Source organism: Nicotiana tabacum, chromosome 10 (assembly GCF_000715075.1).
Source record: "Nicotiana tabacum cultivar K326 chromosome 10, ASM71507v2, whole genome shotgun sequence".
NCBI lineage: Eukaryota > Viridiplantae > Streptophyta > Magnoliopsida > Solanales > Solanaceae > Nicotiana > Nicotiana tabacum.
In genome coordinates this window covers 96655011-96726146 of record NC_134089.1, presented here as the reverse complement: position 1 = coordinate 96726146, position 71136 = coordinate 96655011, and the positions used below count along the sequence as shown (strand labels likewise).

The window sequence follows — 71136 nt, the reverse complement described above, 5'->3', positions numbered from 1 at the left end:
GAGGTCGATTTGTGAAGGCAAAGGTATCGCGGGCTAGAGTTTGGACCAGATCGAGGTGAGTAATGATTGTAAATGATGTCCCGAGGGTATGAAACCCCGGATTGCACATTGTTATGCTATATTGAGGTGACGCACACGCTAGATGACGAGTGTGGGGTCGTGCACTGTTGGGGATTGTGACCTAGTCCTCCCCGAATGAGTTGCTTTACCGCGTATTTGATTGAAAACTGTTTGATATCATCTTGTTTTGGGCGTAATACCATATTTAGGCTTAGTACCAACTATTTGGACCCTTACGGGGTTTTTACTGATATTTTCTCACTATTTTGACTTTAAACTTGTACTCAGTCATACTATATCCTACTGTTTTCATAACTCAACCATGTTTACTCTATTTTAATATATTAAATGATATTTCAAATATTATTTTGGGCTGAGCATCATGTTTTACTGTTGTCCGAGTGGCTTATGTGATTTTGACTGAGTAAGGCCGAGGGCCTGTGTTGTGAGGATACTTTTGGGTCGGGCTGCATGCCGCAGCGGTGATACACTGGTTATGATTATGAGGCCGAGGGCTTGAGTTTTGTATGCCACGATGTGGCTTGTTGATATGAGGCCGAGAGCCTAGTGATGATGCCACGAGATGACTTGATATTGCGCTTGGGCCGTAAGGGGCCCCTCCAGGAGTGTGCACACCCCCAGTGAGCGGGGTACCTATTGTGATGTGAGATATAGCCCGAGGGGCTAGTGTTGTTCTATGTTGTTGCCCGAGGGGCTGTTTCTGTTAGTATTTGCGCCCGAGGGGTTGATTTTCTATGCTTATATGTTCTAGTTGCTTGCATTTAATTGCTTAACTGTTAAAAGGGTATTTTTAAAGAAGTTTAAACTGAGATAAGATGTTTTAAGAGATTTCACAGCTTCATTGCTTTTCCTACTGGTTTGGTACTGCTTCTATACAGCATGTTGATGTACTTTTCGTGATTTCTTATCGCTCAGTCTTTATTTATGATTATCACTCACTGAGTTGGAGTACTCACTTTACTCCCTGCACCTTGTGTGCAGATTCAGGTATTTCTGCACCCGGTAGCGGGCACTGGTTGGGCAGAGGCAGAGTCATTGGAGTTTAGCGAGGTAGCTGCCCGACATCCGCAGCACTGCTTTTCTCCCTCTTGATGTCATTAGACTGTATTTAGTATATTTCCAGAATTTTTGTTGTATTTTAGACCTTAGTAGATGCTTGTGACTTGTGACACTCTGATGTCGAGCTGTATCTATTTCCGCACAATTCGTTTAAACTTACATTATGCAATATCTGATTAATTAAAAAGGTCTAAATTGACTTATTAAAATTATTGAAATGAACTTGGGAATTGTGTCGGCTAGCTTTGTCTTCACCAGAGGCGTCATCACGACTGGGTCCGGTTTGGGGTCGTGACACGCCCTTATAAGTATAAACAGTTCTAAGGTTATTTAAGTCATTTTAACAGAAAAAGAGCTTATCAGCATTTTTTATCAAATACTGCAGCAACTTATTATCAATTTCAGCACTTGTACCCAAATATGTAACTGTTTATTTATTAATTTAGTTTCAGCACTTAAAAGTGTTTTTCAGCACCTAATGCTTATCAGCTACTTCAAATCAGCTAATCCAAACGGGCTCTAAGTGATTTTGGCCAAAAACAATTTATTATACTATCATTGCATGTAATTTAAATCGAAAAGCCAAAAATTTAAAATATGATTTGAGATTTAGAAATCAACGTGCAAGGCTCGTGCATTTCAATTTAGTTTTGCAGCTTACATTATATTAATTTAATGAGGACCCATGAATATCATTGTAGAAGTTGACCTTTGAGTAATTTTCCTTCGTATTTCTTTATTATTATTTTCTTATTTTTTTCTTTGTGGTTTTCATTTCCTTTGCTCTATATCATATAATGACTTTTAATAAGCTAGAGAAAGGTGGTTAGACAGGAGAAGTCTACGGCTTTAAACTAATTTTGTTATTGAGAAGATCGTGTGGAATTTTATTAGAAAGATAAAACCGAGCGCTACTGTTCAAATGTATGTGCAACTTCAAATGGGTCCCACCACGATAATGATCATTTCAAAACTGATGCAAATCAATTTACCAAAGAGGGCTTAAATTACAAAGGATTTACGGAAAACTAAGAAACAAAGATAAGTAATAAGGAGATAAAGTAAGGGCAAAGCAAATCTCTGTAAAAGCTAATTTTGCAAAGTAGGCGGAACCTGGCATTTTCGTCCATTAACACAGTCTGCGCTAGGATATACGCCTCCAATGCAAGAAGGACAAATGATCAAAGCAGGACTACAAGCTAATGACTAAATTAACCTCGTGATGGCCAGGCAGACATGTTGACTTGTACGGGTAATAGATTGATAGTCATTTTGGCTAAGTTTCTCTTTTGCCAAAAGTGTTTTTTTTGCCAAAAGCACTTTTGACCAAATATTGAGCTGTTTGGCCAAATTTTTGGAAGGAAAAAAGTGCTTATGAGGAGAAGCAAAAGCAGTTTTGGAGAAGTAGAAAAAAGTACTCCCTCTGTTTCATATTATATGAGTTAGTTTGACTCGGCACGGAGTTTAAGAAAAAAGAAAAAGATTTTTGAAACTTGTGGTTGTGTGTGGCTATAAAAGTTTTTCATTAAGGGTAAATGAGTAAAATTAAAGAGTTTAAAGTTGAATTATTTCCAAAATTTGGAAATGTGTCATTTATTTTGGAACAGACTAAAAAGGAAAGTACCTCATTTAATATGAAACGGGGGGAGTAGCTTCTCTCCAACAAAACTTTTTTGAGAAGCACTTTTGAGAAAAATACACTTAGAAGCAATTTTTTAAATCTTGGCCAAACACTAATTGCTGCTCAGAAGTGCTTTTCAAACTAATTAGCCAAACACAAACTGTTTCTCACCAAATGTACTTTAGAGAAAAGCACTTTTTTTTTAAAAAAAAATACTTCTCAAAATAAGCTGATTTTTGCAGTTTGGCCAAACGGGCTATGAATTGCAGCACTTTGTTGAGTTTCATTTTGCCCCTGCTTTTGCTTTTTCTAACAGTAAATGTACTTGTACATTTTTGTAAATCCAAAAATAATACAGGCTTATTTCAACGTCCAAAAAGGCATTAATGTTAAAAATGTCACATGAAAGTGACATATGCTCTCACAAATTCACGTGTCTCTAACTTATAAGTACTAATCGTTTAGTACATGTGCTTTAAAATATTTTCTTAATCTAGAAGAATTTCATAATAAATTATTGTTGACTTAATAGTTATGATAATTAATTATAACATGTTATCCAATTGAAGGAGAAAGATATTACCTTACATTATTACTGATGAATGTAAGAGCACCAAAATCATAGATCTTCTAAGAGTAAACGGGATATGTTGTGACTTATTTAGAGAATCTGCGGCAAGAAAATGGTTGTTGCACTGTGACAACAACTTAGTTGAATGTATGTCAGACATTTATTTGCTACAATATTAGTACATTGCAGCCCTGACAATCTTAAGATTTTGGATTGTAACAAGTATTTTTATGGTATGGACAAATAAACTCTAGGTAAATAATTATATTATTAAATTACATAGAGGGTAAGCCTTCAAATGTAACCTTTTTTTTTAAAACATTAAGTTTTATCAATTTTAATTTACAATGATGAAAATAAAAAATTAAAATTTAATTTATAGAACGAGCTTATCTTGTTTACCCAAAAAAGACCTATTATTAATTATTATATACTCCAATTTTACAAATGAGTATGCTAAAGCTGGATGAAATTTAATTTACAATACAGGATACAAAAATGAGGTTCTTTTATATACTTTTTAAAGTTTACGTTGGAGAACAAAACATTTTAAAGCACATGTACTAAACGATTAGTACTTATAAGTTAGAGACACTTGTGAATTTACGAGAGCATGTGTCACTTTCATGTGACATCTTCAACGTTAATGCCTTTTTGGACGTTGAAACAAGGTTGTACTATTCTTGGATTTACAAAATGTATAAGTACATTTACTGTTAGAAAAATCAAAAGCAGGGGCAAAATGAAACTCAACAAAGTGTTGCCTTCTTCGTCGCTATAAGAAGAATTTTGGCTTGGATTTTTGTAGTTCATTAGTTGCTAAATTGACATAATCACATGGTTGACAGTCACCGTTGATCTTCGCTCAGAATTCCTTTGGCTTCTGATTCTTCGTTGTAACAGAAAATTGGGGTTTTGTTTGGGGTTTTGTAGTTCAGTAGTTGCTCAATTAACATAATCATATGGTTGAAAGGTTAGTTTATTGTTCTATCTTTTTTCATTATATGTGACTGTGATTGTTTTATTTTTGGGTTCTTGCTTATTTGTTGCTCCAAATTAAATTGTAATTTTATGTTAATTTTGTGAAATTCAAAAATACCTAGAAAAGATATTGGGATTTCCTTCGGCTATCTAACGTTTAAGCTCTTTATTGCTTTGGTAGCGACTTTGCTGCTATTTCTGAGATCATCCATTAATAGAAGTTCTCTGCACCTTCCTATTCAATATGAATTTTTCCAATAAGGAAAACTAACAATTACAGAGAGTGACAATTGATTGTCCATTGAGTTGAGATTATGGGTTCAAAATTTAATATCAGTTGAAATTTTAGTGGTATTTTGGGCCACGCATAGGGATTTAAATCAGTAATGTTCAATGTAATGATATGTAAACTTTTTTTATGAATAATCTAAAAATTAAGTCTTTCTAATGTATGAGAGGAAAGGGTAAAAGAGTAGTGAGAAAGCTAAGATTTTAACAATTTGGAGGTCAATACGAGCTCATTGTATTTTTTATTAAGGGCTTGCAGCTTGTTCTTGAATCTTCGTCTTGATATTTTAATCCTTAGAACACTTGAATGCTTGTAGCTTTTAGAGAAATCTGCATCGTTTGATCCACGAGCTCTCTCTTGCTTCTTGTTATAGCTTCTGGTGTGTTTTCTGGGTTATGAAGACCCTTATTTATTCTGATGACCTAAAATGTCATCACTTGTTTTAAAATAAAACTCCGTGTTCCGAGGCCTTGAAAACCTTATTTAGAGTCACCTTGATTTGCGTGCGTAGTCCGAGCGCGTAGCCGGAAAGCTTAAATATGATAATCTATGAAAAACGATGAGTTTTGATTATAGAATGAGCTAATTTGACTTCGGTCAACATTTTGAAAAAACGGATCCGGACCCATAATTTGACGGTCCCGAAGGATCCGTAGGAAAATATGGGACTTGGGCGTATGCCCGGAATCGAATTCCGAGGTCCCGAGCCCGAGAAATGAATTTTCAAAGAAAATTATTTTCTGAAATTGTTTAAAGAAATTTGAAATGAAATTTGATTAGAACATGATGGTAGAGGGCCCGTATTTTGGTTCTGACGCCTGGTACAGGTGTTATATATGATTTAAGACATTTCTGTGGAATTTGGTGAAAAACGAATGTCATATGACGTGATTCGGACTTAAATTGCAAAATTTATGTTTAAAGAAGTTTTGAGAAAATTTCATTGATCTCGAGATTTAATTTGATGTTCATGATGTTATTTTGATGATTTGATTACACGAATAAGTCTGTGGGATGTTTTTGAGTTAGTATGCACACTTGGTTTGGAGTTCCGAGGGCTCGGGTGAGTTTCGGGTAGGTTCGGAATGTTTTAGACTTAAAACCAGAAGTTGCAGGTCTCTGAAGCCAGGCTTCGCGGTCCGCGGTGGAAGTTTTGCGGCCGCGGTGGGGGCTCCGTGATCGCGGTGGGATTTGTGCGGTTTGCGGTGAGTAGGGCCAAGCCTTCGCGGCCGCGCTCGATTTCTTGCGGTCCGCGGTGGGCTCTAGTGCGGCCGCAGTCCATTTTGTGCGGTCCGTACAGGGGGTCTGAGAGGGGTATAAATAGATGGGATTTTCTGCCATTTTTCATTTTTCAAAACCCCAAAAACATAAGAGGCGATTTTTCAAACAACTTTTCTTCTCCAAATCAATTGTAAGTCGTTTTTAACTAGTTTTCTTCAACCATTAACATCTTTTAATATGATTTCAACTTCAAATCAATGATTTTCATGGGGGAAATTGGGTGATTTGGGTAGAACCTAGGTTTTTCAAAAATTGGGAATTTGGACCTCGATTTGAGGTCCGATTTCAAAGCAAATTATATATTTGAGCTCGTGGGGGAATGGTTAATCGGATTTTGGTTCGAACCTCGGGTTTTGACCACGTGGCCCTGGGGGCGATTTTGACTTTTTGGGTAAAGTTTTGGAAAAACTCATTTTTCATGCATTCAAATTGATTCATTTAGCGTGTATTGATGTAATTAAGTAACTTGTGGCTAGATACGAGCAAATTGGTGGAGGAATCGAGGGGCAAAGCTATAATTGAAGCTTGAGTTGTGTTCGAGGCATCGAGATAAGTGTTTGGTCTAACTTTAGCTTGAGGGATTAAGAGTTGTGTCCTATTTGCTATTTATTTCATATCGAGTACGACGTATAGGCATGGTGACGAGTATCTATACGTTGGTGTCAAACATGACCGTGAATCTTATCTTGTGATTTTCATGATCCTATTGTATTATTCATGCCTTAGTGAAGATTTCTATTTAATGTGTAAAGTTGTGGAAAGAATTGTGACCTATGAACATTGAGGAGCGTTGGCTCCAGTTATATAACGAATTGTAAAAGTATAAGTGAGAATCGAAACCTTAGAGCATTGGCTCGAGTTGTGCAGTGAATTGTGAAGTAAAAGTGAGAAAGAGAAGATATCATTATGTTGCCCCTTTGCCGGGCTATTGTTGAGTTGAGGTTCCCTTGCACTGTGTTCTTAATTGATATTACGGACTCTTAGGTTGATGATTCTTCGTGTTAGGTGTTGTAACAAGTTTGGTTATAGCTGAGTAGTTAGGTGTTGTAACAAGTTTAGTTATAGCTGAGGTAGTTAGATGTTGAAACTAGTTAAGTTATAGTTGAGATAGTTAGATGTTGGAACAAGTTTGGTTATGGCTGTTTCTCCCTTGTCGGGCCATATATACTTGTACTGTTGAGTTTTATTCTTAGTGTTAGGTGTTGTGACAAGTTTGGTTATAGTTGAGGTAGTTAGATGTTGTAGCAAGATTGGATCGGGTTGCACGCCGCAACAGATATTATATTGGATCGGGTTGCACGCCGCAACAGATATTATATTGGATCGGGTTGCACGCCGCAACAGATATTATATTGGATCGGGTTGCATGCCGCAACAATGTTAAGTGATAAGGGATCGGGTTGCACGCCGCAACAGATATTATATTGGATCGGGTTGCACGCCGCAACAGATATTATATTGGATCGGGTTGCATGCCGCAACAGTATTGTCGTTGTATTGATTGTAGACATCGAGTGTTCTTTCATACTTTATTAAGTTTCTAATAGAATTGATATGTTTCCCCGAAGCATGTTTTCCCCTCCCTTTTAAAACTGTTATTATCTGTTTATATTTCTGCTGTATATTATATAACTGCAGAGATTTATCTGGAGTCTGGTCCTAGCCTCGTCACTACCTCGCCAGGGTTAGGCCATGCACTTACCAGCACATAGGGTCGGTTGTGCGGATACTACACTCTGCACTCTATGCAGATACTAGAGTAGCCTTTGGTCAGCAGCAGTAGCTCGGGAGCCAGCCTTCAGTCCACCGAGACACCGAGGTAGCCTTGCAGGCATCCGCAGGCCCGGCGTCTCCTTTATCTTATTTTATATTCTGTTATCTCATGTATTTGAGACAAACAGTGTTATATTTCTTTCAAACGGTTATATTTAGTACTCTTAGTAGTCCGTGGATATTGTGACACCAGGTTATGGTTAGAGGCACGTGATGGTCTTTGAGACATTTTCGTTTTCTATTTATTTAAGACTTCCGCTAAATTTCATACTCCGTTGTTATTTAACTGTTTATTCCCTTGTTAATACAATTGGTAAGAAGTTCTAAAATAAAGGAGTTAATGATTTCTAAGTTCATAGCTTACCTAGCTTCTACGAGTAGGCGCCATCACGACTCCCGAGGATGAGAAATCCAGGTCGTGACATTTATAATTGTGGGAGGGAAGAGTTATGATAAGAACAAACTCTTTCCGACCAATCAAATTGAAGTATGACAATGTCGCGCTTGATTGACCAAAATATGTCACTTGCACACGTAGCGCAGTTTCATTGGCCTTTTAATGTGACTTGGCATGCCTTGTCATTTTGACACGTGGCATGATCATATTGGCTTTTCCATTTGACTTGGCATGCCACGTCATTTCACGTGTGACACCAAACTGGGCTTCTAGGAAGATGATATCTTGGGCCTAATGAAGTGGGCTCATCATTTGTAGCCCAATTATATTGGACTTATATAATTAATCTAATTATATTAGCTCATAATATTTATTTGAATTAGTATATTAAAAATATAATCCAAATTGGTTATTGAATTTAAATTCAATAAATTTTACATGCCTATAAATGCCCCATACTTCAAAACCAAAAGCGGGTAATAAAGTATTGGCGATCTATCAAATTTGGCTTAGGCCAGTTTAGAGCACAAAGATTGTCCATGCAATTTTGTTACCCCGGTCAATTATTTGAACAATATAATGACCATTTAATTTAAATAGGGATAAGACAAAACAATTGAAAGTTGTGATTTCAATATGAAACCATAATTGCCGCCTGACATGGGAAATGAAGTCTTTCCTCGTTGTCATGATTAGACACAATTTCATATTAGCTTTGCATGCAATTCTTACAACAACTAGTGAAAGTTGGCCCGTGTTGCACTCGGGCCCAACCGTTGGATGTGTGTTAATTTATGGAATTTTTACATTCCTATGACATATAGAAAATTATATTATCCTCAGTGTTTAAGGTTTGATATAATTATATTTAGTATATCTAATTATCAATTATATACCATTAGTAGTTTTTAAAGGTATTAATTACACTCCTAATTTAATGGTACCGTATATTCCTTCTAATACCACCCCCTCCCCCCCACGTTTCTCTCTCTTCAATTCCCACACCTTTACCCACGTTTCCCTCCCACACCCACGATTTCTGTATCAAAATCCCATTATTTTTTCCATAGTCAAGGCTTTGAATTCGAATTTGGGTTTTAAAAAGACATTGTTTGTTTGGATTGGATGTTGTTGCAAAAAATTGAGAATTCTCTCTACGTCTTTCTCTATCTCGCAATCCCAAATTTCAGTAATATAAGAGGAAAGTAAAAGAGAGCAGCAATTCCACCATTGACAGCCATTAAAAAGTTTTGAAGCTTTGAATTCTAATTTGGGTTTTCAAAAATCATTATTTGTTTGGATTGGGTGTTGTTGTAAATAATTGAGAATATGGTTTGGAGTTTATATCTCAATTTTGAGGGGTTTTGGTGAAGATTAGACTTGATTTTGGCTGAATTTCAGATTGAAGAAGAAGAAGAAGAAGAAGAAGAAGAAGAAGAAGAAGAAGAAGAAGATGACATGACATACATTATATTGCAGAAATTGTAGAAAAATTGTAGACTATTGTTTATTTATTTTTGAGCTTTGTGTTTTTGTGTTAAAAGTTTTGATGGGATCTTGTTATTCCACTTCGTCTGTTTTGGAGCTAACTTGTGCAGAGGAGAAGATGTTTTTTAAGTTATATATATTGTTATACCTTTAAATTCAAGAAAGTATGGTTGTATTGTATTTAAAGAGTCGTGAATTTGTAGAATATGTTGAATGTGAGGAATGAGTCAAATAAGATTACAATGGCGTGTTTTCTACATTTAATCTACAACAAAACTACATATCATTTGAAAAATTAATATGAAAATACAAAATTTCAATGTTTCTACAAATTATCTACAAAATTTCTTAGGAAGATCTATCCCTTCAGCATGTTTTTTTGGATTCCATATTTAGTATAGCAGTTTCGTAAGGAGTAACAAGAGCATATACGAGAATCACAAAATTGTAGCATAATCGGGATTTTCGACATAATTGCATTTTTTGCAGAAGATTTGTAAAAGTTTTAGTCGTTTTTGATTTGTGAAAACAGAAAACAAACATCTACTATCAGAATACAAATAATTTACAATTTATCGATAAAATATCTACAAACTGGGTACATTGAATTTTAATATCCCAATTCCCATTCAATTGTAGTATAATTGAGATTTTCGATATAATTGCATTTTTTTGTAGAAGTTTTAGTCGTTTTTGATTTGTGAAAATTGAAAACAAAGCATCTACAATCAGAATACAAATAATCTATAATTTGTCTACAAAATATCTACAAACTGGGTACATTAAATTTTAATATCCCAATTCTCATTCAATTGTAGCATAAATTGGGATTTTTGACATAATTGCATTTTTCGGAAAATTTGTAGAAGTTTTAGTCGTTTTTTATTTGTGAAAATAGAAAAATAAAGCATCTACAATCAGAATACAAATAATCTACAATTTATCTACAAAATATCTACAAACTGGGTACATATTTGGACTCGACATGATTTCCCTGAAATATATGTTTCACATTTTTGATACATATTTTTGTCCAAAACAATACTAAATCATCCACTTAAATATAATTTTTATACAATATTGTTCAAGTTTCATACAGTAGGTAAATGAATAAAAGAAAAACAAATAAACAACAGTCTACAATTTTTCTTCAATTTAGCTACAATTTTTCTACAATTTTTGCAATATACGTCTTCTTCTTCGAGTTTCAATCTGAAATTCAGTCAAAACCAAGTCTAATCTTCATCAAAACCCCTCAAAATTGAGATATAAACTCCAAACCATATTTCCAATTATTTTCAACAACACCCAATCCAAACAAATAATGATTTTTGAAAACCCAAATTTGAATTCAAAACTTTCAAGTTTTTTAATGGCTGTCAACGGTGGAATTGCTGCTCTCTTTTCCTTTGCTTTGTATTACTGAAATTTGGGATTTATAGATAGAGAGAGATGTAGAGAGAATTCTGGAAATAGAGTGTATCGCAAAAATAGAGTATGAAAAATCTTGATCTGCATTGTGAAAGATCAGAGTGAAGCCGGCGATAATTATGAATGTGCGTGATCTGCGTTGGGGAAGATCTTGAAGAATATTTAATTCCGCAATTTTAGCGCGCCTAAATATGGAATCCTACAGCTACAATGATTTCTTATTTAATGCATTGTCTATATTTTGTAGGAATACTATTAGCATGAAGGGTAATATGCAAACTATGAACATATTAGGTAATATAGTTTCCTATATGATATAGGAACGAAAATTTCCCTTAATTTATTATGAAATTCTTCTAGCTTGTGTTTTTTTTCTGTCTTTATTTTAATTTGATATTTTAATTTAGATATTGCAAATAGCTATTGTAATTTTGTAATGACCCGATCGGTCGTTTTGAACTTTTGCACTTTGATCGTCAATCTTCAGGCATGACTTGCCCCGTGTATACATTATGCCTTATGTAAATCGTTGATTTTGGTTTTTCGGGTAATCAGAATGAATTTGGAAGAACAGTTCTCAGTTTGAAGCCTTAAATTTGAAAGGTTTGACCAAAATTTGACTTATGTGTATTTGATCTCGGATGGGAATATTTATGATTTGGTTAGCTCCGTTAGGTGATTTGGGACTTAGGAGCGTGATCGGAATGCATTTTGAAAGTCCATGGAAGGTTTAGGCTTGGATTGGCGAAATTGAGATTTCGACGATTTCCGGTTGATAGGTGAGATTTTGATATAAAGGTCGGAATAAAATTCCAAGAATTGCAGTAGCTTCGTTATGTCATTTACTTGTGTGCAAAATTTGGGTTCAATCGGACTTGATTTGATGTGTTTCGGCATTGTTTGTGGAATTTGAAATTTCTAAGATCTTAAGCTTGAATCCGAAGTTGATTTGGTGTTTTGATGTCGTTTTGAGTGATTCGAAAGCTCGACTAGGTGTTAATGATGTTATGCGAGGTGTTGGTATGTTTGGGTTGAGGTCTGACGGCTGCGGGTGTGTTTCGGGTGAGTTTTGAGCGAGTACGGACATTTCAGAACTTAGAAAATGGATGGGGGCAGAATTGTTAGCGCTGGCTGCGGTAGAATTAGCGCTGGGCGCGCTGGCTTAGTGTTGGGCGCGTAAAAGTGACCGAGGCAGCGGTCATGAAGATCTGCAGATCGTCGGTCCAACTTCAGAAGCTCATATCTTTTGATCCACAAGGAATTTTGAGATGATTCAAAAAAAAAAAGGTTGTAGCCCTTCGTGTCTAGTTTCCTGAAAGGCAAAGATATCGCAATTTGGACATATGTAGCAAAAGTTATGGCCAAAATACTAAAGCCTGTCACTGTAAAGGAAGGCCTGTGCGGCCGCGGTTATGTTTGCACGGACCGCGGTCGTTTTGGTGCGGCCCGCGGAGGCTGGAACCTGAGGGGTACCCTATAAATACGAGGTTTTGGGTTTTATTTAATATTTTGACCTAGAGAGCTCGGATTTTGGCGATTTTTTGAAGGTTTTGCAAGAAATTCATCGGAATAAGTGATTTTAACTCAGATTTGGCTAGAATACATGAATCTATCACTAAATTCATCATTTAATTCGTGATTTGGGATGAAATTTGGGAAGAAAATTGTGAACCTTTTCAAAAATGTAAAATGATGATTTGAAGGACCAAATGGTATCAGAATTGGATAATTTTGGTATGGTTAGACTCGTGAGGGTATGAGGATTCTAAAAATGTAAATTTTACCCAATTCCGAGACGTGGGCCCTAGGCTCGGGTTTTGCTAATTTTGGGATTTTTGATATTTTCGAATGTTTTCGCTTAGGCTTTGTTCCCTTAGCATATTGTGACGTATTCGTTCTGATTTCGGATAGACTCGACGAGCGTGGAGGCCAATTTGAGAGGCAAGGGCATAGCGAGCTAGAGTTTTGGCCAGTTTGAGGTGAGTAATGAGTTTAAATGATGTCCTGAGGGTTTGAAACCCCGAAATTGCACAACGTAGTGCTATACTAAGTTGAGATACACGCTGTGTGACGAGCGTGAGGTTCAATGCTATGGGGATTGTGACTTGGTCCATCCCGAATGATATTTTACTACATTTTTGATTGAGACATATACTTTATTATTGTGAATTGGGCTTGTTGCCATGCTTGGGACCTTGTGCCGACCTGTAGAACCCTTAGGGGATTTTTGACTAGTTTTCCTCACTTATTTTGTTAAAGAATTTATATCCTCAGTCATGTTTCCAATAGTTTAAGAATGACATGAACCAGATTTTTGAAATGTTAATCATAAATAGAAAGAGATATGAGGGCTGAGATCCCGACCGTACATTATGCCCGAGAGGCTGTGATTTTTAAATGACTGAGAGGGGTCGAGGACCCAATAGTAAGGATATTTTATATGATATGGATCGGGCTGCGCGCCACAGCAGATATATATATTTTATATGATATGGATCGGGCTGCGCGCCGCAGCAGACAGATATATATATATATATTATACATATTATGGATCGGGCTGCACGCCGCAACAATTACTTATATGGATCGGGCTGCACGCCGCAACAATTATATAGCGCTTGGGCTGAAGGAGCCCCTCTGGAGTCTGCACACCCCCAGTGAGCGCAGTCGACTATTATTATTATGGATCGGGCTGTACGCCACAGCGATATACGAATCGGGCTGCACGCCGCAGCGGTATATATATTTATTGATTCGGTTATCGTGAGAAGTATATGAATTGAGAACTGAGGATAAGAACGAATAAATGAACTGAAATGCTTGAGGAGCTGATTTATACTGATTATATCCGTTTTACCTGGTTTAAAGAATTTCACATGATTTCCTCATTCACTGCTGCTTAAATGATTTTACTGTTTTGATATAGAACTGCTTAGTGCCTTTACGTGATTTCTTACTGTCAACCATTATTTATTGTTATTACTCACTGGGTCGGAGTACTCACATTACTTCCTGCACCATATGTGCAGGTACACGTATTCCTAAGGCATAGAGCGAGCTTTCCTGCCGTTCTGTTTTCATCGGAGTTATCAAGGTAGCTGCATGACGTTCATAGACCCGATTTCTCCTTCTATATCCACTTATTATTCCGCATTTTAGACATATTCGATAAAAGATTGTTGAAACCTTGTATTAGAGGCTCAGACTTGTAACACCGGATCAGTTGGCTGTTTTACAGAAATTTTTTGTGATTATGGTTTTCGCACATTTCATCTGTTAAATTTATACTTCTATTTATATTAAATTGGTATTAAATCCCAAAAATTGGTATTGAATTATAAAGAAAGATATTGTGAGATGTTAATTGGTCGGGCTTGCCTAACATTGTTTTGGGTGCCATCACGGCCGGGGTTGGGGTCGTGGCAAGTTGGTATCAGAGCCTAGGTTACTTGGTCTCGCGTGTCATGAGCCGGTTTAGTGGAGTCTCACGGATCGGTACGGAGACGTCTGTATTTATCCTCGAGAGGCTGCAGAACCTTTAGGAAAACTTTGCATTCTTGAATTCTTATCGTGCGTCCTTGATTCAGCTTGAAAAGTAACTCTTGAAATTCCTTCCACGCGTTCGTATGTGCGTATGAGCGCTCAGTATCAGTTATGCCTTGATGGCTTGTGATTCCCTGATCGAGGGGCGAGATATGATCTTTGTGAGTTTGATGTTGGTCCAGTCTAGAGGACTTGAGGCCGGATATTTGCCTATGGCTTGAGCACCGAGGTGCTGATTGTGTGAGCAAGTGTTTTGAACTTATATGTGTGGTATTATCCCTATTAGTAGAAGTGATGGTTGACAACTATGCGATGAGTATGGTTGTACTGTGAGAGGTATCTATATGACTTGAAAGTGACGAGGAAGGTCTGATGGATGATAGATGAACTATTAAGTGTTTGATTTCCATTGTGGTTGGATGCGTAGCCCCGAGTTATGGGCGCGTGAAGAATCTTTTCATGTCTCCTAGTTGGAGTGAAGTAAATTTCATATTGCGGTATGAGTTCAGACTCAGGAAGATTAAGTGACTGTGTAATGTGTATGACGGTGGAAGGTATACGAAAATGTTATATTGAGGCGAAGCATGCGGGTTGTCTCATGCGGTGTTCTGAGATTGTGTGATCCTTATGCTGTCTGTTAGAAGATCTCATTCACAAGTGAAACATATGTGTTGAAATTTAAATTTGGGTCACTTAATAGAGGGGGGGTTAACTATTACGAGAGTGAATGCGAGATTTGAATAGAGTTAAAGTACCCAATGGTCGGTGTTTTAAGAGCTTATGAAGTACTGAGTCTAATCTCACTATGGTATTATGGAAACAATAAAGTATACTCGTTATAAGTTATGGTGCGTGTTTTGATCTATGGTTTTGAGCCAAGTGGGGGAGTCCGCTATTGAATAGTTGATTGCACGGTTATGTGCTCTAATGGTTGCAGTTTGAGGCGTATTTGTGAATCAGTTATGGCTCGAGTAAAGGAAATTTAAATAAAGGTTATGTTATGCCTTATGGGTGTACGAGAATCGGGGAAAGACTTGAGTTGTGGTTGGTAAGGAATGCTCGGTGCATAGGGCAGGAAGTTGCTTGGTTATATCGAAATGAGGTCACATTCTGCAATGTTGGAGCGCAAATGAAGCACATGTTGTTCAGTTCGTTTAATCAATCTAACTACGGTTTAAGTAGAGTGGATGCCTCTAGAGAATGGTCCTATTGTGTTCAAAATTTTGCATGTAACAATTGGATATTTTCAAGTTGTATGTGTGGTTAGGAACTGAGTTTTCCTTGGAAGACGTCAAGACTTGTGGTGTTTTCTACATTAATTGCGGGATTCTATGTATTAATATTAGGAGGTAACGAATTTAGATCCGTAGGAAGTTCTTCAGAGTGAAGTATTTTGAATGTAACGCTTTTTGGAATATTTGAGAGAGTAGTCAGCGGCTTATGGTTCTTAGACAGTGTGGTTTTATGCTTGGATCTTGTGTGGCAAGCCTGGGTTGAAGAATTATGGTGCTATAGCAAGAGGGAATTGCAAGTTGAAGACGAATCAGAAGAAAGTTTAGATAGATGGAGCAGTTTGATAGTAGACCGGATCAGTATGGTAAGAATATGATTAACTCCTTGTGTGTGTTCGAGGTAATGAGTTCTTACATGTATTTTGCAGCAATGCTCTTGGGTTTTGATGGCTTGCTTAGCTTGGTCTAGTAGAAGGATCAATTGAATTTGTGCAAATGGAATTTGAGGAGTCCTTGAGGATTTCTACTACGGTTTGGAGATGTATATTTTCTATAGGTATGCGGAGCATGTGATGTATAGTGATTTTTCTTTGTGATGGGATCAATGGAAAAGTCTTGACTAGTTGGGTACGTAGATGTCTGTGTCTCGGAAGGGAGATGAAGTTCTCATGTTATACTAGGATGGTATGGTATGTGCGATATATAGTGGAGGATCGAGATTAGTGTGTGTAAGGTTCAGTTCAGTTCTGGAAGGGAGTTCATAAAACTTTTAGGCAGCGGGTAGTTTCAGATAATTAGAGAAATGAACGTCAGATGGTTTGAGAAGGGATCTTCAGATAATTAAGGAAATGATTTGACGAGATTATATGTTTCAGAAAAATAAAAGCAACGTGATTAAGTTGGTGAAACTTTGGTAGTATTGCAGCATTTTCTAGTTAGAACGACTGCTGATACTCGTGTTTGCTTGGTGGCATAGAAGAATTCTAGATTATCTCTCATGGAATGATTGAGTATTCGAGGTGTGGTATGTATTCAGATGGCGGAATTGGAACCAGATATGTGAATTCATGGGCTATATGGAGTTGGAGACGGGAAGTTCTTATATTCAGGCTATGTGGAGGTTGTGAGTCGTGTGTATCAGCACTGTTTAGTGACTATCGGGGTTTGGAGACCCGAACGGATCTTTTGTTACTTGGTAGATTAGATCTTAGACGTGATATGAGGTTCAGACTGGTTGTCTCTGTGTTGTGTTATTCTGGGCTATTGCGCTAAGGCGGCACTGTTGGCTATGCCGAAAAATACCACGAATTGAGTGGCAATGTTCGATGGATCATGTCCTATTAGAGAGATTTTTACATTTCGAAGGCCCAGTGGACGGCTAGGAAGGATTTGCCTTTCTTAGTTGGGCTCTTGTAATGGGAGCCAGTGCTGAGGCTCCTCATATTGATTCAGTTCCGGTGGTGAGAGACTTTTTGGATGTGTTTCTTGTGGTCGGGCATATCGCCAAGAAAGGTTGTTGATTTTGGTATTGATTCAATGTCGAGTACCGTATCGTATGACACCGACAGAGTTAAGGGAGTTGTAAGGCAACTCCAGGATTTTCGTGATAAGGAGTTCGTTGGCAGGCCAACACGGATGCGTGTTCAAATTTGAGTCAGCTTGGTTGGCTCCGAATTGTATTGCTGAGAGATGTGTTGATTCGATTGTTATTGAGCTTATTAGTAATTTGGGGAGATCTATGAGTTACCTTTCTGTGTTGCAATGTGTCGTGATTCGTTGGCTATAGGCACTTATGGTACGGTTCGATTAGGGTTTCATAGTGAAAGTCGAGCGGGAAGAGAAATTTGGTGTTGCTCGGTAGATGGTGTATAGGTTATGTCCTGTCGGGTTTGTATGATGTAGGTTATTTTCTCTACCGTGGGTATGATGATTTTCTTTGGTTCTAGACATCAAACTGTACGTGGTTATCGATTTCGAGCATAGTGACTTGAGGTGGTCCATATAGAGCAGTGTTGGATAGGATCACACATCGCATAAAAGTTATATAGAGGTATGATCTTGAGGGTTAGATTTGTGTGTTACGTTCCTACGATGCGAGTCGGGTTCTCAGCCTTGTGTTGTGGCGGTACTAGTGAGCTTGAAGTACAACTCTTTCATTTGAGTCATTTTCATGATTGGAGGTATGTTCGGATTGTTGCTTATTGGTGCGCGTATTATGCAAGTTGTGGCTTAGTCCTATATTAAGGTGCCATGTCACCAGAGTGGTGTGTTAGATTAGAGGAGATCGTTGGGATCATTAATGAATACAAACGGGTTCGATTTCAGCATATTGGAAGGATAATATCGAGCTTCACCTCAGAAATTTGTTGTGGTATTTGCCAAAGGAAGAGTGTCCTCTTGAATGGTTAATTTGGGAAATGGTTATGACTTACCGCGTGTTTTATTGATCATTGCCAGTATATGAAGGTGTTGGGGTGAGAATCTAGTTGATAAGAGTTTTTCTATCGGTGTTCCAATGTTGTGTGCAGCTGCTATAATTAGAAGCTATCACTACGAGTGTTTGAGTTATGTGTCATATCAAGTGATTGCACATGAGATTGCAAATATGGGTGATTACAGCTTGTTTAGGCTAATTATGAAAATAGATGTGAGATTCTGATCGTGTCGATAACTTTAGAAGTGGAAATGTGGTTCTATGGTTTATGTGGTAAAGTTATTCAGCTATTGGTTGGCTTCTAGAACAACTCTGGGCACGTTCGAGGACGAACATGCGTTTAAGTAGGGGAGGATGTAACGACCCGACCGGTCGTTTTGAACTTTTGCACTTTGATCGCCAGTCTTCGGGCATGACTTGCCCCGTGTATACATTATGCCTTATGTAAATCGTTGGTTTTGGTTTTCAGGGTAATCGGAATGAATTTGGAAGAACAGTTCTCAGTTTGAAGCCTTAAATTTGAAAGGTTTGACCAAAATTTGACTTATGTGTATTTGATCTCGGATGGGAATTTTTATGATTTGGTTAGCTCTGTTAGGTGATTTGGGACTTAGGAGCATGATCGGAATGCATTTTGGAATTTAGGCTTAGATTGGCGAAATTGAGATTTCGACGATTTCTGGTTGATAGGTGAGATTTTGATATAAAGGTCGGAACTTCATTATGTCATTTATGACTTGTGTGCAAAATTTGGGGTCAATCAGACCTGATTTGATGTGTTTCGACGTTGTTTGTGGAATTTGAAATTTCTAAGATCTTAAGCTTGAATCCGAAGTTGATTTGGTATTTTGATGTTGTTTTGAGTGATTCGAAAGCTCGACTAGGTGTTAATGATGTTATGCGAGGTGTTGGTATGTTTGGGTTGAGGTCTGATGGCTCCGGGTGTGTTTTGGGTGAGTTTTGAGCGAGTACGGACATTTCGAAACATAGAAAATGGATGGGGGCAGAATTGTTAGCGCTGGGCGCGCTGGCTTAGTGTTGGGCGCGTAAAAGTGACCGCGGCCGCGGTCATGAAGATCTGCAGATCGTCGGTCCAACTTCAGAAGCTCATATCTTTTGATCCACAAGGAATTTTGGGATGATTCAAAAACGAATGTTGTAGCCCTTCGTGTCTAGTTTCCATAAAGGTAAGGATATCGCAATTTGGACATCTGTAGAAAAAGTTATGGCAAAAATACTAAAGTATGTCACTGTAGAGGAAGGCCTGTGCGACCGCGGTTGTATTTGCGCGGACCGCACTGGCTTGCGCGGACGGCGGTCATTTTGGTGCGGCCCGCAGAGGCTGGAACCTGAGGGGTACCCTATAAATACGAGATTTTGGGTTTTATTTAATATTTTGACTTAGAGAGCTCGGATTTTGGCGATATTTTGAAGGTTTTTCAAGAAATTCATCGGGGTAAGTGATTTTAACTCAGATTTGGCTAGAATACACGAATCTATCACTGAATTCATCATTTAATTCGTGATTTGGAATGAAATTTGGAAAGAAAGTTGTGAAATCATTTCAAAAATGTAAAATGATGATTTGAAGGACCAAATGGTATCGAAATTGGATAATTTTGGTATGGTTAGACTTGTGAGGGTATGAGGATTCTAAAAATGTAAATTTTATCCGATTTTGAGATGTGGGTCCGGGGCTCGGGTTTTGCTAATTTCGGGATTTTTGATATTTTTCGAATGTTTTCGCTTGGGCTTTGTTCCCTTAGTATATTGTGATGTATTCATTCTGATTTTGGATAGATTCGACGCACGTGGAGGCCAGTTTGAGAGGCAAGAGCATAGCGAGCTAGAGTTTTGGCCAGTTTGAGGTGAGTAATAATTTTAAATGATGTCCTGAGGGTTTGAAACCCCGGATTTGCACAACGTAGTGCAATACTAAGTTGAGATACACGTTGTGTGACGAGCGTGAGGTTCAATGCTATGGGGATTGTGACTTGGTCCATCCCGAATGATATTTTACTACATTTTTGATTGAGACATATACTTTATTATTGTGAATTGGGCTTGTTGCCATGCTAGGGGCATTGTGCCGACCTGTAGAACCCTTAGGGGATTTTTGACTGATTTTTCTCACTTATTTTGTTAAAGAATTTATATCCTCAGTCATGTTTCCAATAGTTTAAGAATGACATGAACCAGATTTTTGAAATGTTAATCATAAATAGAAAGAGAAATGAGGACTGAGATCCCGACCGTACATTATGCCCGAGAGGCTGTGATTTTTAAATGACTGAGAGGGGTCGATGACCCAATAGTGAGGATATTTTATATGATATGGATCGGGCTGCGCGCCACAGCAGATATATATATTTTATATGATATGGATCGGGCTGCGCGCCGCAACAGATATATATATATATATTATACATATTATGGATCGCGCCGCCGCAGATATATATATATATATATATATATATATATATATATATATATATATATATATATATATATATATATATATATATATATATATTATACATATTATGGATCGGGTTGCACGCCGCAACAATTACTTATATGGATCAGGCTGCACGCCGCAGCAATTATATAGCGCTTGGGCTGAAGGAGCCCCTCCGGAGTCTGCACACCCCCAGTGAGCGCAGTCGACTATTATTATTATGGATCGGGTTGTACGCCACATCGATATACGGAACGGGCTGCACGCCGCAACAATATATATATTTATTGATTCGGTTATCGTGAGAAGTATATGAATTGAGAATTGAGGATAAGAACGAATAAATGAACTGAAATGCTTGAGGAGCTGATTTATACTGATTATATCCGTTTTACCTGGTCTAAAGAATTTCACATGATTTCCTCATTCACTGCTGCTTAAATGATTTTACTATTTTGATATAGAACTGCTTAGTGCCTTTACGTGATTTCTTACTGTCAACCATTATTTATTGTTATTACTCACTGGGTCGGAGTACTCACATTACTCCCTGCACCATGTGTGCAGGTACACGTATTCCTGAGGCATAGAGCGAGCTTTCTTGCCGTTCTGTTTTCATCGGAGTTATCGAGGTAGCTGCATGGCGTTCGCAGACCCGATTTCTCCTTCTATCTCCACTTATTATTCCGTATTTTAGACATATTCGGTATAAGATTGTTGAAACCTTGTATTAGAGGCTCAGACTTGTGACACCGGATCAGTGGGCTGTTTTACAGAAATTTTTTGTGATTATGGTTTCCGCACATTTCATCTGTTAAATTTATACTTCTATTTATATTAAATTGGTATTAAATCCCGAAAATTGGTATTGAATTATAAAGAAAGAGATTGTGAGATGTTAATTGGTCGGGTTTGCCTAACATTGTGTTGGGCGTCATCACGGCCGGGGTTGGGATCGTGACAAATTTCAATTTGTTATTGGTTTGATATAAAAATTTTGCAAGGCTTGAAAATATGAGTTAGATTCTTATACATACTCATATCTAGGGTACTTTTGACAACTTATTTTTCCTTGAATGGCTTCATCTTTCTCATTTGTTACCAGCAATGAAGATGGTATTAGATTTGGTAATCGGAAGATCTTCCTTTAGAGAGTCTTTTGTAACAATTTTTTCCAACTATGTTACAACTGCAGTATATCTATACTCTTTAATACTTACAATTGTTAATATACTCAAAATTTTAATATAGTAGCTTATTCAATTTTTCCTCTAGATTTCCTCAAATATTTGTTTATAAAGTCCTGGGAAAGTACCCAACCAAAAAATAGCAGTCCAAAGAGTTTGATTTTCTTAAGAATAAATTTAAAGGTGATGTTGAAAAAAGTAAAGAGTTGTTGTGATTATATTTTTACAAATAAAAAATATATACTCGATCTTTTTCTTTTTAAATGGTTGATTCTATTATTAAATTTAAATTTTTTTAATGTGGTGATATTTTCTTTTTTTCTTTGCTAACGTACGTTATTAGATTTATTATCTGTACAATAAATTATTAAATGTTCTCATATCTCCTTTTATTTCCATGATGCTCTACTAATTTGCTTTTAATGTATATACAAAAAAAAAGTTGTACTTGCTGATGATGCCATCTTTTACAAGCTGAAATTAGATGAAACGTTCTGTGGGTTGAAGCAAAAGCTACTGACATTGTAGTGATGTAAAAGAACAAAAGCTGACATAACCCAGTAAAAAAGCAGAGGGTATAATAGTCAAAGCAGGGAAATATTTATGAAGGGGCTATAGTAAAATTCTTTTTTCAGCCAATCAAATTCCTCAATTGACTCAAATTTCTTACACGAAATCTTCTGTTAAAGCACAAAATAGGCTGAAATGACAAAAGTATCTTCAGGTTAAACTTTAAATCCAAAGAAGCACACATATTGACGGAGAGGTGTCGTTAAATCCAAAGAAGCACACATATTGACGGAGAGGTGTCGTTAAATCCAAAGAAGCACACATATTGACGGAGAGGTGCCTGTATTCCCTCTTATTAAGTAGTAGTAAAGTAATAGTAATTCGAGTCCATCTTGGATTCATTTTGCCGCCGGAACCAGACGAGTCCCATACGGAAAAGAATTATAGCAGCCGCCTCATACACTCGATCACACATCGGCACTTCACTTTCAACCATCGCCTTTTTTACTCTGCTATCTCTTTTTTTTAGAAGTAACTTCATCAAACCATGAAGTACTTTAAAAATCCGAGACGAAGACCTTTAAAAGTTCACGACGAATACCTTTAAAATTTGCAAGGAAGATCCATAAAAGTTCATGCGAAGATCCTTTGGTCGAGATCTTTAAAAGTTCACAGTGAAGACCTTTAAAAGTTCGCGATGAATATCCTTAAAAGCTCATGGTCAAGATCTATAAACGTTCACAGTGAAGACCTTTAAAAGTTCGCGATGAAGACCTTTAAAAGCACGCGATGAGGACCTTTAAAAATTCGTGGCGAAGACCCTTTCGTGATAGAAATCTTTAAAAGTCGGCAGTGAGGACCCTTTAAAAGTTTGCCACGAGCACCTTTAAAAGTTCAAGACGAGCACCTTTAAAATTCGAAACATACGCCTTTTAAAAGTTCGGAACGAAAATCTTAAAAATCTGAATGCCTTTAAAGGTTCGAGACGAACACCATTAAAAGTTCGAGATGAACATCTTTAAAAGTTCGCAACGAAAACCTTTAGAAAAACTCCGACATAGACATCCTTTTTTTTTACGTCTGAGCCAATTTTTTTTTTACTTATCCATGCTCTCTTTCAAGATTGCGATTATTACTTCCCCCCCCCCTTTTTAGGGCAGTGAGCGGATATGAAGACCAATAAACTTGAAGGTTATGCGAACATGAAGACATGGCCAATCCTCAGACTTTGATGATATTGTCATCATATCACTGAAGACGCCATTTTACCATAGCATCTTGGCCCCTTTAAATCAAATGGGATCCAAAGTTTAACATAAGAATGATATCTCAGCTCAATTTTAAAGTATTGATTGAATGGATTACATTCCATCGCACTTCATTCGAACGATGATTGGGGCACTATGTATCTTTTGAACTCATGCGACTGAACTCAGAATGAAACTCTAAGCTGCCTACGTACCTCAGTGAAGAGGATCAAGTCATACCGTAGTTCGGAATGGGTGATTTTTTTTATGTCCTAACTTTTTCCTAGGCTGCCTCTTTCGAGTTTTTCAACCTAACGGACATTTTTTTTATGTCCTAACTTTTGCCTAGGCCGCCTCTTTCGAGATTTTCAACCTAGCTGACTCTTTTTTTGGTGGGCAGTACACAATTTAGACTCATGCGGGTCAGGAGTGTAGGAACATGCAGTTTAGGCTCATGCGTCAAGGAGCGTAGGAACATGCAGTTTAGGCTCATACGTCAAGGAGCATAGTAACTTGTAGTTTAAGCTCGTATTTTAGGGAGCTTTGCGACTTGACGATTTTGCTCAAATTTGAAGAGCTTCATGACGTGCAATTTAGGCTCGTACGTTAAGGAGCGTTGCAACTTGAAGATTTAGCTTACAATTTGAAGTTCCACTCGAATTTCAAGAACTTCATTACTTGAAGATTTAGCTCACAGTTGAAGAGCTTTGCAACTTGAACAGTTTGCTCGAATTTGAAGAGCTTTACAACTTGAAAACTTTGCTCAAATTTTAAAAGCCTTACGTCTTAAAGTTTGGCTCTAATTTGAAAAGTTTTTCGCCTTGAAGCCTTTGCTCTATTTTTAAGAGCTCTCGACTTGAGTCTTTGCTCGAATTTAAAGAGATTTGCAACTTGAAGACTTTTCACGAATTTTAAGAGCTTTACGTCTTAAAGTTTGGTTCTAATTTTAAAAGCTTTGCGACTTGAAGTCTTTGCTCGACTTTGAAGAGCTTTCGACTTGAGTCTTTGCTCGAATTTGAAGAGCTTTGTAACTTGAAAACTTTGCTCGAATTTGAAGAGCTTTACGTCTTAAAGATTTAGTTCAAAATTGGGGAGCTTCGTGACATATAATACAGACTCATGTGCCAAAAAATATTACAACTTGCAGTTTAGGCTCGTACTTTGAGGAGCATTATAACTTTCAGTTTAAGCTCGTGCGTTAAGGAGCGTTATAACTTGCAGTTTAGGCTCGTGCATTAAGGAGCGTTGCAACATGCATGGACTCTTCAGCTTCATCTCAGATGAATACTTGCCCCCATTCTCAGCATCCTCTGCTTCTATTTCATCATAAGGCTCAAAGCTAGGAAACCATTGATCTCCACTTGTAGCCATGCTCAATTCTATATCATGTGCACGAGTTGCTAGTTCTTCAAATGTTTTGGGCTTTATGCCTTATAAGATATAGTTAAGACTCTAATACATGCCTTGAATGCACATTTTGATGCCAGAAGTTCGCTAAGGTGATCTTTGCAGTTGAGGCTTAAGCTCCTCCAGCGGTTAATGAAGTCAATAACTGGCTCATCCTTTCCTTGATGAGTGTTTATAAGTTCGATCATGCTTACGATGCATCTTGTGCTATAAAAACGATTGAGAAACTCTTGCTCCAACTGCTCCCAACTATTGATAGAACCAGGTTCGAGATCTGTGTACCAATCGAATGCATTACATTTGAGAGAACGAACAAATTGTTTGACAAGATAATCACCATACGTTCCGGCATTGTTGCACGTTTCAACAAAGTGTGCTACATGTTATCTCGGATTTCCCTTGTCGTCGAATGGTTGCAACTTAGGAGGTTGGTAACCAACATGCATCCTCAAGTTGTCAATTCTTTGCATATACGGTGTTGCATATGTGTGTGATAATTTGGACGACTCGGCTTTATCTTTGATAGACTCCATGATGAAGTCCTTTAATTTATCAACGGGAATCAGGCCTTTAGCGGAGACTTGAATCTCCTTGGTTGTCGTTGCTTGCTTTTTGGAGGAGTCTTCTTTATCTTGTGATCTTTAAATATTTAAAGGTGTTTGTGTCGATTCTCCCTCTACTATACTATCCAATGTATTTGTTTAACTTCAAAAGTTTAACATCTTGATCTTGCATGTGCTTTGATAAGCTTTCAATTGCTTTCGTCAAATTTGCAAGTTGTTCTTCAACAGTAGAAGCTTCAATAACCATTGCTTGCATGACCGCCATAGAGGATGATGAATAATATGGATCATTGTTGAGCTTAGAGGTCGCATTAATGGAGACTGGAGGAGATCCAACGCTCAAGTTATCATTACCGGCTTGCATGAAAGGTTTCTTGCACTTACATAAACTAAGTTGAACAAGAACCTATTCGATCCTTTCGGCGACATCGTTCCCTCTTTGGGTCGCGCTTGTAGAGGATTTTGTTCCTTTTGAAAATAAAGATCCGACAATAAGGCTTGATGCGGACGACACTTGAAGTGTTTGTTGTCCTACAGAGCTTACTTTGCTCCTTGTGACTGGTCCAAAGCTTTCAAAGGTAATATTGAGGATTTTTTTCCCACATCAGCATTGAACTTGGAATTAGAAGCTTTAATGGAAGTTGATTTTCTTTGAAGCCATTTCGATGTTCTTGAACTTTGGTGATAGAAAGGTTGAGATTAGAGGTAGAGATTGTCCCACTGGGCGTGCCAGAATTTGTATACTATAAAATTGTGTCTAGAAAATAAAATCAAGACCAAAAAATATTGCAACAATCGTAGTATTTTATTTCAAATATTTGAGTGTTACAATCTCTATAAATTCTCTGATTCTACTATTCAACAGTAAATAAAAGAGCTTTTGATCTTAATCTTGAATTTTATTTTATTTTAATCCAAGTGCTTGAGACCCGATCTTGATCTTGACGTATATTTTTAATCCAACGACTTGCAGCTTGTTCTTGAATCTTTGTCTTGATCTTTTAATCCTTAGAACACTTGGATGCTTGTAGATTTTAGAGAAATCTGCAGTGTTTGATCCACGAGCTCTCTCTTGCTTCTTTTTATAACTTCTGGTGTATTTTCTGGGTTATGAAGACCCCTATTTATAGTTGTGGGAGGGAAGAATTATGATAATAACAAACTCTTTTTGACCAATCAAATTGAAGTATGACAAGACCGCGTTTGATTGGCCAGAACATGTCACTTGCACAGGTGGCGCGGTTTCATTGACCTTTTAATGTGACTTGTCATGCCTTGTCATTTTGACACGTGACATGATCCTATTGGCTCTTCCGTTTGACTTGGCATGCCACGTCATTTCACGCGTGGCACCAAACTGGGCTTCTAGAAATATGATATCTTGGGCCTAATGAAGTGAGCTCATCATTTGTTGCCTAATTATATTGGTCTTATATAATTAATCTAATTATATTAGCTCATAATATTTATTTGGACTAGTATATTTAAAATATAGTCCAAATTATTTATTGAATTTAAATTTAATAAATTTTACATGCCTACATGTGTGTAGATGAAACAGATGTATTAAAGTGTTACACAATTTCTAAAAAATTATTTGTTTACAAAAATACTCGTAAAAATAGCACGGTATAGCCAGTTTTCGGACTGGTCATTCAAAAATAGCCAGCGTTTACCAAGTCAATGAAAAATAGACTATTTTGTTGTAACAGAGACCGGTCCAGCATAACATACTGGAGTTCGGTGCACATGTGTATGAACTCCAGCATATTATGCTAGACCGGTATACTTTGCTGGCTCCAGTATAATATACTGGAGACTGGAGCACCGATGCTCCAAACTCCAGTATATTATGTTGGAGTTCTAGTGTACTTATGCTAGAACTCCATAAAATTATGCTGGAGTTCCAACATACTTATCCCGGAACTCCAGTATAAGATGATGGAGTTCAAGTATACTTATGCTGGAACTCCAGCAAAATATACTGGCGTATTTTTCGGATTTTGAACAGTGTTTTCGCTCAGATTTATCTTTACATGAAAAATGGCTAAATTTCGATTACTTTTGAAATTGGGTTATTTTTGAATTTCTCCCGCTAAAATAATAAGAATTTCGTAAGAATATACTAACTTTCACCTTTAGAAAATAAAGAAAAGAGTAAGGTCGGATCATGTTAAACAAATTAAGTTAAACTTTTTTTTTCACATATTAACTCACCTCTAACATGTATAAACTCTTATCAATTTTTAAAGGCGAAATACATAAAATGACACCAAATCTTGTAGACAAATCCCTCTTACACACCTGATAATCGCGAGAATATTATTAGACACCCAAACTTTTTAAAGTGTGTCTATTACACACCACTTTTGTGTTTGACAACTTCTTTTTGAAAATGGCATCACATATGCTAATTAGAGTGTGACACGTATCATAACTCAAAAGAAAAAAAAGGAACCTAATTTACACCACAAATGATTATATTTTAGAAAAAAAAAACAGAAAAGAAATCCCCCTCCACCCCTATCCTCATCTTCTCCAAGTCCCCTCCCCGGTTCTTTAATCTCCCCTACCCGACAATTGATTTTCTATCGAGTTAAGATTTGCTCTTAGCTTTGAATCCCTTGAAAGCTTTTGTAAAACTTTTTGATGTGTTGAACATAAGTGAAAACGAATTTGAAGAGTTAGAAAATATGGGAAGATTTGGAAGAAAGAGAGAATAAAGAGGAAGAAAAAAAGTGCACTGATTGACAAAAGAATATCATATTTTTCGGCAAGACATCCATATTTTCCGCCGATTGAGCTTCCCTTTTATATTTTTGAGCTCAAATTTGGTGAAGTGCACATGGTAATTCATGTTAGACTTCTCAAGTCAGTTTTTAACAATAAATCACCAACACATTCGGGTTTCAAATCTGGGTTTTTAAATAGGAGTACAATTGAAGGCTTTTTCAATGGTACCTCTTTTTTTTTTACTCTTCAAATTCGAAAATTTGAGTGAGTAATAATACTCAATCCAAAGTAGTTAATTAATCAACTTCCAACACCCAATATCACTTTATTCAACAATTCAAGATTCAAACTCCAATAGAAATGGGGTTACCCACAATGGAGGTTTGCCTGAATTTGAAAATGGAGATAATGTTCACCTGAAGATGAGGGATAACGATTGGGAAAATGATAAAATTTAAAAAATGAAAAAATGAAATAGTTGGACACGTGGCATCCATAGAGAGCTTCAAACATACAAAATTTTCTATTCACGCGCCTGATTCATGTGTAGGATACACGGAGTGCTGCCTAGCTAACGTGGTGGGTAATAGACACACTTTAAAAAATTTGGGCGTATAATAATACTCCCATGGTTACCGGGTGTGTAAGAGGGATTTGACTACAAGATTTAGTGGCATTTTATGTATTTCGCCATTTTTAAAAGAATTTTCCACCAAAGCTCACATGCAATGAACTATTGCAAATTTCTTACACAATCGTGTCGTGTGACGTTCTCACTAACAAGTAACAAGTAATACCCTTTCCTTTTTTCTTTCCGGATCCCAATCAAAATTTTATAAAAAAAATAATATATTGAGCAAATTAAATTGCGATCCGTTTATCTATAAACCTGTTTGACCCGGCTATCTAACACGTCGTCTGTTGGCCCGAGTTCGAACCTCTTAAATCTTCCCAAAACCCTCCCATGCTTTAAATTTCCCCGTCCATTTAGTTGTATTATGAGCCTGTTTGGATGGGCTTAAAAGCTGGTTTGACCAGCTTTTAAGCACTTTTTAGCTTCTGGAGTGTTTGGCAACTAAAAAAAGGGCTTAAAAAAAGTTAAAATCTGCTTTAAAAAAGCCAAAACTAACAAATTGGGTAAACCCAACTTTTTTTAAATTGGCTTAAAAGCCATATTGGTTTGACCAATGATATTACTTTCTTATCCCTTATAATATTTCTTATTCCCGAAATTACCCCTCACTAGAAAACCTAAAAACATACGGTCTCTTTCTTTTTTCTGTTGTTGACAGCGCCTCTGCTTTCTTCTTCCTCTTCTTCCATAACTCTCCCCAACATCAACTCCAATTTGAAAGTCTCTTCAGCCCAGTAAGTTATTTTCATGTTGTACTTCTTATTTGGTTCCAGTTCTGCCGAACGATATAGTTTATTTTTTCTGATTTAATTAAAAACAAATGAAAGGAAAATGATAGTTTATATGGTTTCCCAGTGTTTAGTCCTTGTTTTCCTCTCAATGGTATAGTTTAGTTTCCTAATCACGGATCAAATAGAAAGAAAACCTAGTGCCTCTGTGTTCTTATTCTTATTATCCCCTTTATTGTGAGTTGTTATCATAATTTCTATTGCCTAGTATGTAAACTATAATACCAACAATCCCTTTGGGCTTAACCAAAATTATGTTTTGTTGCTCTAGTTTTACGGTATAAGCCTGCGTTCATATATTTGATGTGCCTACATGACCATGAAGATGCATACATTCCCAAGTTATGGGATGTTCGCTAAAGCGTGGTACTGCCAAGTTGCAGTTAATTTTTCCATTTGTCCTCACTTTTTCAGTACTTAGCATATGTAGTTTCTTGGTTGTTCTTTTTGAGCAGAAGATGTTCATTAGGCAGTGTGATCTGCATCTTGAGCAGTGCATTTCTAACTAATGGGACTTATGTCGTATGCTTGATTGCTAGTTCACTTAGATTTTACTGAATAAGTATCTTGTGGTCTCTTGTGATTCTGAAGATTTCTAAGAAATGATTTTTAACAACTTGCGCTTTGTCGGCCTCAAACTACTCGTCCTCTTTGCCAGTCTTAAAATCGGCAAAGAGACGAAGTAGTTTGCTTCCGTTAGCATTAAAGATGCTAACAATATCTGGAGGCTTATTGTGATTTGCGGCAAATAGCTTGAAGACATGAAATGCTTCTATTTGGATACTTTTGCTTGACTCCCTAAGTAGATTAGTGCAAGAGGCAGAATTTGCTTCTCTCTGGGCATTAACAATATAATTTTTTGTTGCAATGGAATGGATGAAGACACTATTAATTCAATGGCATAAACAATATAATTTTTTTGTACTGGAATAAGCTGTCAAACACAAGGCTCTTTCAGGCTCTCTTTATGCAACTTCAGTCTTAGCTTCTTGGTTGTTCTGCTTTCTTCAGATTATTTACATTCAATCATGCCAGACAATGCTAAGTGGGACGATGATACACATATTGTATTTTTTGAGTTGTGTAAGCAAGATGTTAGAAAAGGAAATAGATCAAACACTTACTTAAATAAAGATGGTTGGAAAAGTATTGTTGACGAGTTCTGTAAGAAAACGGGGAAAGACTATGATAAAAAAAATGAAAAATCATTGGGATTACATGAAAGGCGAATGGACACTTTTTAAGCAGTTGATGAGAGGGGAGACAGGTTTAGGATGGGATACCATGAAAAATACGATTATGCAGATGATGATTGGTGGGAGCGAAAAAATAAGATACATTTCTCACATTATTATGTGTAATTATTATTTTTGTCATTATTAATTCTATCGGTTTGATTAAAGTAGTTTTTATTTTATCTTTTTACAGGAGAATGCAAAATATAAGAAATTTAGGAACAAAGATCTTTCGCTCATATGGTTTCGCTACGATGCATTATTTGTTGATGTTGTTGCCACATGAGAAAGAGCACGTGCAGCAAATCAAGAACAATCGTCCGGCATTGGACTTAATCTCGATAAAGAAGGGATAAATATTATTGATGATTGTGACAAAGAACACTTTACTTATCTTAATGATGAAATGAGCGATGAAAGTGATGATCTACAAAATATAAATTCTGTTATTGATGGACTGCTTTATGTCAAATAGCAGGTAAATTGATATTGATGTATTACCAAAAATACCTATGCAAGGAACCTTGTCGTACATCTAGTCGCTCTGGAAATATATTTATTCAAGAGATATTAAGAGGAAACGAGACTCGTTGTTATGAAAATTTTCGATTGAGGAAGTCGGTGTTTGTTGATCTATCGAATGACTTAACTGAAAAGTACGGGCTTAAACTCACACGTGGAATGTCTATACACGAGATGTTAGGCATGTTCTTGATGACTTGTGCACATGGAGTTGGAAATCGATTGATACAAGAAATCTTTCAACATTCGGGAGAAACAATTAATCAACACTTTCATAGTGTTTTAAAGGCGATTTGTGAGCTTGCAAGAGATATAATTAGACCACATCAAAATTATAATGATGGTGTAGGAGCTCACAAGTTATGTAATGGTCGATATCTCCCTTTCTTTAGAGTAAGAAATATTTTTACATAATTATTTTTTATTAAACTTATAACTTAACTTTTATAAGTATTACTAACTTAAGTTAAATTTATACTTGTAAATGTATGTAGGATTGTATTGGAGCACTTGATGACACACATGTTAAAGCAAGATTACCGCAAGGTCAACAGATACCATATATTGGACGTAAAGGTTATCCGACTCAAAATATTCTTGTTGTCGTAGATTTTGATATGTGTTTTACATTTGCATGGGCTGGGTGGGAAGGAGCAGCTCACGATAGTCGTATATTTGGTGAGGCCCTTCGTAGACCATAACTTAACTTTCCACATCCAATTGGAAATAAGTATTATCTAGTTGATGAAGGATATCCTCACATGAAGGGATATATGGCTCCATACAAAGGAGATAATGTGAGATATCACCTAGCACAATTCTGCCGCGATGCAACAAGACAATTGCGAGAACCAAGAGGGCGAATTGAAAAATTTAACTATTTGCATTCCTCTTGTAGAAATATTGTTGAGCGGACATTTGGGGTTGGGAAAGCAAGATGGTCAATTTTGCGAGACATGCCTTTCTATCATATTGACACTCAAAGAGACATCGTACTTGCTCCTATGACCATTCATAACTATATTAGAAAGAAATGCAATATGGATGATACATTCCGAGCAGCTGAGAATGAGAGATATGTTCCATCTGTTGATCCTGATGTTGGTACATCTTTGAGAGCTAATAACAATATAAATGCGGAAAATGTGAAAGAACAAAGTGATCTTGTTTGGATGGGTCTTCGCGATTTGATTGCTAATGAAATTTGTGAAGCTTGATACTTGTAGTTGTATGAATCTTTTAAAACACTAATATTTATTATTTTACATTCCAATTAAGAAATGTTATTTTGTTTCGTTCTCTTGAAATTTACATATAATGACCTAACTTTTATATAGTTTGAGAAATCAGTGTATAACTTTAATTGACTGGAATTCAAATCTATAACTTCAATTGACTTCGAGTTATTATCAATGCTTTACGCTCAATAGACGTGCACGGTAACTAACTCCCTCTAACAAACTTTAATTTCTAACAAATTAAACGCTTCCACTAACTCCAGCAGAACAAGTAAAAGTCCTTTTATATAACCCAATACACATAAAGTTAAATTTACTTAAGCCATGCAATTGACTCCTGTCGCAGCACTTTCTGAGCCAAGGGAAGAAAAAAAAAAGCAATTGATCAATTAGATTCTCATACAGATATATACAAAGCAAAAACTATTCCTTTTATTTTCTTGACAAACAAATAAAAAAACTATCTTTATACAAAGCAAAAACTATTCCTTTTATTTTCTTGACAAACAAATAAAAAAACTATCTTTAAGTAATTATTTAAAATAAAATTAAATTAAAATGTAAATTATTTTTTGTTAGCATTACTTATGAATCAAATATATTGTTGTAATCATCTCATTTTATAATGTTAACAGCTTTAAAAATATTTCTGTTTTTTTAACAGAAAAAAATTCTACCAGCACTTGTTTACCAAACACTTCAGTAACTTTTTTTATGTTTCAGCACTTTTATGCAAACATCTACCTGATTATTTTTAAAATTAAGTTTGTGCTTAAAAGCTAGTACTTTTTCCAGCTAATGTAGACAGGCTCTACATTTCCCTTCCGGCGAGACACCGTCTCTTTCATTGAAACCCTAAATCTCTGGGAGAATCACCATAACTCTCACTTGGCTATGCTAATTTGAAGAACACAAAACACAGAAATCCATTGGAAAGGTATGAGAAAACACACGCCTAAATCACGTAAAGCTAAAATACAGAGCCGCTTATCAGAGGTTCATGAAATTGAACTTCTGGAAGCATGGATAGAATCGGGTAAACCCGAATCCGGTTCCAACCCGCTATCACTTGAGTTATTACCACACAAAGCTCCGGTTGGACGCCTTCCTGATGGTTCGTTCTCTAGGTACGCCGGTTGTGACAGGTTCAGCCAGTTGCCGGTTAGTAAGAAAACTAAGGATGGGTTAATTGATTGCAAATTCAAAACCATGACTGACATTCAAAGGGCTTCTCTACCGCACTCTCTTTGTGGCCGTGACATACTTGGGGCTGCAAAAACTGGTTCTGGAAAGACATTAGCTTTCCTAATTCCGGTACGTTTGCAAGTATTTTTTAGATGATATTTTAGAGCTTCAATGTTTTTTAACCTATTATAGTAGGTTAGTTACCATTTATTTTAGGTTACTAATCCATTCTTATGAGATAGATTTACCTAAAGTTACCTTTTAGATGACATGATATTGTAAATTATTTTTGCACCATTAATGCATAGAACTTAACCTCATAACCTTTTTCACATTCTAGTCTTTCAGTTTTGGATTTTTATTCTCATCGGTTGACTTGGGCAGTGAATTATACATAAATGAATAGCTATGCTTTTACTGACGAAGCATAAATGAATAGAGGTGTTAGTTATTGGATAATATCCATGCGAGATGAACAAAAAGTGATGGTGTTGTACGTAGTTCTTTGATTCATTTTTAAAAAAGGCTGTTATCTCAGCATGACACAATATTGCAAACAATGGAACCTGATCAATTACTGCAATCTATAACTACACCAGCTTAACAGAAAATTAAAAGGACTGGAATGAATAAATGGTGCTTATGCCATTGCGTTTTTGGAAGAGAAAGAGATAGATGGATACGTTACGGAAGGAGAAATGGATTCGATGAAGAATTGAAGATGGAGTTTTGTGGGGAATATGAGATTGGAGTAGTGGAGTGAAGCAGCAAACAATAACTTATAATTTGATACTAGTGACTTAAATAAGAAAGCTTCAAGCTAAAAATTGTGCATCCATAAACTGTCAGAAGGAAAACAGGTATGAGGTGCCTAGTACTTCTAAAAAATGAGGTGCCTAATTCAATAAGAGTCAATGGATCATATACCCTTTTTTTTGGTAATAAATGCAAGTGAAATTGCAACCCGATCATGACAATTGTGTCTCTGGTACCAAGAGGCTGACCAAAACATAGGAAGACCTATCCGCATCCAAAGGTGTGGCCTAGTGGTTAATGAAGTGGGTGAAAATCTTGGAAATCAGCGTTCAAATTCGAGCATAGGCAAAAAATATTGATTTCTTCCCATCTGGTGGGACAAATTTACCCGGTACCTGTGCTGGTGGAAGAAGCAGGTACCTGAGAGAAGAGTCGAGGTGCACACTAGTTGGCTTGAAAAAAGAATGTAAGGAAATTATCTATTTTCTGTTAATTAAAAAAATTGTCTATATGCTTCTCCAACTCGAAGTAATTTGAGTCATTGTCTGACCAAACTCTTTCTAATTCTTTTGACATGAACTTGGCTCTTGGAACTACGAAATCTTAGATGCTATTAGCTGATCTCCCTGCCCAAAAAAGTCATGATTCCTCTTGAAAAGGTTAAAAGTGGTTTATCGAACAATGTGTACGAGAGCATTGAGAGCAAATGAAACATATTACCATACAAATCTTCAATGCTATTAGCTGATCTCCCTGCCCAAAAAAGTCTTAAAATTCTGCCCGACAAAGTTAAAAAATGATTTATCGAACAATTTGAACGAGATCAAATGGAAATATTTTACCATGTTTTTTTTATGATTGTGTAGTGCAGGCATTCTATCTGGATTTGGTATGAATGTTGACTTCACATTATATGAACCGTCATGTGAAATAGCTCATATTCATGGAAAATCATCCCCTTGTTTTCCTTGACAAAAGAAAGTAGATGTCCAATCTCTTATGTGGATTGCTGCTTAGATGTCCAATCTATTGGACAATAATGGCGGGAATAATACGAGGATTATATAATAAAAAAAGGGCAGTCCGATGCACTGAGCTCCCACTATGCTCGGGGTCCGTGGAAGAGCTCGAGGATTAAATAATAACAGGATTTATTTTATGGATATACTTAGGAAGATGTTTGGTTCATTGGACTAAAAATGAGATATACAGGGTATAATATAAAGCATGTGCTTGGTTTACGTAACTTTTGTTTCCAATTTTAACTTGGGATGTTTTAAAGGACTTTGGAAGAAGAGCCGCGGAGAAGGACATCTTTGTCCTTTCCGGTATTAGTTAATCCCTGGATTCCCACCCTCAATGTGGGATAGGATAATACCACAATGTTGGTATAATCTAATCCGGGGATTCGTTAATCCCGTATTCGAAAAGGCAACCAAACACAGAGATAAGATAATCTCACATTTATTCCAGGATTATTATCCCTTATCCCACCAACCAAACAAACCCTTAGTTCTTTAGTAGTATTATATCTTGTTTTTTTCCCCATCTTAATAAATTAAGCCACTTAATTAGATTTGATTTCTAGGTGTTAGAGAAATTGTATAAAGCTCGATGGGGAGAAGAGGATGGTGTTGGATGCATCATAATGTCTCCCACAAGGGAGTTAGCAGGGCAACTTTTTGACGTACTGAAATCTGTTGGGAAGCATCATGGCTTTAGTGCTGGCCTTCTGATTGGTGGCCGCAAAGATGTTGACACTGAAAAAGAGCATGTTAATACGCTGAACATCCTGGTCTGCACCCCTGGCCGGCTTCTTCAGCATATGGATGAGACACCGAATTTTGATTGTTCACAACTTCAGGTCCAGTTAGCAACTTTCTCCCTCTCTGTATCATCATGACTTGTTTTCTGATTTGCTCCTACTATATTAATGTTAGTATAACTACCTTGCACGGCAGGCAATGCTGTAATTTGCTCATCATAGCATTCCAATCGTATTTGCATAGCATCTAAGGCACTGATTGACTCTCCTTTTTCCCCCTAGGGTTTGGAACCTGCTTCCTTTACTCTGTTTTTTCTTGGAAACATAGCTATCGAACAGTAATCTGATGAATCTAGTATAATATTTGAAATTATTATCCTTCATCTTTTGTTTATTCTCCTTTAATTGTTTCTTCAAAGACACCGCCTTTCTGTAATTTTCTGATATATAGATGCACATATATGTGTATTTTTCTGATAAGTAGTATTCTTAGTACTAGGTTATTTGTTTTTTTATTGGATGCTCTTATAAAATCTACCAAATTGTTTCATTGTATTTTTTTTTTGGTTAGAGTCATCAATCCTATATCTTTTGTTGTAATTGCTTTTTGATACATGCCTTGTCCGCCAAATATTTGAAAAGTTTGAATCCTCTTTAAAGAAGACCACCCTGATGTCTTCATTTGTGCTACTTAGAAAATAAAAAAGTATGTGCGTATTTATTATGTTAGAAAGACCAAGTAAAAAAAGATATTTTTGAAATTACAAATCGTATGTTTCGTATTGCTTTGCATCCTGCTGTTCGCTGTCTTTTGACAGAACACATGTGTACCTGTCTTCCTCCTATATGTTAGAATTATTATGTTTATTTAGTTGGTGACTTGGGTACATTTTTCTGGCTAGGGAGCAGGTTTTAGTTCTTGATGAGGCAGATCGTATTCTTGATGTGGGGTTTAAAAAGGAATTAAATGCAATCATTTCACAATTGCCTAAACATAGGCAGACCTTGTTGTTTTCAGCAACTCAGACGAAGTCTGTTCAAGATTTGGCAAGGCTCAGTCTGAAAGACCCCGAATATTTGGGTGTGCATGAGGAGTCTGATACTGCAACTCCCAACCGCTTGCAACAAACAGCAATGCTTGTTCCTCTCGATAAGAAATTGGACATGTTATGGAGTTTTATAAAGGCACATCTTAATTCAAGGATATTGATTTTCCTATCAAGCTGCAAGCAGGTATCTGGAACTTCTTCTTAGGGTTTTCTAAAATCGAGACTTTACGGTGGAGAACTTTTTGTCGTGGATTTGACATGAATATTGCACTTAAACCTAGAGCACTGGAAAAACGAGTTTACTGCCTAATGTCGAAAGCACTGATTACATTAGTTATATCACCAGTTTTTGAAAAAGTAAAATATCTATCTGTATATTGAATCAGGTTTCAGCGTATTCAAAAGCTCAAAATTTTGCTCTTATTTTTCTGTGATTTATTTCCTTTTGTCATTTTTTATTGTTTCCCATTCAACAGGTAAAATTTGTATTTGAAGCTTTCAAAAAACTCCGTCCTGGAATTCCCCTCAAATGTCTTCATGGAAGGATGAAGCAAGATAGAAGGATGGGAATTTACTCCCAATTTTGTGAACAACGTTCTGTTTTGTTCTCCACTGATGTTGCTTCAAGGGGGCTTGATTTTAATAAGGCTGTTGATTGGGTTGTCCAGGTTAGTTCTTAATGTTTTATCGAGTCGAAAGACTGATATGTAGTTATTGATTTTTCATCCATTAAAGGACATGGATGCTATTGTAAGAAAGTAGAAATTTGACATGCAGTTGACGCAAATTCCCTTTCAGGTGGACTGTCCTGAAGATTGTGCCGCTTACATACACAGAGTTGGCCGCACTGCTCGATACCTTTCTGGGGGGAGATCTCTTTTGTTCGTGATGCCATCTGAGATGAAAATGCTTGAAAAATTGGAAGAGAAAAAGATTCCCCTTCGAGTTATCAAGGTGGGATTTCATCCACTTTTGCTTAACCACTGAATTTGAGGGCATAAAATTATATTCTCTCTTTTCACATGCAGCATATGTCCTGTTGTTGGCTGATTATCATTTTTTATTAATCATGGTGAACAGGCAAATGAAAAGAGGATACAGTCTGTCTCCGATCTACTTGCTTCTTTATTGGTCAAGTACCCTGACCTACAGCATCTGTCTCAAAGGGCTTTTGTGACATACTTGAAGTCCATACACAAACAGAGAGATAAAGAGATCTTTGATGTTACAAAACTTCCAATTGATGAATTCTCTGCTTCGTTGGGTCTTCCTATGACTCCAAAAATCCGCTTTCTGAAACAGAAGCTCAAAGGGAAGACAGTGTCTGAAGCATTATCTCTCCTGCCAGATGACACAAGCAATGACAATTTGTTGGAACTTCCAATTAAGAAGCCAGATACAGGTAAATCAGAAGGAGAAGAAGTGGAGGAAGACCTCCTTCTAGCTAAGGAGACACAAGAAGTAGGAGAACTCAAAATTAACAGCAAAGGAGATGATATGTACGTCAATCACTTCTTTATATTGTCTATTTGATGTGTAGAACTTTCTTCTAAGCAAGAAGGCATTAGCTAAGTTGAATGGATTTGTTGCTAATCTAACTTGCGTTGATGGTGGAACTGCCATTTTGGAAAATCTTTCATTAAGCAATGATCTGCTGACTTTAAATATATGATGATATGATGTTTCATCACCAGGATACTCTTCTAGCAATTCACATTTCTCTTAGCTGCTGCTCTTTTTATGTAGTGTTTATAATCTTCTTTGTGATTGATTTTGCTTCCGGTTCTTGTTTGAATTGTTTTGTAGGCCGGTCACTAGAGTTTTGAAGAAAAAGAAACTAAAGATCAATGTCCACAGACCTGTAGGGACAAGGGTTGTGTTTGATGAGGAAGGAAACACTTTACCACCTCTTGCAAGATTAGCCGACACAAGCGGTGGTGCTGACTCTGTGCAGCTTAACAAAGAAAAAGGTGCGACTGATATATCCAAAAGTCTCAAAGGCTTTTGTTCCAAGATCTTGTACTATCTGAGATTGTTTTTATTATATCCAAGTAATATCTAGGAATTTGCTGCGATCCAACATTTTTGAACTTGCATTATCAAATCTAACTAGCTGTTTCCTGCGTATTCTGCATAATCTGCAGCAAAATTTGGTTATTTGATCCTTGTTCTGTTTTCAGCCCTGAAGTGATTATTTTATTGCTGATGTTAAGTCACTAGATATTTTATTAGCTCGTCTCATTTTCAATTGCATATGTTGCTTTCTTACACTTTGTTTTATTCTTGTTGTCAATGCAGTAAATCAGAGATATGCTGAGTTGAGAAAGAACTTGAAGTTGGCCGACAAGGAAGACAAGGATTTGGACCGCAAACGTCTCAAAGAAAAACGAATCAAGGAGAAGATGAAGTATAAGAGAGGTAGAGAGGAAGAGGAAGAGGAAGAGGAAGATGAAGAACTCTCCGGGTCAGATGGGGAACTCCCCGGAGGTAGAGTCAATAAGAAAACCAAGATTTTTGACAGTGATGACGAGAAACCAAAGGACATGGCTGAAGAGGGTATTGCTGCTGACGCTATATCTGTGGCAGAGCAAGAGGAGTTGGCTCTGAAGTTGCTAAGTTCTATGAACTCGTAATGGAAGAACATTTTGATAGCTGAGATTCATATTATTCTCAGCATAAATTTTGTTATAGTACCTTGAATAGTTCCATACAGTAGAATTTATTGGGTAGCTTACAGGGGAACATGAAATGGATTGGCAATATGCCAGTTGCTTTCTTGCCCAATTTAAGCAAAATGTAATGTTTTTGTGCCTGGAAGATAAATGAGAGTATTTTTCTGCGGTTCTCAATGTTGTCTTTTTGCAATAGATAAGGTTTTAAAATGAAAGTGACTATTTTTGGGAAATTAAAAAAAGTGACCTTTTGGTAACAGTCACTAAACAGGGAGTTCTTATGTCAAAGAAGTGACGAATAAAAGTGTTCCTTTTGGGGACAATTTACTGATTAAGAATTGCAATTTAAGTGATCAAAAAGTTACTTACTTTCGTTAAAGCATTAGGAATTCGAATTTTAGTGCATATAGTTGGACATTTCTTTTCTAAAAATAACTTGGGGTTTTTAGACGAATAGTCGGTCAATTCACTTTATATTTTTTCTAGCTGATATAAATAGAGTATACATGGTTTTGCACATATTATACATAAATACTATATGTCTGCCGGTTTATTTTTGATTAGATGGTTGGTTGGACGATTATTTAATTAATTTTTCAAATAAACTATGTGAAAATATAAATAAAAGTAATGAATGACAAAAACATGGGGCTTTTGCATCTATAACCGGTTTTGGGGTCACAATTGAACCTATACCCACTTTACAAAAAAAAAATTGCAAGCCTACCCATTTTACGATCAACTTTAGACTTATCCGGTTTGAAGTTAAAAAAATTAGTCTGAAGTGAAAAAATTGCACTTCATATACACTTAAGGCCAAATAGGCCTGAAGTGCAATCAATGGTTTCATGCACTTAAGACCAATAAATTTGAAGTGAAAAATTGCACTTCAGATGCACTTAAGGCCAAAAGGCCCGAAGTGCAATAAACGTTTCCCTACACTTAAGGCCGACAAGTATGAAGTGAAAAATTACATTTCAGATGCACTTAAGGCCAAAAGGTCCGAAGTGCATCCAACGTTTTCATGCACTTAAAGGCTAAATAAGCCCGAAGTGCAAATTGCCCAAAAATAGAAAATTATTCTTCGAATTTTAATAATTCAATATATGGTTTAATACCTAAATCTACTCCAAACGAGCTCAAATTTAAAACATAACCTCCAAATATCATCAAGAACAAACCCCCAATCATCAATTTGTCAAAACAACAAAAAATCTAACGAACCCATTTTGCAATTGAGAAAAAGAAAAAGAAGAAACCCTAAGCAATAGTAAAAAAATAAATAAAGCACCGCAATAACTTACTATTGTAAAACATCATAAACTACCTTAAAATATGTCCACAAACACCATATAAAATCACTGTTACCCGAATAAGAAGAAAGATGAGAAAAATGTCTGGAGTTGTTTAAATAGTGGGTACAAGTTTTAAAAAAAATAATTTAAAAACAAGTTAAATGTGCGCAATCAAATAGGACGCTCCGTGCAATTTTTACCAAAAATATGTGGGCTGGAGGGAGCCAAATATGAAATAGGGAAAGTGCACAAATAGCCGTTTTAAGACCCAATATTTAATGAATAGTCAGAAATTATTTTTTTTGTTAAAGTTTAGATGTGTCAAAATCGATTTCACGGAGTAGGTAAAATTTAAATCGCGAGTATGAAGTTTCAATGGAAGGTCTGGCGTTACGCTTTGTGAAAGGCTAACTTCAGACCTCAAGCTTGGAGATTAAATGAAGTTCAGCTTCAGACTTCGATATGAATTGAGACTCTAACATAGTCTAATTTCATACTTCTTGAAGGTATGAGAAAGAAGAAGAATAAGAACCAACAACAATAGCCTGAACAGTTTGAAGTTAGTCAAAATTGGCTAAAATTTAAATAATTGGATATGTTTTAATAGGGATGCTCAAAACGGCTACTCAGTGTCATTTCTACAAAATAAATACGGTCCATATGGGTTGGGCTGACAAGGCCCAAATATCCATCCATTCGCTACACGGGTCCCCTGCTGACTAGCTCTTATAAGGCCCACATGCGCTTCCAAATCTCCCCCCCCTCTCCCCCCTCTTCGGCGAGAACCTTATCTCTCGTCACGGTATAATCACATTGAACCCTTTTGTTCTCTTTCTTACCTAGGGTTTCTTCTTCTTCATCAATCCGGCTCGTTCAATTTCTTCAAAATGATGCCACAAAGTGGAGTTGCTCAACCACCTATGGCTCCTATGTCGATGGATCAGCATCAGTACCAGCAGCAGGCTCCACCGCCGACACAACAACAACAATGGATGATGCCACCTCAACAGCCACAACAGCCGCAATTTCAACCTCAATCTCAACCTGCTTGGGCTCAGCAGGCATCGCAACAACAGTACGGTGCTATGCCGACGACAAACCCTAACCCTAGCCCTACCGGTAATCCTAACGAGGTTCGGTCTCTTTGGATTGGGGATTTGCAGTATTGGATGGATGAGAATTATCTCTCCACTTGTTTCTATCATACCGGCGAGGTAATTTTACAAATCTAACCCTGTTTCCATTCGTTTGCAGTTTTTAGGAAAAATATTGTTAAATTAAGGAAATAAATGCTAGAAAATCGTAGTTGCTTAGGTGATTGTAGACGTGGGGAGAAAACTTTCGTATTTCTGATATAGTTTGCTGACGCTGTTTCTGACTTTCAAAACAATTTCTTAAATTTATGATGCATTCCTCACATTTTTCCGCCAGGCTGTTTTTTAGGAGATGGTAGTTAAATGTTTTCCTCTTCATTTCGTTTCAGCTGATTATCTGTTTTCATTTGTGTGGAGTCGATTGAATTTGGAAAGATTGCCTTATCATTTAAATTTCTCTTTTGCATTTAGTTGCAATTTATTTTAAGTGGCTTAGGTGATTGATAGAAAAGGAGGGGGTGAAAATTAATATAGTAACTTAGAAAAAGAACAAAATTACCCAAGAGTGTGTCCTAGTGGTCATTAAAATGGTAGGAGAACCGTGAGGTCTTAGGTTGAAAGCGCAGTGGGTAAAAAAATACTAGGTGATTTCTTTTCATTCACCTAAGATTTAGTGGGTAGAGTTACCTGGTATCCTGTAGAATAGCTGAGGTGCACGCAAGCTGGCTCGGACACCACCGTCATCCCAGAAAAAAGGAGAAGAAAAATTGGAGGTGAATTTAGAAGATGTATTGAAGTATTTAAAGATTGCCTAGAAGAGGAGGGGTTGGGAACCAATATTAAAGCTCAATATTTGCTTTAGTGTATCATTGAACTGGCTCTTTGTTTTGCATTATTATAATGGCTTCATTGTTTTGTGCAGCTTGTTTCTGCTAAGGTCATTAGGAACAAACAAACTGGTCAGTCTGAAGGTTATGGATTCCTTGAGTTCAGGAGTCATGCAGCTGCAGAAACTATTTTACAGACGTATAATGGCACTTTGATGCCAAATGTGGAACAGAATTTCCGTATGAACTGGGCCTCTCTTGGTGCCGGTGAGAGGCGAGATGATTCAGCTGAGCATACAATATTTGTTGGTGATTTGGCTGCTGATGTGACGGATTATATGCTACAAGAGACATTCAAATCTGTGTATTCATCGGTAAAAGGTGCAAAAGTTGTAACAGATAGAATCACTGGACGTTCCAAGGGCTATGGATTTGTCAAGTTTGCCGATGAGAGTGAACAATTGCGTGCTATGACCGAAATGAATGGCGTCCTCTGTTCAACTAGGCCCATGAGGATTGGCCCCGCTGCGAACAAGAAACCAGTGGGTACACCGCAGAAAGGTATGGCCATGTCATCCTTTCATATGCTGTTCTGAAGGTGGATTTTTTCTGCTCGAAATGTTGTTTGCAGTAGGAATTGTGCTGTTTGTTGTATGCGACTCTGCGTTCCTGATTTTTGTCCCAGACTCCCAGTGGTGCTATAAATTTCCTGACATGTTCAGAGTTTTAAGTTGATTGGTTTTTCAGCTATGCACTTGAAGAAACGGAATCTTTAAAATCCTTTTCTTCCATTACTTAACTTCTACACTTGGGGGCATTTAATTATTTCGAAATGTGCACAAACTTATAAAACTCGTGTTGTCTCAAAGCAGGAAACAAAGAGGCTCTCATATGGGGGCCTGGAACTGATTTCAGCTGAAATGATTCCACTTTAGTGCGTGGCCTCATTTTAGGTCAGTTTATTCGTTTATGTCACGCTTCCTTTTTCGTATTCTTGTGGCATTCTTATGCTACATTTAGTTAATTTCCGGTTCCAGAATTACTATTATGAGCCTTAGTAAATTTATTTCCAATTCTATCGAAGTTTAAATTTCCTTCCTTCATTTTTCCAGTTTATTTAATTAAATTTCCTTCCTTCATTTTTCCAGTTTATTTAATTCCTCAGCTGGCCTTGTGTAATTTCAGTTAGGATCAATCTCTCACACCTTTAAATAATGCTGTGGCGAGCTGTTTCCATTCATTTCCTTACAATTCTTTGCCTTTCTTTGTGTGTCACGTTCAGAGCTGTCTGTGTTAATGGTGTATGCTACTAATTCTGGGAACTCAAGTTCAACTATCAGCACCTTTTCTCTCGCAGTTTGAGTAATGTAAAATTGATAAATCTTGTAGGAGATGCAAAGAAGATTTATATGACTAGTTTTATTCTCAAGATGAGATGCCTTGAGGTGGTTCTACCTTTTTAGCTCTAATACACTTTTTGAAAACCACTTCATCCAAAAAGAAAAAGAAAAAAAAAGAAAAACATTCTTGATAACCAAGTTCTAATACACTTGTTGGACATTACTCTTTCCGTTCCAATTACTGTCCTCCACTGGTTTTTATTTGTCCAATTGGTCATTTGGAAATAATATTAGAAACTAAATGAAAGATTCTCAAGCTCTAACCTCTTGTTTTCAGAATACTGAAATGTATAAAACAATCCATTTGTGAAGAACAGCTGACTAAGTTGGAAATGGGTGGTGTAAACTCGTGGACAATGCTCTTCTATTCCAATTATACATTGGCTTTCATTTTTTGAATTAGTCATTTGGTCATTTGAAAATAATATTTAGAGATTTAGAAACTACATGAAAGATTCCGCAAGTTGTAATCTTTTGTTCCCAAATTACTGAAATGCTGAAGACAATCGACTAACTAAGAGCAGCTGACAAGAAGATGGAAATGGGGGAGTAGAAACTTGTAGATCAAAATGGCTGTTCAGTACATATGTTGGAATACCTTATGTGCATATAGGGTGTATGGATGCTAGTACTAGCATAATTGCTTAGAAATAATATATTAGCTTCAGTGGGGCCGTCTTCCATCTTTTATTTTTTCCTTGGTTGCTGTTGTGATATCTGCATTGTAAGTTCAAAAACTTTTGACAAACAAGAAAGGGTAGCTCAAGTTGAAAGCACCCTCCACCTCCAACAGTTGCGGGTTCGATTCTCCATGTTAAGATATAAAAAAAAGGGTTCAAATACTTATGACACGGTTTCGCTCTTTGATTTGTAAAATTGTTTTGCTATCCAAAAGAAAATGATTCATTTGAATATCTCCTCTTTTTAAACTTGTTATCTTATAAGTGGACTGCAGTTACCAATATACGATAGAAGACTTATTCATTGAATACATAATGCACTGATACTTTTAGAATACCATAAAAAGTATTTCTAATTTTTTCATGATTCAAGGGGTACTCTGTTGATATTTTGTTGTTTGGTTTTTGGATTTAAGAATTAGAAGGGCTTGTTGACTGTCTAAAGTCAGTATGCTGTCAGTAGAATGGTTCTCGAGCTCCTTCAGCTCATCGCCCTATGAACTGCCTTGCAATTTGTTTTAACAACGGAACATGTATCAGGCCTAGGAGTTCTATATCCATGACTTTCAAGGAGCATGCATTCACGTGTAAGGATATGAAGTAATGCCGTTATGCTTGTGAATACTCCTGATCAAAGGATCATCTTTGGTCTTCTTTTAGGGGTGGCAGAGTGCCTTTATTTAAATAAGCTGTTGTTAAGTTTCTGCTTGCTCTATGTATGAATGTGTTCGTTTGTTTCAGCTGCTCATGGATTTTCTTTTCATAAAAGCCGTGGCGGGGAAATGTAAAATGGTTGCTAGAATGAGTTGGTGTAATGGTGCAATTGTTTTAAAAAAAATATATTTTCTGTTTTAGAAGTATCCTCATACTCCGAATATATAAAGCTTGGGTCAATTGATGCCTATTCTCTCTTTCTTTGTTTCTTCTTTTATGCTTCTGTGTTACTGTTCATTTTCCTCTATGTGTTGGAGAGTCTGCCTTTCTTAGATGCTAGCACTTTTGATGACTGCATTTCTACTCTTCACATCTTTTATCATTGCAGCTATTTATCAAAATCCTCAAGCAACTCAAGGCGAAAGTGACCCCAATAATACAACTGTGGGTAGCTTGTTTTGAAGTAAGTTTGTTTTTCTAGTGTATGCCCTTCTAACCGTTCACATTCAAATGTGCAGATATTTGTTGGTGGTTTGGATCCCACTGTTGCAGAAGAGCATTTGCGGCAGGTATTCTCCCCATATGGTGAATTGGTTCATGTGAAGATAGTTGCTGGAAAACGCTGTGGTTTTGTTCAGTTCGGTACTAGGTAATGTCACTGTGCAATTAAAATGTCTCTTACTAGATTTCTTGTCCATGTTCTTTTCTCATGTTCTATCACATGCCATTTCCAGAGCTTCTGCTGAGCAGGCTTTGTCAAGCTTGAATGGCACACAATTGGGAGGACAAAGCATTCGGCTTTCTTGGGGGCGTAGCCCCTCTAGCAAACAGGTTTTTGCCTATCTTTCTAGTTTTAAACTTAGATACATTCGCTACTGTTTTGACTCTGATTCTCTATGTAGACTGACCAGACTCAATGGGGTGGTAGTGGTGGCGCGTATTATGGGTATGGCCAAGGATATGAGGCTTATGGATATGCTCCACCTGCTCAGGACCCTAATATGTATTATGGAAATTACCCAGGATATACGAATTATCAGCAGCCACAGCAGGTATGACAAATTTGGCCTTGAAGGTCTCTCTGGCTTGCCATTTTGGTGTTTTGATGAGGAACCAAATATTGTATTTTTGGGTATCAGCATTTTTCTCTGATTATGATGCTAGTTCAGTAAGTACATGGGTTTCTACCAGTAGGGGTGGCAAATGGGCTGGGTTTGGGCGGGTCTAAATGGGCTGGACTAATAAATGGGTCATTGCCCAACCCTGCCCAAAGTCTACTTGGGTCAAGATGGGCTAATCAAGGGGTCATAACCCAACCCGCCCAACTTGACCAAACTTTTGCTGCTTCATGATTTTTACACAGATAATTTTGCATTCTTATTTACTTCACATGTTAGATACTCTCAAATCTTTTTAATGTAAAAAGAAAAATGAGAATTAAGCTGTAAAAAGGTATTATACTAATCATTTAACTGCAAGCTTTCAACATGCTTTTTAATGGTAGAACACAACTTTTTTTTTTATCTGGTTCCGATGTTAATACATATACTAATTTTCTTTATATAAAGAGAGAAAAGAGAATAATGCCATAACATCTACAAATTTTATTATGTTGTATTTTTCAGAAAGCAAAAGTTAATTAAGCTAATACTAATATGTAACTCCTAACTAATCCAACAATCTAAAATCTTATAATAGTAATAAATTAAGGTTCTATTCAGCTGCAATTTGAATAGTCTAGTTGCATATTTATTTATTTAATAGTCATTGGAAACTTGTTAATCAGAAATTTATACAAATATACATATAATCTAGATGGATGACAGAATACCATCTCTAAACATGATTAGAAGGAAGTAAAAAATTCCTTTAATCTATCTTGGGTAGTAATTCGTTTCTAGTTTCGTCAAATATATGCAATATCTAGTTTTCTGTCTTGCTAAACCTTTTTTTGTTGCCTGCTCTGACTTGTGTTTTTTAACTTTCTGCTTAGTCTAGTGGTTCGTTGCGTATGGACTTTCTTATGGCAAGGACTATTTTTTCCTTCAAGTATATTTTCTCATTTGTTGTTTTCATTCACATTTGCAGTGATGTTGCTCATTTTCAAGGAGGCAAATTGGTAGATGGTGTTCAAGTTTCCAGTGCTCAGGCTTGATGTTTCCAGTTAGTGGGACTGGTTGTACAATGTTTTGATAAGTTGAGTGATCGTGTGAGTTTTTTGTGAGACATTTTCTTTTCTTCTGTCTGTAATTGGTGAAATTTGAGTTTGCTGTTACGTTGTATGTGTACCGAAACCTTCTGAGCATTATCTTGACCTAATATCCGAATTTTATTGGCCGATGCATTAATGTTTTAGGCTCTCCGGTAAATTTGTCATACTTTTTTCTTGGTTTTGTAGTTCTTGTCTCCTAATTTCATGTTAGCCATGATGTACGGATTTAATTGCAAGCAGCTTTCAAATTGAAGTTGCTGAATGTGATGCCTGAAGTTGACGAATGAAAATAGTTGAAAATAGCTGTATTTTGGTAAGAGAAGAAATAAGAAATTCCAGAAGTACAGGTGCAGCTGGAGTTGAGATTGGGAGATGTATTTTGGAGTCCTATGAGGCGCAAAACTGATATTCAGCGGAACTCTATTAGTTTGTCTTCAATTCACAATCCGTCTTCTTTGCCATCCTGTTTTAATTGCTAGTGGTTTTATTAACTACTACTGTACATTATAGCTAAAGCCAAGTGGAACTCAGTTTCTTGTAACAGCTGCTCAATACTCAAAAATACTTTGCGATAGTTCCCACACCCAACTTGTTTGGATTGTTGTTACTTGTCGTTTTATAATGTATTGTATTGTTTAATGAATTGCAACATTACTAAGAAAATAATAAGAAAGGGCATGATGAGAGAAAAAAGCAAGACAACAAATCGCACAAAATTCGTCATTTTATAAATTGATATTTTTTATTGTGATATAATGATGGATTTAGCGATAAAATTAAATTTAAATAATAACTAAAACACACAGTAACCATACAATAGATAACAACCATCCAAACAAGCATTAACGTAAATATGAGACAATTTCAGCTATATCTTCTGGGGGTTGATTAAATAATTTAACTGGTCCGGTCTTGGACTTATTTAGGATATTCACATTTTTAATTGTACAAATATTCAAGCATTTCTACTGAAGCTATGTACTATTTGAAGAGAAGATAGAGAAAAAACAAGAGAGTAACGATCTTAGATACTATAATGTTCCAAAATGTACAAATCCAAAAAAGTAAATCCTCAAACAGGAAAATGTACGCAACAGAACCAAGTTCATTTCTTCATGCAGTTGATTTGACTATCTATAAATCCACGTCCACCGACTGACATTCTATTACTTATGTTTTACTACTACCTTTTTAATAAATCGAAAAAAGAAAAAGGAAAAAGCGGGGAGATATTGGGGTTGGTTATTGTAGGTGTGAAGCAAACAAAAAAGCGCGTTGAATGGGGGGAAAGCAAAAGCCAAAAGGAATGATTAGGGGAGTGAGAGTATGAGGACGCTCATTTGCCAAATTTGAAAAAATCCATCAGCACCGATCATGGAACTCAACGTGAAGATAATAATACTACAATTACTCTCTTTGACGGCCGTTTTGTTCATCGGCGCAACTGTCAGAGCTGGAGAAGTAGAATACGTCAGACCTCCACCTCGTAACGCCTTTCGTTTGCCATGGGATCCTAAGCCTTCCTCTCAACCTCAGCAGGTAATTATTTCACTATTTTAAGTCAGTATAATCATTGCTCTCTCGCCTTCAATTTCTGAGATGCACTTTCCTTCTTAGTGTGTGTCTGTACCTTTCTCTATTAGAAGTAATTTAGTTCTTAAGGAGATTATTTATAGTCACTTTAATATTTATGACTTGTCTTAGATCACAAGTTTTTTTTTTTTTTTTAAACTCTGTTATGTTCAAACCATATCATATGAAATGGGATGGGAGAGTATTTCTTTTTACCAAAGATATATATTTTTATATTTTAAACAAAAATTTCAGCTGCAACATATAGATCCGCCCATGCCTTTCTCGTTTATATCAATTGGTGTCAATTTCAACTGATTCTACTCAAGTTTTTTGGGATTTGAATCCGGAGTACAGCTAGATAATGTAGCTTAGCATAGTCTAGGAGTTCAACTTACTCTTTGTTATAATTGCTGTGAAATCAGGGGAGCTTAATTATTATTTTTTTGATCTGTTAGGGGTTTTTTGGCAGATGTGATTTTTTTGTTGCTAAAATTTTGTTATTCCTCACTGACTGAAACTCCTTGTTTTGTGTCCCAATGTGTTAGCTTAAAAACTCAACTGTCTTTGAGCTCTTGGATTTACCAATTTTGATCGGTGTCTGTATTTCATACTTTTTTTTTTGAATTGTTATTTCATACTTAATAAAAAAGTAGTTATGATTTTCTAGGTGTTGCTTTCTATGTCTTCCACAGTTCCAATTGCAATGTAACTACGTTAGCAATAATAAAGCTCGTAGACGCCAAAGTTCTTTTCATTATCTGGTCTTCCATTTTCTTTTTGTTTGTCAAGTTGGTTTTATGCCTGTTTAGGAGGACCTAAAATCTTTCCATGGACATTAGTTAGTGGAGTGTAATAATGGCGAAAGGGTGCTTCATGCTTGGTGGTGGTGGTGTGGGGGTGTTTAAAGGTGGGCTGAAAGGTGGTTTTTTGTTGACAATGTTATGTAGGAAATAATGTTTACATATCCAAAAAAGGCAAGTTATTAGAGTATGAGCTTTATGGAAAATGACTAATGCCCATAATAGACTTAAGTGTAAAACATTGTCCTAACTCCTAAGGTCGCAGTTTGGAACTTGGATTTTAGATAAGAAAAAGTAACACAATTCTGTGAAAGCTGCATTTTTCATATCTGGAAGAGGAACAAAATTCAAAGGAAAAGAAATAGGAGGAAGATGGTACGGAAGACTTACTCATATTTTGATGGAAATACTTTTGAGAAGCAGGAATGGAGCTGCCTGTTATGTCCTCCTTAAGTTACGTGTACACTGTTTTGGTGAATAGATGGAGCCTGTATATTTAATCATGTGAATTGATATTCTCTTGGCAGGTTCACATCTCATTAGCTGGGGACAAACACATAAGGGTGTCATGGGTCACAACTGATAAATCTTCTCTTTCAGTTATTGAATATGGAACATCCACTGGAAAATACAGTTTTAAAGCTCAAGGAGAAAGTACCAAGTACAGTTACCTGTTATATAGTTCTGGAACGATACACCATACTGTGATTGGACCATTGCAAGACAACACTGTGTACTTCTACCGATGTGGCGGAGAAGGTCCGGAGTTCCAGCTCAAAACTCCACCATCTAAGTTTCCAGTTACTTTTGCTGTGGCAGGAGATTTGGGCCAGACTGGATGGACGAAGTCAACTTTAGACCATATAGACCAATGTAAATATGATGTTCATTTGCTACCTGGTGACCTTTCTTATGCTGATTATATTCAACATAGGTGGGACACATTTGGTCAACTGGTTCAGCCGCTGGCTAGTGCTAGGCCATGGATGGTGACTCAAGGGAATCATGAAAAAGAAAACATACCATTCATTGTGGATGAATTTATATCTTACAACTCCAGGTGGAAGATGCCATTTGAGGAGAGCGGATCTACTTCAAATCTCTACTATTCATTTGATGTTGCAGGGGTTCATACAATCATGCTTGGTTCATATACTGACTATGATGAGTACTCTGATCAATATAGATGGCTGAAGGTTAGCTGAGCTCTCATTTATTCCTGAAATGGAAACCTTCTACTCCCTCCATTCACTTTTATTTATCCACTATTGACTTTGCACACCCCTTAAGAAATAATAAATAAAGTGTATAATTTACCATGATACCCATATTAATTGGCGAATAGTCTTAATGGATATGAAAAATGATTTGGAATGAGTAATTGATGGTAAGGGCAAAACAGAAAAAATAAATTATTGTTCTCTTTTTCGGAAAAGGCATCAAAACCTGGCTCTGATATTGTGCACACCAGTTGAGCTTCCCATCCCATCTTTTTATTCTTTTTCGGAAAAGGGTTATCAACTACTCCCTCGTTTACTTTTACTTGTCCACTATTAACTTTGCACACCCCTTAAGAAATAATAAATAAAGTGTATAATTTACCATTATGCCCATATTAATCGGTGTATAGTCTTAATGGATTTGGAAAATGATATGGAATCAGTAATTAATGCTAAGGGCAAAACAGGAAAAATAAATTATTTTTCTCTTTTTCGGAAAAGGGATCGAAACCTGGCTAATGAGAATCTATTGTTATGCTAATAAATGAACACCTAGTTCATTTTGTGTTTCATATTAGTACTAGAGGCTTCCTTCGAATTTCACACAATATCCATATGATCTAGCCTCTATCTTCTGGTTATTCAGCTATCTAATTGTTTCAGCCGAGGGGGAAGTAAGGTTGTATGGCATGTATTCAGAGGAAAAAAAACTAAGAATCCCTTGGCATGCTTAATTGAAAAGCATAGCGTCATGTTGTTTTGCTAATATAAATGCATTTATTGGAAATTCAACCGTAGGCTGATCTTCTAAAAGTAAACCGTAAAAAGACTCCTTGGCTGGTTGTGTTATTCCATGTGCCATGGTATAATAGTAACGAAGCCCATCAAGGTGAAGCTGATGACATGATGGCAACTATGGAGCCTTTGCTGTATGCAGGCGGTGCAGATATAGTGTTTGCTGGACATGTTCATGCTTATGAGCGCACGGTATGCCTGGCTTGCTTATTAGCTTTTTATTCTTGATATTGGATGTATAACACAACTATTCTTTTCTTTTACAACAGAAACGGGTTTATAATGGTAGACCTGATCCTTGTGGTGCTGTTCACATAACAATTGGCGATGGAGGAAATAAAGAAGGTTTAGCGCGCAAGTAAGTCTTCCTTGAGTAATTTTTCCTGCTAGCTGAGCACAGGATCCTTAAAATGACAATGGAAGTAAGAAGAGAACTCGTTTAGATCGTAAATGGTCTCTGTATTCTTCTTCGCTTTTCTTTCACACATTTAGCTTAGGTGGTGGTTCATCATAGTTGAATAACTTTACCGTTGCAAAATTTGGATTTAGAAGTTTCTAGGTGCCACTTTAGTTAAAATTAGAGTGGTAGTTATTATGATGCTGAACTTACATGTCATGACAAATTATTGACAGGTACAAGCTACCCCAGCCAGAATGGTCCGTCTTCCGTGAAGCAAGCTTTGGCCATGGTGAACTTGCGATAATTAATTCAACTCATGCCTCTTGGAGTTGGCATAGGAATGATGATGATGAACCAGTAAGGTCTGATCAGGTTCAGATTACCTCGTTGATTGGTTCAGGATGCAGCAGCGTTGCAGGCAGTCATGAACTAAGAAAAATCCTTGTGGATCCTTAGCTCTTTGAAACTGAACTCTTAAACAGGCATGTATATGTATAGTCAGGTGATAGTTATACCTATTTTTAAGCCGTTATATCCTGCTCCTTTATTATCTTGGACTGCACCTAGTAAGACCTCCATTGTAACAGTTTAATCTATCTGGCTTGTTTTGAAGTGGATTAGCACTAAAAATGTTGAGAAGCCAGATGCTTTGATGTTGTTATAATCTCTGTTGCTGGTTTAAGTTGCAATTTTTGTGGCTCAATTTTTTATAGAAATGTAGCATTCCTGGCCTCCCTCTTCCACCGCCCCACGCACACATTTATGGAAAGAAAATAAATGCCCGTGCTTGCTGCATCCAATATGTGTGTTTGGTAAGAAAATCATAGCATAAAGTCATATCGATTATGGCCAGTTTGGTTGGATTCTAGAATCTTTTATGATCATAAAAATAGATTAGACATTGATTAAAACATATTCTGCAAATGTGGTTTTTTTGTAGAGAAGAATGTATTGATTAAGGTATGGAAAGGACCATTAGCTCCTTAGTTTTAGTCTCTAAATGAAACGTAACTCGTAAATTCTCTATCCTTTACGGGATTATTATTTACATACTCGCCTTCAATTACCTTGTACTTGACTACCAATATTAGTTCTATCATCAGCAAATATTTTATACATTAAGACACATGAAGCTGACAAAGATACCCAACCTACAGACACGAGTTTTTCGCATTTGTTATATTTAAACATCATTTGATGATAAAGAAGCAGCTGCAATAGTAGAGTCTACAGACCAAAAAGAAAAATGAAGATCGTTGTATAATCGATTAAGAGGTAAGTAATACGTATAGGCAGTAAGGCCTAGTATCTTGGTATAGCACCCTACTATTATCAGCAACAAGGCTTTCCACGTGCTTAGGTGAGTGTCAAAAACTTGACGATGAGAGATGTGCGTCAGAAAACATTGTTTTCATGCCATAGAAAAGACAGATTTCGACAGAAAATTACTCTATTTCTATGTCAACATTGTTTCTTTCACTAAATTACTCTGCAGAAAACATCTATTTCAGAAGCTTTAGAGTGAACAGTACATGTAACTAGAGTATTAATCTATCAATTACAAGATTTCACTGATTTTCGTCTGTTGAAAGAGGACTGGTATTGCATTAATTACAGCCATTAGTCCCTACTTGCATTTCCTTGGCATCTATGAGTAGTGTGTGATCTGAGCTGCCTAATTTAGCGCGTCCAAAGACCTATCAGTAAGAGAACCCAGGATAATGTCATCAAACATAATGGCCAGTTCTATTAACAAGTTCAAGCAACAGTCGAGAAGCCTCCCCAGATTCATTTTCCAAATGAAGATTGTGAATGCGTTGCTCTGAGATGGAAGCCCGAAATTTCAAAATACATCTGTGAGCTTAAGTTCCATTCAAGAGCCGGAGTTCTGTTCTTCATCTTTTTTGCCTCTCCAGAGAATAATCTGCTCATCTTTGAACAAGATAGGAACACATGGTACCAGATCCTGAAATTAATTAAGCGCGAAATGGAACTTTCACAATCATCCACAGAAAAAAAGGGTGGTGGGGGTGGGGGTGATGATGGGGACACATAAAGTATGAACTAACAAGTTTTCAGAGAATGGGGGAGAATCTGCCTAGTTCAGTAGTTATTTGCCTTATTGTCACAGATGGACATATGTCGAGGTAAACTGACAATTCCTGAGATAAAGCTTCATTTTTTAAGACCGAAAAGGGGTAACCAATTTTTGTTGAAACATTGCAAGGATATTTTGATTTACGCTTATAAAGAGATGAAAGCTGATGCAGCACATATGAGTCATACCCGTAATTTAACACCGATTCTTTTGCAGTCGCTTGTACCCACATGGGTACAATCTAATCTAACGACTTCTTCTGTTTCAAACGCTGCTCTGACTTTGTCCACCACATTCACATACACTCCATTTCTGCCTAGAGGAGTAACAGGTAACAATCAGCAATTACAGAAGGCAATCTGTTAACTTGTTTCAAATAACTACGAGATATTAGGAGTTCGACTTGGACTCACAAAACACAAGTTACTCACTGAGTTTCGTTAAAGGAGGAGCATTGAGCCCTTTGTTCCTCATTGCCTTCGTTTCTTCAAATGTCAGGCCATCAGCAACATTCTTCACAAGCTTTGGATATATTGGAGCCAAAGGCTTCCACAGCATCACAGGAACAGTAGGTCTACTTTTGGGATCATAATTTCGACCACGATATAAGAGTAAGATATTGATATGGCGATAGACAACTTTTCCACCTGATTTGTCCTACAATGACACTGTGCTTTGCATCAGCAGCAGAAGTGTTCATTTGTAAAAGGTTAAGGGAATCAATGTTCAAAAATATGTGCCGGCACTGGCATTTAGATCACAAACCTCGAGATGGGAGCATACATTATCCATGTCAAGAGTTGGCACCCCTAAGCACTTAATCCTTATAGCTTCAGCCCTCTTCCAATGGCTATGGATGTCTTCCAGCATATTGTGCGTAACTCCACCACGTCCTAACAAACAATAATGCTATGATAACCATAGAAAAATATGGATCAAATTGAATTGAATGCAGTGGTCACTATAATAAGATGTAAATGAGATGCAAATTTTTATCTACGATTCTACAGATACAAATAGCAATCATCTGTGAAACAGAACCATGTGTGGAAGAATATCTACTTAGCTCAACTAGCCTCAAACCTAAACTAGCCCAATATAAGTCCTTTGGATTCCTTCCACTTTATTTATCATAATAATCTGACTATTTTTATGTCGTCCGTAAACTTACTTTCCCGTTTATCTTGGCTAAGGTGTTCATATATACAAGAAAAAACCATAACTTCTTGGGGAAGTACACAGAAAGGAAAATGTATTCAGAATGGCAACACAAATGACTCTATTTACTTGACAAAGACAATCACATAATTTTATCTGGCTGGCACTATTCACTATATTAACTAAGCAACAGAAAGGACTATCTTATTTTGCTTCAGTAATTTCTGTGGTTTAGCTACAAATCAATTATCTGTGACTGTGGAGATGAAGCCATGTATGCAAGAATATCTTCTTAACTCAAGTAGCGCCAATCCTGATTCCTAAACTATATGGGGTTGGCTACATGCATTCTTTGGACTCATTCCACTTCATTCTTCAATGTTCAGATGATTCATCATAATAATATGACCATCTTTATAGGCCGCCGACTTACTTTCCAGTTTATCCCGGCTAAGACAGAGTTCATAATACAAGAATATATTATAACTTATTTTGGCATAGAAACAATCTAGTCAGAGTAGGAATACAAATGACCTTTTTTTTTTTTACTTATCTAAGGCAATCACAAAATTTTATCACAGATGACTGGCATTATTCACTATATTAACTAAGCAACAGGAAAAAAGAACTAGTTTATTTTGCTTCAGTAATTTCTATCTTTTAGTAGCTCCTATCCAAAAATTTACTCCATTTTCTGCACAGCCAGACTCAAATCTCAATCCAAACAAGTTTTGCAGCGTTATAAACCTTCTATATACATTCCACTTTATTAGTATCCAATTCCAACACTAATAGTAGATAAATTGTAGCTTAAAACAAGTTAATTTTGCAGCTATATAAACCTTCTATATGCATTCCACTTTATTGGTGTCCATTTCAATCCAAAAGTAATACTAGATAAATTGTAAGTTAAGACAAGTTAAGGGACCTTATTGAAATTACCCAAATTAATTTGGCGAGAACAATCATTGTGACGATACTTCTCGACCAGCTCCGCAGTTTCTTCCTCAGAGAGCGGTTCTCCGAGAACCCGACGCCGGTCCTCAGCCACTTTCTCCAAATCCACCGGCTGTAGACGCGGAGCTGAAGTCCCGGTCCATTTTCTATCAAGCCGTCCCGGGCCAAACGGAGAGAACCGGGGCGGTTCACGGAAAGCAATAGGCTCAACCGCCGGGTTGGTCTCAGAGTAAGAGTAGCGAAAATCAAAGGGCAAGTCAAAATTAACAGTAAAGTCCTGAGCTTTTTCACAATCTTCAACACATGAAGCGTTCTCTTGTTTTTGTCCCTTTTTCTTGGGTTTATGGGGTTTTAAGGTGGGAGAAAATGGAGGGTCGAAGATATCTTCTTCATCTGGCTGAGAGTGGAATAAGAAACGGTAAGTGTTGGTGAACGATGAAGGAGAAGGAGTACTGGGGATTTTGGAATGGACGGTTAAACGGCGCCATGGCAATAACTTCATCATTACTCTGTGTGAAGCTCTGTGAATAAAACCTTTGTTAATTTACGAGTAAAGTCCTAAACTATACTACTCTGTCCGTCCAATTCGTGTATTATTTCCTGGGAACAGACTAAAAAAGTACTGTAAGTTTTTTACAAGACAAAATGTATTGGAGTAATTAAAATGGGAGTTTCATAAGAAAAAAGTTTTTAACTTTTTTTTTTCCACACTAACAGCATAAATATAAATTTCTATAATATTTTCTTGTCATTTGTTATCTTATCAATAAAGTTACATAAACCTTTTAAGTGATATAACTATTTTTACACCCTAAATGCACACAACTTAACTTTGTCCCTTTGGCAATTTGTTGATTTTTTCTTTTGGCTTTTGGAAAAAAGTTTTCTATAAAAAGAACATATTTGATAGTAACTGTTGTCTAAGAAATTTTATGAGTTTTTCGGGGACAAGTGTCATGTCCTTAGTTGTTAACTAAGTACACGTGCGGTACTTGACACGCTCACGATCTTGCACAATTTGCTCACGTTCTTGCTATGTCAAGTCAGCCTTACTACACTCAAGCTCGCTAAGAGAATGGAAGAAAGAACACAAGAGAATTGTTAAAGGAAGCTTTGTATTAGAGAAAACTTGAATTGTTTGCTCGATAAATTACAAATGAATGACCCCCTTTATATACTAGTCTCCTAGGGGCTAGTGTATAAATATTAATTATTACACAAGTCCTTGATATTTACAAGATAAGAGCTTTTTCTAGAATTCTCTACAAGCCCAAAAGATTCCAAGGACTTTCCTAGCAAATCCATAAGGATCTAGGTTCTTCCTAAGGAAATGTCCATACCTCTCTAGAATCTTCTCACAAATACTAGCCTTCTTCTTATGTAAGCTTCCACATGGCATTAATATATGCCAAATGTCGCCTATGTGACATGATGACATGGCGGGTCATCACACTCTCCCCCACCCAATATTGCAACGACCGCGGCGCAATGCTGCTGCATAAACTCTCGGATCTTATCTTTGAATTGCCACAAGTCTTCATATCGTTCCCACGTGACCTCCTCCGGTTATTGCCCTTTCCAATGGACGAGGAACATAGGGATGACTTTTTGCCCTTGTTTTCGCCTGGCCTGGTAATCTATGATAGCCTCAATCTCCCGATCATGGCGGTGATAGTCATTGGTGCCCGACTTGATTGGCCCCTACTCGGATCATCCTTATCTTCATGATATGGCTTAAACATGCTGGCATGGAAGACAGGGTAAATCTTAAGATACGATGGCATGTCAAGCTTGTATGAGATCTTGCCTACCTTGGCGACGATCTTAAATCACCCCTCATACTTATGAATCAGATTCTGATGCATGCCCCGTAGTGCCAACCTTCGCTCTGATACCACGTTGTCACGTCCTTAGTTGTTAGCTAAGTACACGTGCAGTACTTGACAACTTGCTCACGATCTTGCACAACTTGCTCACGTTCTTGCTATGTCAAGTCAGCCTTACTACACTCAAGATCGCTAAAAGTAACACAAGAGAATTGTTAAAGGAAGCTTTGTATTAGAGAGAACTTGAGTTGTTTGCTTGATGAATTACAAATGAATAGCCCCCTTTATATACTAGTCTCCTAGGGGCTAATATATAAATATTAATTATTACACAAGTCCTTGATAAATACAAGATAAAGATTTTTTCTAGAATTCTCTACAAGCCTAGAAGATTCCAAGGACTTTCGCAAATCCATATGGATCTAGGTTCTTCCTAAGTAAATGTCCATACCTCTCTAGAATCTTCTCAATAATGCTAGCCTTCTTCTTATGTAAGCTTCCACATGGCATTAATATATGCCAAATGTCGCCTATGTGGCATGATGACATGGCGGGTCATCACACAAGTTTTTAAAAAGAATTTACTTGTCAAACAAGATAAAACTTAATAACAAACGAAAAGAAAGTAACATAAACAGTGAGAACTACACTTCCGAGTGTCATTTACAACAAACTTCTAACATCTTGTTAAGTGGAATGTGCTATGAATAGAGATTTTGCATAACGGAAAGTTGAAACCAACAACTATCTTTTATTTGTATTATCTTTGCTCATGCTTTTGGCTCTGAAATAGTTGAGACAATTAGCTGGTTCAAAAGCAACAGAGTACACTGAATAAAAATACAACACAGATTGAACAATCCTGGTACTAGCATGCATACTCATTGAGAAAGAAGATTGGATGTGCTCAACTAGTAATCCAAATCAAGTTCAGAGTGAACTTAAGAACATTCATCTAAATTTAGTCACAATTGGAGAGCCTTTCCCTTAATCTATCATCCTTGCATCGCCTCTGATCTCCAACCATGGACTCAAATACATCCAACAAATGATCCAATCCCTCAGAATTTTCTTCCCCAACAGCTTTCAAAGCATATACAATACTCTCAATTGTGGACAAATATCCAGCTTTAGGTTGATGCCTCACTTCACTATACAAGCTCAGCTTCTCTACATCCAACTTCACATGTGGCAACAACTTCAACCAAGGATTCTCATTATACATTCTCTTTGCCTTTGCCCATGTTCCATCCAGTACTATCAGATTTTTCACTTCAAAATTTATATCCTCCACGCCAATCGAATTTTCACTTGGAAAAAGCAGCACTGATCCTAGAGGAACTGCAACTTCAAACTCCTCTAATTCTTGATACTCACTGCTCCCATTCAATGGCTTTCTCTGCAACTTTTTTACTAAAATCCCTTTTCGTATATCATCAATAGTAGCTCTAGAGCCAAATAGCTTACTCAAATCTTGATTCTGAATGGGGCAATTTGCACCGTACTTCTCTATAGTAAAAGAAACATCAGCATTACTATCAAAGATGGAGTCTTTAATCAAAGGTGGAGTCTTTTCATCCAAAATATGAGAACCAATTTCAAGGTTTGAGTTGAGAAAACGTATGAGAAACTGAGCCTCATAATTAACATCAGAGACTGAAATTACACTCAAATTTTGCAGGCCTATAGAAGCAATTCTTGTTGAATTGAGAGGGTGCTTTTTCTCTAGACTGTGCTGAAGGATTGTGACAGCCACGGAGTTTGGGAGACATGGAATCTTCAGTCGAGTGCAGAGACAGAGTCGGGTCGGTTTGGAGCATGATGGGCACATGGGTCTCTTTGAATGACCCGATTCAGTCACCATTTCTAGGGTTTGAGGCAAACTGTGAACTTGAAAAGGTGGAGGGTTCTTTCGGGTTAAGAAATGGTTACCACCTGGCAATGAAAAAACCCGACTCTTGAATTGCAATTTCATGTCTTTCACAGTCCCATGCTAACAGAATTTTTCGGGTATGGTCAAAAAGGAAATAGGGCAGGAGTGACCCGACCGGGGAAGATGCAGCATGATAGGAGATGACGAAAGAAATCCATGGGAGAAGTAGAAAACATATGTGAAAAATGACAAAAGTCGTCCCTTCTGTTTGGGTAATTATACTTTGAGCAGTTTTAATTCTCTACATTTACCAAAAGCGAGGTTTTTTGTTTGAAAATATCTGTGAAATATTTAACAAGATCTGGGAATTGTGAAATATATTTTTAGTAAACTGACATTTAGAAACGTAGTTTCTGCGGTTTCTGTTATTTAATTTATATTTGGAGTCTAGGTACAATTTTTTGAGGTATAATTTTCGTTATTTTTAGGGGTTATTTGATACGAAGGCAAGTTATACATGAATTATAATACAAGAATTGGTAATGTAGAGACTAACAATGCATGAATTATTTCTTGTTTAAATGTTTGGTTCATTATACTAAAATTAAATATACAAGATTTCATTTAAAATATTTATTTATTTATTTCAATTAAAAACCAATAAGTTTATAATTATAGCTTGGATGCTTGGACTTTGTTGGCTTCTAGGAAAAGGACAAGAATAGTTTTTTCCTTTTGATATTTTATCCATGTATAAGTTATAACTGAATTAGTTATTCCATGTTGTTGGTGGTATAACTTAATAGACCAACAAGTATATTAAGTTATACATGAATTATTTATCCTGATTTGTAGAAAATAACCAAATAGTGTATAAACTTAATAGAGAATTTTATATATCGATTAATTTTCTTATACCAAACGATCCTTATATTTGGTGTAGTTTTTTCATGTTGTGATTATTGAAATTGAGGACTTTTCTAGTTTTTTTTCTTTTTTCTTTTGTAATAATTTAGTAAATATTTTCCTGAGACCAAAATTATTCATTTTTGACAAGTTTGGAGGACCAAACCAGTTCAAAAATATATTTAAGGAACTATTTTAAATATATCTCAAACGTAAGGGACCATTTTGTCATTTTGTCAACTATATGTTGAGCGTGGTGCACACAAGCACCCTGGGGTCAAAAGGGACAACCTGCTGATTGAAATGACCATACTACCCTCGTTACTTCAAATTTTTAGTACATATTCAAGAGAAACCTCGAGGCCAATTTGGACCGGCAAGCCAAAAAGCTGGAATCAGTTTTATATGCCATGACCAGTTCGAAAGTCTGAAACTTGAAAAGTCTAGTCTTGCTTGATCTCTGAAATCTTGAGCTAATTTTGCATAAAATTCAAATCTTGGTGGAGTATTAGTAATTGGTTAAAAGATGCATGATTTCTGCTTCACGATCCCTTATGGGTTAATTTTGGTATGTGGTGGTGTCATTGGATATGCCAGCAAAGGTAGCACAGCTTCACTGGCTGGAGGTGCGGGTACTGGATTTGCTCTCATCTTAGCTGGTTACTTGAGCCTACAAGCATTTCACAAGCGCAAAAATTCTTACTTTGCCTTGATTCTTGAAACTGGTATGCCCCTTTTCATTTCCTTAAATAAAACTGCATTTCATATTTGTCAATCTTGGGTCATTCTTTCTATATTGTGCTGATATTGTATTGGACCACAGTTCTCTATAGCAGCAAGGACTTACAGGGTTATTCGAACCCAGTAGCTTTGACTCGGGCCTGTATATGTGATAGAAAAAACACTAAATAAGTACAAATAGTAGAGTTCGAACCCAGCAAATCAAATTGGTTGAGGTAGAAATCCGAACTCGAAACCCATAATGTTCAAATACTGGATCCGACTATAGAATATATCGTATAGTGTCTATTTAATGCTTGCTGGTCTTCAGATCTGTAGGGTATTAAGACTAGTTCTGATTTAGTATTACTCCTCTTCAGGAATATAATGTTCTTAGATTATTGTCCTTCAAAGAAATTGATTGCCACTCCTGAATACCAAAAATGAAAGGCTGCCCTTGCCCTGGTGTGTTTTCTTCTTGTGCGTTTGTCCCTTGTTTTGTAAAAATAAAATGGACTGTATAGACAAGAGGGGTTGCTCTGATGGTAAGCAACCTCCACTTCCAACCAAGAGGTTGTGAATTCGAGTCTCCCAAGAGCAAGGTGAGAAGTTCTTGGAGGGAAGGATGCCGGAAGTCTATTTGGAAATAGCCTCTCTACCCCATGGTAGGGGTAAGGTTTGCGTACACACTACCTTCCCCAGATCCCACTAAGTGGGATTATACTGGATGGTTGTTGTTGTAATATGGACTGTATAGTTTGCACCTAAGAATTAATGTGAACTGTTTGTTCTTATGTGGATAATGTTATACGAAGCTCTAATTGTTTAGCATCTAATTGTGATTAGGTTTCCTTAGACTTCATTTTACCTTTTCCAGTATCTACTGAATTTGAATTTCCTGTGGTAGGAAAGAGAAAACACGCGCTCAGGCTACTACATTTTATGATTGCAATTCGTGGACCAAAATTTGAGGAAGAATAATGTAAAAGAGTAAGAACGTTTAGCTAAATACAGCGCAATATGAGTTGGCATGCTTTCACTTTGTTCGATGAAGTGAAATGCAATCCCATTGAGTACTGTTTCAGGAAAAAATACAATCTCCTTGAGAAGAAACCAATAGATGGTGGTTTGCATAGTGCAAACAAACTTAAGAAATTAGACTTTTGTTGCTTTTTAAGTGCATGAGAAATAATGGGATGCCTTTTAAAGTAATATGTAATACCTAGATGCCTCAAATTAGATATAATTCCTTCCTACATGTTACATGGTGAAAGTGGTTTCTTCAGACTGCTAAGTTCATTATTTGGCTTGGTATCTTCGTTATCATCAAATATAGCATCGGGTGAGAACCATCTCTATTTCTCTGGGAGGAGCAACTATTATCAAAAGAGAACTCTAAAAATATTACTACATTATATGGTGTACTAAACAAAACCAAAAAGAAGATGGTAAATGATTATGCACGTTTCCTCGCAGCTTCTCCTTCAACAACGATGGGAAGTATTGCGCAAGGACATAAAGAGTCACAGCATCCTTGGTTTGGATCCCTTAATCTTATGCTCTAGCAGATGGAAGTTAATTCATTAAGCTTGAAACGCTATTTTGACTTAAATCCCCCCCCCCCCCCACCACCCAAAAAAAAAAAAAAAAAGAAGGAAAAAAAGGTCAATAACAAGAACGTACAAGACTACTTTTGAAGGTTGAATTCTAGCTGTTTCCCAATGATCAGAATTCTGTAGTTTCCTACTTGTTATGGTGCTTATCTTCTACTTCAAAATTTGTTGAAATAGAAATGCTAGCACAGAGAGAATATGTTAAGTTTTTGTTTGTCTGATGACAGCATGATTCCCTTCTGATTCAGAAAAGAAAAATCAAAATTTCATCTTTTTTGTTTCTGTTAATGAATTTGCTTTATTTGTTATGAACATATGGGTTTCTCCACTCACTTTATTTGGTTCCGAACAGCTTGTGCAGCCATGTTAACATGGGTTATGGGACAGCGGTACATGCAAACTTCAAAAATCATGCCGGCTGGCGTTGTTGTTGGTATCAGGTAACTGCTAATGAAAAGCATGTCATACTGGTTTTCTAGTCAACTTGCTTCTTGTTTGCTGTATTTTGTCTCTTTAAGCATAATAGGTTTGTGTGGTATGAATTTTTTATTTGAGGCATATCACATAGGACAATATATGAAGATGCTCTATGCTGGTCATTATATCTGCGGTTCTAGTACATCGGCAGCAAACAAAATGTTTGGCTCCTTTTAAAGTAGTTAGATTTTGTTTAAAACGGATAATAGTGAGAAAATATTTCCATGTCTATCCGTAATACATGAATAACAGTGAATTGCTTCAAAAGTTCATCCCATGCAATATGGGACAGGATGATTTGTTGGGAGGATGAAAAATTTGCTTATCTTCGCTACTGTTTTCAGACGCTTGCTATAATATAACAGAACAGGCTTCCGTCCTGTTGTCTGCTCCATGTATTAATTTAGAGTACATGATAGCTATCTTATACTTTTCTAGCTGTGTCAGCATGTACTGCTGTGTTACTATAGCTTTAAAGTAACATGCACAAGACCTGCAGTTACGATGTATCCTCTTTTTATTCTTTTTGGTTAATTATGCAGACTAAAAAGTTCTGTGTAGGGAGCCTTTTTCTCGTTTAATCATCAGTGCAAATATAGAGCAAATTAGAGAGTGAAAGTTCATTTCATCTGTCTAGCCTTTGCAAGTCGAATTGCCTTATGTCCCTCAAAAGCTAAAGATTGGTCATATGAAGAAATTTTTGTAGATCTTGAAAGTTGGAAGCTGCACAAAAAATTTTGATGGCACTACATAGTGTTTTATTGGATTGATGGTTCAATGGGTGTTATCGATGGTTGATAGAGAAGAGTCTTGCTTGCGAGTATCTGTCATGCTAAAATGATAATTAAAGAAGTTTTTTTTATCTCGTCATATGAGGTTGATGGTATATTTATTCTGTTCTTTCTCTCTTTTCTGCAGTGCCCTCATGACTGGATTTTATCTGTATAAAATTGCCAGAAGAGGAAACCATTTCCCACCTAAGACTGAGTAATACCATTTGATTTGTTTATTTGGGATTCCAATTCCATACTGTATGTATCGACTAGAGGTGAATCCTTATGAATTTCTGTATACAGCCCGCTGAAAGCGTACGTTTATTGAGTACAATGGGATTACTTTAAGGAGATGAACTTTAGTTTTCTGAAAGACAAACTGCCTTTACTTTACGGTGTATCAATCTAACAAATCAATTATTGGGTATCAATTTTTGTATAACAATGGTGTCCGTTCTATCTTGCTCGCACTTCAATTAATCCACCAAGTACCTATTATCTCCCACCAAAATGGGTATTGGTAACTATGCCTACCACGGCTTAGGCAGGTGAACGGAATTACACTTATCTTTGCTTTCATGGTGTATCAATCTGCCAAATCAATTATCGGATCATCATTTGGCCACTTGCCCCAATAGAACTAGAGTTAGCTGTTGAAATTGCAATTAAAAGTTAAAAGGCTGATTATTTCTTTTGATAATGCAAAAAGGCTGATTATATACTTTTTCACTTTATATGGAGAGGGGGGCTTGCTGACCTTATTTTGATGTTTGTTCATTATTATAACCATTTCAACTTTTCATCAATGTTTTAAAAGGCGGGAGCGTGAGGCGAGACGTTTTATCTCTGACAAGGCGAGGCGTAAGCCCCGAGACATGGGGCGTAAGTCCCACGGATCTTTAAACTTTACTAATTTCAAGAATTTTAAGACAATATAAAATAAAAAATAATTATAAAAATTATATTAAAATCACAAAATTATAACAAATAATCTATTTAAAATATTTATAAATCATAATTCAACTATAAATAATACGAAAAATATGACATATATCATAATATGCAAATTAGCTGCAACGTCGTTACAATTCAAACATAAAAAATAATGTACTCGATACAAAATTTTATATGTATCTCTTAAGGAGTATGACTCTTGAAAAAATTCCGATATTATAATTTGATATTTTTCTTAAAATACTCCTTTTATTTAATATGCTTTCTATTTGAAAGAGAATTTATATAAAAATATAATTCACAATTTAAATATGATTCTCTCGTATTATTTATTTTTAAGTTTCAACAAGTTAATAAAGTGACATATAATTCACCATACAATACTATGATAACTAATTATTTGTAAATAGTTACGAGCTAATACTGAACTATTAAATTAATAAGTATTGTATCTCGTAAACGTGAAAAAAATAATATTTAGAAAAATAATTATAAAAAAATTATGGACTAGTATATAGTAAAGATATAACAAAAGTTAATGAATAAATACTTTTTAAATGAAATATTTATTTAAAATTTATTATCATAGCAGTCTTAGTGGATAACGTGCAATAATTTTTATTTTAACTATGACATAAAATACTCTCAACTTAATGATTTATGATTATGAAAAATGTAATTTTGAATAATCAACGATTTATTAAGAAAATTTGAAGAATTACAAGATTAGTTATATACAATTGCATAAAGTTATATTAGGCGAGCCCATTACGCTGGGCGTTGGGAGTGTCCGGGGCGTAAGCCCCGATGGCTGAGGCGTAAGTATCATAGAATTAAGTGTCACACCTCCTTTTTGCGCGCCCGCTCTGAAGGGTAAAATGCGCGAGGGGAGTTTTTTCAATTTAAGTGACAATATTCGAAATGAGATTATTTATTTAATTCAGAGTCGCCACTTGGGAAAGGTTTGGTTTTTGGTGTCCCAAGTCACTGGTTTATCTTGAATCCCAAATCGAGGAAATTTTCGACTTTTCCAAATGAAGTCTGCGAACCAGAAATTCTAAGTAAGGAATTCTGTTGACCCGAGGGAAGGTGTTAGGCACCCTCGAATCCCGTGGTTCTAGCACGGTCGCTTAAATTGTTATAATGGCTAAATATCTGATTTAAATACATGTTGTGACTTATGTGTTTTTATTAAGTTTAAACCGCTTTTATTATTATCATTTATTTTTATAGAATTGCAACGTCGTGAAAATGCATCTCGAACCACGTCGCAATTAATGCACCCGTAGTTATTAATACATTTCGACTCCATCGAGATTTGAATTTGGGTCACATAAATGCGCACCCGAATTTAAGAATGTAATTTAATTAAGCCGCGCCTAGAGAGTCTAACGCGTTATTATCTTTGGGGAAGGCCATGAAATTCACTAAACGGTCTGTCCTGAATTCTAAATATTTATTTATGGTTAGTTATTGAGGGCCCCGCAATTTGCATTTTTATTTGGCGAGGCTCGTCTCATTATTTTAGAAAAGGATGTCCTAAAGCGACTATATTTCTATTACATTTGTCTCTAAAAATAAAAGAGAAAGACCAAACTTACTTGTTTAAGCAACCACATACTAAATATCTACTATGTTTGACGAATCCGAATTTTGTTTGATTACCTAATTGGTTGTTTATGAGATGAGAATTACCTCATGCCTTGTCTTCAAGGAGTGAATGAACTTTGTTAATTTGCTAAGGGGGATTGCAAGCAAACTAATAACGTACACTAAATTTACATTAAAACGACCTTCCAGTTTGAATTTTAAAACTAGCTCATTTGGGCTTGATAAATGAGATCAGTTGTTTATTAGGAAAACTACTATTAATTGAACTCAAAAAGTAGTCGCATTATTTCGAAACAGTGAATCTATATCGAAACCCATATCGAACCTATATAGGAACAAGTAATCTAACGAGAGGGTTGGCATACATGGCCATCCTGTTAAAGTAACACCACATGAGAATTAGCTTGGGGTACATTTATCTTGAAATTAAATGGAACCAAATATAACAGATTTGACAGTTCAAAAGTCTAGACAAAATACATACAGATGCTTGCCACGATTCTATATTATACTGTCATAGCTAAATCGAAACCTAATGGTTATACACATTGAAAATACGTCTGATCTAACAAACAATATTATCTGATATGTCAATCAAGATGTGCATAACTCATACAGAGCAATCGTGGTTGGAACTAACTTAAACAAATACAGACCCAGCTACCATTCAAACTATTTTTTTTGAACACAAGGATTGTAAAGTAAACAGATGTTCATTTCTTTATTTCAGCTTCAAACTTCAAACTTTCAGCCAACAAGGTTTCAGGAGTGTGTACCTGGGAATGCTTACAATCGAAGAAGAAAGGAAGTCAGTAGAATGACAATGGCAACAGAAACAGCAGCAGTAACAGCAGGTAACAAATAGAACAGCTCCCAGTGCAAGATACACTTATAGCCGATGGAAAAATGGCAGAAAGACAGCAGCAAACAATGCAGTAGAAACAAAGCTCCAAGACAAACCGAATCCAGGAGAAACAAACAATGTGAATCAACCAATGAACTCAGCTGATACTTGAAAGAAAACAGGGGCGGGCGCGCAAAAAGGAGGTGTGACAGCTCTGGCGACTCTGCTGGGGAAAATTAACCCAGAACCACTGGTTCAGGGTTCAAGAATTCGAGCTTAGAATAATTGTTATATTTGGCTTTATTATCTGATATTTATTACATGTTTTGACATAACGTACTAAATGTTGTTGTTTACCGCTTTGATATTATCTGAACTATATATAAACTGTGCCGAACCATTCTCTCTTCACCTCCGGGGAGAAGCTCGCTGGCCGAGGCTCCTTATTCTGTTAGTGTCGATACCTGAAATAAGAAAGAGGACGGATAAGTTACGAAGTCGGACGACCTTTTGGTTCCCGGTAAGTTGCCCCTCCTCGACCCGAGTTGTCCGCTCGGGTACACAGTCTAGAACATCTACCCAGGTTATAAACTTAGTATAACGAAACCTCATGCCGGATCCCTAGTAGGAACGCTTATCTGCATCATGTTGCATTTGACATAGGGGACTCAACACAGGGGTTGGGTCCGTCTAGGACAGGCAACCTGGAACGAAAAGACCATCCTGCTGCATCCCGTTTGTTTTGCGCATCTATTTGCTTCAGATCTGCCTGTTGACCGGTTTCCGAAAAATTTTCAAAAAATAGCAGGGTAGGGAGATAATTACTTATTCTTTTGAAAAAAAAAACCATGTCCGAGCAATGTTAAACCTAACCGGAATTTTCTAAAATATATAAAAAAAATGATAAAAAAAAAAAAGCTTGCCTTTCAGTTCGACTATTCCTTTTAATCACTTTCAAAATCCAAAAAATATATAAATAAAAAATCAATTTTTTTTATTGTTTCATTTGTAGCACATCTTTAAAAGATTTTCAAAATTTCAAAAAAAGAGGAAGTTTTAAATGTGTAAATATTTCCTTGGTCTCTTTTCAAAAATAAATAGTAAAATGAAAAACAAAACATATAACAAAATTTCAAAAAAAAAGGGTTATTCTTCTTTAAAGGATTTTATTTTTTGTTTCCCCGATTTTGATCCGACCGAACTATGCCGGTTTGATTCTCGCACGGGGTGAGATACGTAGGCAACCCTCGTCGGGTCCAACCTCCCGTTTTTTTTTTTTTACAAAAGAAAAAAAGAAAATCTAGATAATTTTAATTTTTGAGTCTAATAAAGTTTATCACCCTAAATAAATGTGCAGGATGAGCACGATACAAAATGAATCGTTTTCAATAATGACCAAGATCCCTTTTGAGTTGCGATTATGGTGGAACGACTTAGGCAAAGAGGGGCAAGGCAAAGTGAGGAAATATCTGAAAAATCTCCCGGATTTACTAGACATTCAGCCTCGGGGTGATATTATCAGATCATTGGTCACTTACTGGGATTCGGCGCACAATGTATTCCATTTTTCAGACTTCGAACTCACCCCGACGTTGGAGGAAATAGCGGGATACATTGGGGGTGATGAAGCTCCGTTAAGGTTCAAGTACTTGATTGCACCTAGGGCCGTCACGGTACACCGGTTTTTGGATTTTCTGAAAATACCCCGAACATTTCACCATCCAGATCTTGCCAAAGGTTTCTGCAATCTCCATCTCATGTATGCTAGATACGGTCATGAAGGCGGGTTCAATAGGCCGGATTTCAAACTATGTAGTAAAGGCAACCGACAAAAATGGGACGAACACAGGCAGTTAGCTTTCATGACGGCCTTCTTAGGTCTTATAGTGTTCCCGAGGAAGGACGGCAACATCGATCTAAAAATAACTGGGGTTGTCAGTACTTTGCTCACCCAAGATAAGAGTACTCTAGCGCCTATGATTATGGCTGACATTTTCCGGGCTCTCACTGCTTGTCGAGCCAGGGGCGACTTTTTCGAAGGATGTAACCTACTGTTGCAAATATGGATGACCGATCACTTATGCCGCCGCTCTCCGCTCTTGGGTTACGGTTCGCCTGAGAAGACTTGCATTGGAGAATTCTACACCAGAGTCAAAGGTTTCAATCTACCTGAGGGCGTCACATCATGGACCTCATTTTTCCGAACTCTCACTGCTAGCCAAATCCAGTGGACGCTCGGATGGT

At 36.6% G+C, this 71136-nt stretch overlaps 6 protein-coding genes and 1 long non-coding RNA gene across 7 annotated transcripts; 5 read left to right on the top strand and 2 right to left on the bottom strand.

The window, feature by feature from the left end:
• Positions 1 to 29503: 29503 nt before the first annotated feature.
• On the top strand, positions 29504 to 32667 carry LOC107788612 (uncharacterized). The gene is made up of 3 exons (XR_012695653.1): positions 29504 to 29654; positions 31137 to 31858; positions 31960 to 32667. It is a non-coding gene; the product is annotated as an uncharacterized LOC107788612 (long non-coding RNA).
• Positions 32668 to 33487: 820 nt separating this feature from the next.
• Positions 33488 to 40307, top strand: LOC107788613 (DEAD-box ATP-dependent RNA helicase 32-like). Its single transcript, XM_016610304.2, has 8 exons — positions 33488 to 34017; positions 36233 to 36508; positions 37319 to 37642; positions 37935 to 38126; positions 38257 to 38412; positions 38539 to 38957; positions 39265 to 39428; positions 39757 to 40307. The coding sequence occupies exons 1-8, from the start codon at positions 33643 to 33645 to the stop codon at positions 40089 to 40091; spliced, it is 2241 nt and encodes a 746-aa protein (XP_016465790.1). The 5' UTR covers positions 33488 to 33642; the 3' UTR covers positions 40092 to 40307.
• A 1876-nt stretch (positions 40308 to 42183) lies between these two features.
• On the top strand, positions 42184 to 48433 carry LOC107788614 (polyadenylate-binding protein RBP45). The gene is made up of 7 exons (XM_016610305.2): positions 42184 to 42639; positions 43442 to 43907; positions 46469 to 46524; positions 46599 to 46729; positions 46815 to 46911; positions 46983 to 47132; positions 48169 to 48433. The coding sequence occupies exons 1-7, from the start codon at positions 42313 to 42315 to the stop codon at positions 48169 to 48171; spliced, it is 1230 nt and encodes a 409-aa protein (XP_016465791.1). The 5' UTR covers positions 42184 to 42312; the 3' UTR covers positions 48172 to 48433.
• Positions 48434 to 49479: 1046 nt separating this feature from the next.
• LOC107788615 (purple acid phosphatase 18-like) lies at positions 49480 to 53771 on the top strand. The gene is made up of 5 exons (XM_016610306.2): positions 49480 to 49831; positions 51195 to 51863; positions 52686 to 52874; positions 52952 to 53040; positions 53316 to 53771. Exons 1-5 carry the CDS (start codon positions 49667 to 49669, stop codon positions 53536 to 53538), a joined length of 1335 nt encoding a protein of 444 aa, XP_016465792.1. The 5' UTR covers positions 49480 to 49666; the 3' UTR covers positions 53539 to 53771.
• An 826-nt stretch (positions 53772 to 54597) lies between these two features.
• On the bottom strand, positions 54598 to 57901 carry LOC107788616 (CRS2-associated factor 2, mitochondrial). The gene is made up of 5 exons (XM_016610307.2): positions 57281 to 57901; positions 55946 to 56073; positions 55612 to 55837; positions 55369 to 55496; positions 54598 to 55048 (listed from the first exon to the last, which is right to left on the bottom strand). Exons 1-5 carry the CDS (start codon positions 57798 to 57800, stop codon positions 54956 to 54958), a joined length of 1095 nt encoding a protein of 364 aa, XP_016465793.1. The 5' UTR covers positions 57801 to 57901; the 3' UTR covers positions 54598 to 54955.
• Positions 57902 to 59852: 1951 nt separating this feature from the next.
• Positions 59853 to 61287, bottom strand: LOC107788617 (uncharacterized). The gene has a single exon (XM_016610308.2). The coding sequence runs from the start codon at positions 61094 to 61096 to the stop codon at positions 60083 to 60085; it is 1014 nt and encodes a 337-aa protein (XP_016465794.1). The 5' UTR covers positions 61097 to 61287; the 3' UTR covers positions 59853 to 60082.
• Positions 61288 to 62183: 896 nt separating this feature from the next.
• LOC107788619 (protein FATTY ACID EXPORT 5) lies at positions 62184 to 65871 on the top strand. Its single transcript, XM_016610309.2, has 3 exons — positions 62184 to 62625; positions 64586 to 64673; positions 65629 to 65871. The coding sequence occupies exons 1-3, from the start codon at positions 62427 to 62429 to the stop codon at positions 65699 to 65701; spliced, it is 360 nt and encodes a 119-aa protein (XP_016465795.1). The 5' UTR covers positions 62184 to 62426; the 3' UTR covers positions 65702 to 65871.
• Positions 65872 to 71136: the final 5265 nt, after the last annotated feature.

Bases quoted from the DNA above. Each gene is read 5' to 3' on its own strand.
- LOC107788615 (XM_016610306.2), top strand. From the start codon at position 49,667: ATGGAACTCAACGTGAAGATAATAATACTACAATTACTCTCTTTGACG. The intron at 49,832-51,194 runs GTAATTATTTCA...TTCTCTTGGCAG, and splicing joins CTTCCTCTCAACCTCAGCAG to GTTCACATCTCATTAGCTGG. The intron at 52,875-52,951 runs GTATGCCTGGCT...CTTTTACAACAG, and splicing joins TTCATGCTTATGAGCGCACG to AAACGGGTTTATAATGGTAG.
- LOC107788617 (XM_016610308.2), bottom strand. From the start codon at position 61,096: ATGAAATTGCAATTCAAGAGTCGGGTTTTTTCATTGCCAGGTGGTAAC.
- LOC107788614 (XM_016610305.2), top strand. From the start codon at position 42,313: ATGATGCCACAAAGTGGAGTTGCTCAACCACCTATGGCTCCTATGTCG. The intron at 42,640-43,441 runs GTAATTTTACAA...TGTTTTGTGCAG, and splicing joins GTTTCTATCATACCGGCGAG to CTTGTTTCTGCTAAGGTCAT. The intron at 43,908-46,468 runs GTATGGCCATGT...TTATCATTGCAG, and splicing joins AGTGGGTACACCGCAGAAAG to CTATTTATCAAAATCCTCAA.
- LOC107788616 (XM_016610307.2), bottom strand. From the start codon at position 57,800: ATGATGAAGTTATTGCCATGGCGCCGTTTAACCGTCCATTCCAAAATC. The intron at 55,838-55,945 runs GTTTGTGATCTA...GTGTCATTGTAG, and splicing joins ATGTATGCTCCCATCTCGAG to GACAAATCAGGTGGAAAAGT. The intron at 55,497-55,611 runs GTGAGTAACTTG...TTACTCCTCTAG, and splicing joins TCCTCCTTTAACGAAACTCA to GCAGAAATGGAGTGTATGTG.
- LOC107788619 (XM_016610309.2), top strand. From the start codon at position 62,427: ATGCATGATTTCTGCTTCACGATCCCTTATGGGTTAATTTTGGTATGT. The intron at 62,626-64,585 runs GTATGCCCCTTT...GGTTCCGAACAG, and splicing joins TGCCTTGATTCTTGAAACTG to CTTGTGCAGCCATGTTAACA. The intron at 64,674-65,628 runs GTAACTGCTAAT...TCTTTTCTGCAG, and splicing joins GGCGTTGTTGTTGGTATCAG to TGCCCTCATGACTGGATTTT.
- LOC107788613 (XM_016610304.2), top strand. From the start codon at position 33,643: ATGAGAAAACACACGCCTAAATCACGTAAAGCTAAAATACAGAGCCGC. The intron at 38,127-38,256 runs GTTAGTTCTTAA...ATTCCCTTTCAG, and splicing joins CTGTTGATTGGGTTGTCCAG to GTGGACTGTCCTGAAGATTG. The intron at 39,429-39,756 runs GTGCGACTGATA...TTGTCAATGCAG, and splicing joins GCAGCTTAACAAAGAAAAAG to TAAATCAGAGATATGCTGAG.